The following is a 72089-nucleotide window of genomic DNA, read 5'->3' as shown; positions in this document are numbered from 1 at the left end:
CTGGCCCACCGTCTCTCACTCTCCCTGCAACTGCTAACTTATATATAAATATATGTAATCTTGAGGGCAAATTAGGTATCACAAATAATATATCAACCCTCACTTTCACTTTCCTTCCTTTTCCTCCCATTTTTTGGGAGGATAAATAAAACACTGTTTAGTCCTTGTGTCAACCCTCCAAACCCTTTTCTTTCCTTCTAACAATTTTTACCAAACACAAATTTTTAATCCCCCTCCATCACCCTTCCCTTCACTTTCCTCCCTTTTCTTCAATTGCACCAAAATGACCCTAAATGAACTATCAGCTAGCGGAAAAACTTTTTGAAAAATTGACCAAGTGTGAAGGCATACATTAATGGATCATTAATCCTCCAACACCCTCAGAAGCACTACCCAATCTGTGTCCGGATGATACTTTTGCATTGTATGATGACACTTCCAGGAGGATTCTTTTGGGTTGGCTTGGAGATAGGCAATCTAATAGTGGTTTTTTAATTTCCTATAACCTGAAAGATGCTTCTTGGAAAATCCTAGACCAGGCATTATTCAACACTTCCATCCTTAAAGAACTTCATTTGAAGATTAGGAGCCGCCCTGCATTCTTTGATAATACTCTTTGGATTGGGGTTATTTTTATTCAAAATCCCATTTTAAATCCAATTTGTTCCAAACAAATAAATAGAATTTTATTTTAATTCCAATTCCAATTCCAATTCAGATTCCTTTTCCAATTCCTAAAATAATTGATTCCAAACAAAGAGTAAATATAGAAGGCAGGCAGGCAGGCATGGCAGCGTGATGGCGACGGAAATAATCTCTGGATCTAGGAATTCGTCTCCTCCGCCAAAGGAAAAGGAGGAGGAGGTGGAGATAACTGTCTATAGATCTTCATCTGGGCAGAAGAAGAAGAAGCAGACAAAAATCTCTGGATCTTCGGGGTCTCCACCATAGGAAAAGGAGGAGGAGGAGGTCGAGGAAACTGTCTATAGACCATCATCCGGGAAGAAGAAGAAGAAGACGAAAATCTCTGGATCTTCGGGGTCTCCACCATAGGAAAAGGGGGAAGAGGAGGAGGAGGAGGAGGTCGAGAAAAGTGTCTATGTTGGTGTGAATGCCTATGATGGGGTGTTTATGAGTTTGGAAGGCCTCCAGAAGTGACGGATTGGTACCTAATTAAATTATCGACCAAGAAAACGAACGAGTTTGGAAGAGTTGAAGAGCCCCTTCTGTGGAACCCATCGGCAGGAAATTGCCACTTCCGTGGCGGAGCTGCTCTGTAGCTCTGGACTGCACTATATACTGCACTATTAATGTTTGTGATGCCGTCCAAGTCCTTGCCATGGACACTAGTAATATTAATATTGATTGCAAAGAAGTTGCTCCAATGAACCTTAGAAATAAAGCCTATCTTATTGACGCTGTGACTGCTGATGATGGTAAGATCTATGTCTTTTATGATGGTAAGTGCTACAGCCCATCCACTGATCATATATTTCTGTGCAATGTTTTGGACCCCACAAATAATACGTGGAAGCCCATTAATCATCCAACACCCTCAAAAGCACTACCCTCTCTGTGTCCGGATGATGCTTTTGCATTGTATGATGACACTGCCAGGAGGATTCTTCTGGGCTCGCTTGGAGGTAGGGATTCTAATAGAGGTTTCTTATTTTCCTATAACCTGAAAGATGCTTCTTGGAAAATCCTAGACCAGGCATTATTCAACACTTCCATCCTTGAAGAGCACCATATGAAGAATACGAGCCGCCCTGCATTCTTTGATAATACTCTTTACTGGATTGGGGTTTGCGATGGCCTCATGCGTTATTCTGGCATATATGCTTACGATTTGGATCTCCAAACGCCCATCTACGGCGATCTCTTCGGTATACCTACTTCCTTTTGGGATGCCTTCAGTGGTTCTTTTCAACTTCATCATTTCCGTGGCGACCTCTTCTTTTTGATATACCTACTTCCTGTTGGGATGCCTTCAGTGGTTCTTTTCAACTTCATCATTTCCGTGGCGACCTCTTCTTTTTGATTTGGCTTGACCATCAAGTTGTTCGATGCGAGAGAGTGCAAATTTCCATTTCCAAACGGGAAGGTCACCAGACTAGTCTCGCAGCTCGTGTCCTTTCCACCCAAGCCTATCAATTGTTAGACACCTATCCATATTGTCAAATCGGTGCTGTGCTGCTGTAAGTAATTAAGTAAGTGATTCATAATGGTATGGTAGACTTGAAAGGTCAGGAGAGACCGAAAGAAGAAAACATGAAATGTGTTCTGGTTATATGTATGTATTAATTTTGCAACTGAAAAAAGTGATTTAATTTGGATGTATATCTGAGACTTGGGAATATATCTTTATACATGCCAACTTGTAGTACAATTTGTGTATGATTTTTATATAATGAATGTATGATTGTATGTGATGTGGGAAGATAAATAGAAAGAACAGGTTAGAGCAGCTTTGTTCTGATCCATCTGATCTAGTGGTGTAGATAATGTGCGTAGAGCAATGGGCATGCCTTCTGTCTTGCCTGGCGTGGCTTACTGTTGTGTGCTTGAATTCTAATTGGTGAAGTGGGGTGGGGTTCACCATCATCAGATGCCATTAGATTTTAGTAAAACAAAAATTGAAAAAGTGGATAAGCATGGATGTGATTTCTAGTGAAGCTCGTCTCTGTTGAACACTGCAATGACTATAGATGACTGGAACAAGGCTGTAATGTCGATGTATTTTTGGAATTTTTGGTTCACCCAGTGATGACTCTAAGCATTATGAATTTAGATGACTATTACATACTCTTTGTTTAACCCAGTGATGTTAGTATTGGCTTATCAAGCTGTTGTGCTTTTGCAGGGGGAGAGGGTTGCAACTTTAGAGGCTTTAACTACTTGAGATGGGGGATAGACTTAAAAAGGAGAAGCAGGCTTTCGTCAAAGTTATTGGGAAGAGGCCCAAATATGTCGTCCTAATACCGAGCTAGAGACTGAAAGGAGGCTTAGGATTGTGACAGAAAAGGAATATGGAGGAAAAAGATTAGAAGCTACGATGAGCATATGATAATCCTAAAAGATTTCTCTCAAAACATTGTTCCACCACCAAATTATCCATTGGAAACAATTGTGATCGTTGTCTTTTATGCCTGTTTGCCAAGAAGAAATTGTAGCATCACTTTGACAGTCAGCCAACTCAACGTCCCATATCTAGAACCTTTTGGAATCTTATTCATACTAGTTCATATTTCTTTTTTATTTTCTTTTCCTATATTGGTTTTTTTTTTTGGGTGTCTACCAAAGTTGGTTATAGAAATGTTGCAGGGCTCTATAACATTTAATGCCCTGTAAGTAGAAGCATATTTTTTCTTACAGGGTATATTGAGTTCTCTACTTGGTGATGAAGATTTGCACAATATGCTATCATGTCATCTGCAAATATACTCATAAGCACAGAGTGGGAAGAGAGAGAGATGAAATGATTTATAATATGTGTGATGATTATATGAATCTGATTTGTGCAACTATGATTGTATTATTTGTCCTTTTAAAATTTCTAGAACAAGCAATGAAAGCCAAACAGATAAAGCAACTAAACCATAAGTTTGATAAGCAGACCAAATCACCACACAAGGGGGCATTGGATTGGTGAGTCAATGACTACAAAGGAGTATTGGATAACACTGTTTGTATGATGTTTGTCCCAAGTCCAACTTGGTGGGTGATTCAGAGACACAAAATCCCAGAAGCAATTTCAATTTTTATTTTTATTTTTATTTTTTATAGAGATGTCAATTTAATTTGCCCTCTCAGGGCCTGCCTCTATTGAGACGGGTTTGCGATTACCCTAATGGGGTTAAGGGCATGCTTGAAAACCAAAATAAACCGGGCCTGGTGTGGACTGTTCCAATAGGGCCAAAACCGGGAAAGGTTATGAGCCCAAAGGCAGAAAGGACCATGGAGCCCAATAATTGTTAAGATTGCTTTAAGGCCCGACCGCGATAAAGGAGAGATCGGCCCAGTAGAAAGGATTCCTAACTGAAGATTCTAGAAGAATTGGACCTCCGAAAATAGTAAGAAAAAAAAGGAGAAATAAAGAGATTTTTTGGTGTGAAGTATACTAAAATATCTTTCCAAATAGAGAAGGGAATTTTATGTGGCTTCAGTCCCATAGTTTTCTTTTTCCTTCATTTATTCTGATAAATTAATTTAAATTTTAATAACATTTTTGTCTTATTTTTGACTATATTTCAATTTTTACATAAAATTTATCTTAAATTTGTTTAACCTTTGAATTATTATTTTTTTTAAAATATGTAAATCCGGATATCCCGAACCATCCCGACTCTACTACGATTCAGGACAGGCAGGTTTGGAAATAAATAAATTGTTATGGATTTGGGAGAGGAGTGGCTCAACGGCCCGTTGACATCCATAATTTCTTGCATGTACTCTAAATATCAATTTAAGAAAGTTTTATGGAAATATCGGATTGGGAATTTGGGCCTCGACAGATGGGGGGTATAGTCTATAATCCAACCCAGACACACGTACACTCTCCATACAATACTCCATAAGAAGATGGATTCCCTTTCATGATACAACTCTAGCACATTAATTCCTTACACACAAACACTAAATATAGACACGTTCTAGTGAATTTTCTCTTTTATATATATATATATATATAATAGTTAGGGTTGGTCAAGTTCTATTCTCTCATATTCTACAGCCACCATTAATTGTTTTTGGAGCAACCTTTGAGTTTTACTTCTCTCATGGATTCCAAAGTAGTATTCACCATTCTTCTTCTTCTTCTCGGTTGTCTTTCAATCATGCCACCACCCGTTGCTGACGAAGAAACAAGTAGCCATCTTGGGTTTGAAGAAAATGGCATGATCTCAACCCTACGGAACAGAGGCTACACAGCCATGTCAATAACTCTTGCCACGACTCTACCAACTTTGATATCTAACAACACCACCACCACCACAATCAATGGAGTCAAGATCACGGAGTGGGAAGTCTACAACGACGGACGTGTCATCGTTCATGGGGTCGAGGACTTCTTCGATCCCGGTGAGAGAGAAGCTGTTGATTCTTATGATGGCCGGGTCTCAGACAATGAGAGAAAAGTTACTCATTCAAACGCCAAGGTTGTCCGCTTGCGTTATTTTCTCGAACGCGCCACGAAGATACTAATGATGGAGGCTCTAACAACTTTGACACCAATAGTGGTGAACAATTTACGAGTTTGGTGAAGCTATAACTATTTTTTATTTTTTTTCTTTTTCCTGTGAAGTTGCTTTTAATAAGCCTGTTTTATTGGTTTGCAGAAGTTGTAATGATTGAATGTTGAAGTCATAGATATGCAAATTATTTTAATGCAATGTTAATATATGTTGATGTTTGAAGTTGTAGATATAAAATTTATGTAAAATTGACTTGTGACTAAGTTTCTCTATATTGATTAATGCTTGGATTTCAGCATTTTTATCTATGGCCCGGGTCCAGTGGACTTTTATGTGGTAAGTCAAGAACACAGAGGAATACAGAATGGCCCAAGTATAGCAATAATAAAGTTCCTAGTGTGTAGAGCGTGAGAGTGACGTTCGTTGAAAAAAATTGTATGATTTAAAAACAACTCTGAATAATAAGTGGTTGATATAGATGACCTGAAGAACCTTTCTCTTTGAGAATAATTGTTGGGCTCCTTTTCTGGTAGCATCGATCATACATCCCCGGTCTTGGATCTTAATTGATGATCATGTCCATTATGTGAAAATTGCTGTGGTCGGTGGATTTTTGCTTTTCCAAGTCTGTAAATTTCTTTGGTGGGAATGGTGCTATGTTGGTGTCCATGGGCACGGACAATAAGCGATGCGACGATTGGCCATGATCTTGCTAAGTTTTAAATTCGTACCTTAAAAATTACTATGATTGGTGCATATTATCAGGATCACATCCTTGCGACCGCAATGAATGTTTTATGTACTCTTGTTTTGTAACGGTTGTTCTATTTGCCAGAAAAAACAAAATAATTATAATAATACCTAGAGTAACTCTTGTTTAGAATTACTTAGCCTTGGAACTTACAATTAAGAATCAAACTGGCAATGTCAATGAACGACCACCTTCCAATATTTTTAAAGTGAAGCTACTGCATATGAAAATTTCAAGCTGCAACATACTGTCCAGGTCCTGATATGACCTTAGTTACAACTTCTTACACTTGAACACATCAATCAAGAGGGGTTTTTAATGGTTCTATATAAATATGCATTTTGATATCATCATCCTTATTCCCATAAGAATGCCCTCGAGCACAAGAATTTTCTCACTTCAAACTTTTTCATTATATGTCAATTCACCTACTATATTTAATTTTTTTAATTTATTTTAATAACCTCATCCCAAGTCATTTTTGGCCGCCGTCTCTTACTTTTTATTACGACGAATATATATATATATTCCTGAATGGGGTGACTAATATTTTTCTCATTTGATTGACGCTTCACTAGGTCTTTGATGAATGTATCCAAACCTTCTAAGTCTAGTCTCCCCATTTTTCTCACCAATGGGTACTCTACACCTAATTTTCCTCTCACAATATAATTAATGATCAACCTTATCTCTTCTAGTCACTCCACTCGTCTATCTTAACCTTCACATTTCCGCTACACGAAGGTGATGTTCCTATTTCATTTTTAGGTTCTAACACTTCCCGCCATGCAACATAGTAAGTCTAATAACGCGCGCGGTTCTATAAAATTTTTCTTTTTGCCCATATGTTACTACGTAATTCTTTTATCACATAAAATATCAACTTAGCTCCGTTTTGTCCAAGCAACTCCATTAATTCAACTAGTTACATCGTTATCTATCTTTCCACTCTTCTGTATTATTGATTGTACATACCGAAATTAAATAGTTGTTTTGAGTAAGTCTTTGATTTTAAAGTGCTAACATTATATATATATTATGAATATTAAAATCTTTATTAAATTTACACTCCATATACTCAATATTAAATAGTTGTTTTACTTTGACTAATTCTCAATACTTTCACTTCTAAAGTATTTCTCCACCACATTTCTAGTTTATTACTAAAAGTTCTCTGTAGATGTACCATATGCTTTTATAATGTATTATAGAATCTCATTTTGAAATTCTTTTATTATTTCATTTAAAATCATTGCAAATAGACATGGGCTTAATACTAGACTTGTAAACGAGTCGGATCCAGACCGGATCAGTGCTGATCCTATTCGAATTCGATCGATAAGGATATACTCGATCCAATCCGATAATTCGATGAAATTTTTTTGAATCAATCCATATTTGATTTGTTAATAAATGGATATCCAATCCAATAATCCGGTCTAATCCAATAAGGGTGTGTGTGTATAAATTATTATTATTATTATTTTTTTTTTGTAAAAAAAAATTAATGTCGAAAGGGAATAAAAATAATAAAAAACATAGATAAATAAAATATAAAAAAAAAAAAATTTGATATTTTACTCATTGTTAAAGAATAAAAACTTGGGAATAAGAAAATATAGAGAGAGTAAAGAAAGAGATGAGAAAATAATGATAAGAATTTTTTATAATATAAAAAATATTATATATCATAAAATTAGATTATATGTGTTAATATATTATATAATATATTATTTCAGATCGGATTGTTATCCGGATCAGAATGACCATAATCCAAATTCGATTTGTTTAATTAGCTAACGGATTATCGGATTCGGATCGTTAACGGGTTATCGGATTAAATCTTCAATCCATATCCGAGTTATCAGATAGAATTTGAATTGAATTGAGATCCAAATCCAATCCATTGAAAGGTCTACCTAGTAGGGGTGGCAATTGGGTGGGTTTGGGCGGGTATTAAATGGGCGGGTCACGAATTGGTCAAGGCTCAAATGGGCGGGTCAACCCGTTTCAACCCCTTTTGTGTTTTTTCCGCGCAAAAGGATTCGTTTGTTATGAAGAGATGACAAATGTGTGATATTGAAAAAGCAAATTCAAAATGACAAACAAAATTTCAATTTTTTTTTTTCTCAAAATGACAAACTGAAATCAAGTCCTTGCACTTTAAAAAAACAACTAAAAAATTCAGATAGCAAACAGAAAATGACACATAATATGAACGATTGTGAAACTACTGCCTATTATGAACCAAATCCCCAAATGCAAATAGGTGGTGAATTATATATATATATATATATATATATATATATTCTCCATAAATATCCACACAGCCACAATTTACAATCATGGTGGGTTTCAACAGTTGAAATCTATTTATTACCCAACTTGTGAACAAAACCCAAATTGATGATGGATGAGCATTCTAAGGATTTTCTTTTCAAATACATAATTTATATATATATATATATATTGTTGGCGCGGTGGTAATGCATGTCATCATAGGCATTATAATAATCATCGTCGGCACCATCACCATCGCGCACCATCATTGGCATCGTCACTAAGTCCCTTACGGATCTGAAAATCCTTGTGCATATACATACATACATACATACACACACACACACACACACACACACACACACACACACATATATATATATATATGCATGTATGTGTGAAAGATATTGAGATTGAGAAACGCCGAGAGAGGAGAGAGAAATTAAATTTTTTTTTTTTAAACCTTCTTAACAAAAAATAATGATTTTAATAAATGTTGGACAAAATAGTAATTTCTCATATAAAATTATTTCATTACATAGTATTAAAATATAGAGGGCATAATTGACTTCTTACACACACATTTAACATTTAGGGGAGGTAAAAATAATAAGTCTCAAACGCACCATCTCAATGTAATTTGACAAAACGTCAATAGAGGTCAGTGTAATGTACCCATATATATATATATACACACACACATACAAAATAAATTAAAACATATAAAAAAAATAAACAAGAAATGATAAAATATAAGATTAAATACTAAAACAAAATTGTCTCTCAACTTCGTGTAATCTTTAAATTAGTTCAATAATGATAAAGTTTATGTGCAAAATAGAAACTTCCCAAATTCGCCCTCAGGGGTATAGTGGCATTGACAGGGATCTAGTAGGTAAGTCCTTGATGTCTCGCTTTCGAATCGCACTCCTGAATTGAATAGTGCATGTGTTATGGGGTCGATACATGTGTTCTAAAAAATAAGAAATAAAATAATAAAAAAAATTCCCAAATTCAGATAGTAGGCAGAACGAGTGGGTTAAGTTGGGTACCCATTATTCACTCATTAATTGTATAGATAAGTATTTATTTACCTATTAATAACCCACTCATTCAAATTGAATCCCCAAATAATTTAATTATAAGGGTTAATTACAATGACATCCCCTAAGTTTTGCTATAATGACAATCATGTACAAGTTACATATTTTTTTGAACAATGACACCCCTAGTTAGAAATTTGATCCAAACAGCCCTTTAAAAGAGGTGAAAAGTCAAGATTGCCCTTCAATATTTTATTAAATTTAAATGTAAAATATCAAAACTCTTAAATAGTATATTTGCCTTTATAACCAATAGTACACCTCACCACATTCTCTCTTGTTCCTCTCACCTTATCCATGGTTGATCCGACTTCGTTCCACCAGATCATGTCATCAGTTATACGATCCATTAACAAGCTCGATTATATGTTTTGGGTAAGAACGACGTCGAAAGAGATCTCAGTGAATCGCCGATTATCATAGATCTTGATGCCTCACCGATCGTTGATTCTCAACCGGCCACGAAGCCATCGTCGTCGCACCTAAACCAATTAAACACCATCAGTACATATATACATACACTGAGGCTGTGAGCCCTTTTGATCCCTCGATCGACAGGTCAGCGGGAGGGGAACCTTATTGACCGAATCTACGGCCGAACAAATAAGCGTAACCCTCGTTGGAACCATTGAAGCCATTGCCACGGTGCCTTCGCCACGCTTCTTCAGACCGTGAAGGTTGCGGTGGTGTCGATGCTACCTCTGCCGCAGCACCGTTGAAGTCGTGCCTGGACGATCTTGAAGGCATATATATATATATATATATATATTGATTTGGGTTTTGAACTCAGTGGTGATGGTGGGTGATGATATATCAATATATATATACAAAATTATTGGTTTGACATTCATACCCATTTTTAACAGGTTTGATATATTTTTTTTGGTTTGGTATTTTATTTATTTATTATTATTATATAAATATTGTATTAGGGTTAAAAAAGTAATTTCATTATTTATATAAGTCAACACATAAGTCAAAGGGCAAAAATGTCATTTTATTATGTATCAAATGTGGTAGTGATCAATTGGGGTGTCTTTATTAACTTTATCCAAACTAAGGAGGTCTTATTATTTAAAAAAGGTACAACTTGTATATAGCTGTCAGTACAGTCAACCGTAGGGGTGTCATTATAATTAACCCTAATTATAATGGGTAAGTTTGAACAGTTTAATAGGTTTTGGCTCAGTACTAAAAGAACTTGAATTTGGACAAAAAGGTTTTCTTAGGATCCGATAAGAGAAGTTTTGGGCGTTTTCTGATGACAGCCGATATCTAGGTTTTGCTGAATCCATGGTTCGTGAAGAAGTTGAGAACTGAATCTGGGTTATCTAGGGTTTTAAAATTGACCAGGTGGAATAATTCAGGAGTTGTGAAATATAGTAAGTCAAATGTCGTTGTTTATTGTCTGTTAATTGCACTTCTTCGGTTTTAGGTCTTAAACCTTCGCTTCAATTCATCATCACGACTCTAAGGGTATGTTTGGATTGAGAGATTTGGAGGGATAGTGAGAGAAAAGAAAAGAAAGGATAGTGTAAATTGTGTTTGGGTAGGTTAAAATAAGATAAAAGAAAGGATAGGGAGGGATAGCTATTCCTCCCTATCCTTTCTTTTCTATCTCTCCAAAAATGAGAAGATAGGGAGAGAAAGGATAGTGTTTAAGTAGTATTTTAATAATTCTGAAACTACCCTCAACAATTAAAAGGAAGAAATTATTATTCCACTCATATCCCATCTATTTTAAAGGATATGATAATAATTTCATTATTATCATTTCTCTTTTTTTCTACTCTCTATCATATCTAAACAAGAATACTATACTTTCTTTTCTATCTATCCAAACATAAATAGAAATTATTGCTATCCTTTCTTCTTTTTTTTCTTTTCTCTCCTAACTAATACTATCATTTCTTTTCTTTTCTCTCCTGCTTATCCAAACGCACCCTAAAGAAAGGGTAGGAGTAGTGGATATTCCTGGTTTAAGAACACCCAAGATTAACGATTAGATCAGGTGAGTTCCTCTTTAACAGTGTCTATCACATTTAATCTCCAATGATTTATACATACAGCAAAACACTGGTAGTTCGTTTTAGATGTTCTTCTCTTTTAGATTCAACAATCCATAAACTGTCTTCATCTCTCAAATCCATCTCAACTTCCTCAAATCAATACTCATTTACTGTAAAATACCTCATAAATTCATGTGGGTTTAGTCCAGAAATTGCTATTTCTGCTTCCAAAAAAGTCAATTTTAAAACCCTAGACAACCCAGATTCAGTTCTAAACTTCTTCACGAACCATGGATTCAGCAAAATCCAGATCTCGGCTGTCATCAGAAAACGCCCAAAATTTCTCTTATCGGATCCTAAGAAAACCTTTTTGTCCAAATTCGAGTTCTTTTACTCCACTGGCATTTCCAGCACTAAGCTCGCCAAGATAGTATCCACTCGCCCACTTTTATTGACACGAAGTTTGGAGAACCATATCATCCTATGTTTCAATTTGTTCATCAATTTATTTCATTCAGATGATAAGTTTATCACGGCCTTTAAACGATTTCCTATGATTGTAGAGCACTATCATAGTGCTAATACATTCTCCAACATTGAAATTTTGAGACAACAAGGTGTGCCAGATTCGAATATTGTGTTCTTACTTACTGCTTGGACTAATTCACTTAGCATAAAAACTGAAAGATTCAATGAGGTAGTGGAGGATGTTAAGAAAATGGGTTTCAACCCTTCAAAATACCAGTTTGTTACAACGGTTCACGCATTGAATTTAATGGGCAAATCAGAATGGAAAAGGAAAATGAAGGTTTATGAGAAGTGGGGTTGGTCTGAGGAAGAAACAATGTTGGCTTTTACAACACATCCGGGTTGTATGTTGACATCAGAGGAGAAGATAATGGCGGTTCTGAATTTTTATGTCAACACAATGAGTTGGAAGTCTTCCCTAATTGCCAGTCGTCCAAAATTAATGGCATTGAGCTTGGGTAAGAGGATTATTCCCAGGTATTCAGTACTACAAGTTTTGTTGTCGAAAGGTTTGATTAAGAAACCCATTAGTAGAGTGACATTGTTGGAGTCCACAGAGAGTGTGTTCCTCGAGAAGTTTGTGACCTGTTATGAGGAAGCTCCTCAGTTGTTGAAACTATATGAAGAAAAATTGGACCTTGCAAAATAACATGGTCATGATTATGAAGGCAAGAGTGGAACATATCAGTTGTAAAATCTCTACTCCCCAACTGAAGTGGCTTACAGATCCCCTGTTTTTTTAATTCTCACACGACCGCCTTTTTGAATTAGGTCTTTATGAAATTTTTTTTTTTTTTGGTTGTTGCGATCTTAATTCAATATTTTTGGTAAGTATTTATTCAATGTTGTTACAAAATGCTTAGACAGCATTAATATAAATTTTATTAATTATGTATGCATTTAACTGAGTAATTGTTTGTGCAACTCCAACAATGCTAGATCTTCTTAATCTTTAATTTGAAGCATAGTTAAACTCAATAACAGTCATGTTACTGTAAGATTGATATTTTAATTCAGTTATGCTTATATATTACTTTTTCTTTTTCTTTTTTTGTCAATTCCTTAAGCAGCTGCTGTGGGAATTCATAATAATCAGTTTATAGCTATACTTCATGTTCATATTAATTGGCCCATGGACATGCACGATAATATAGTTTGATTTTAGAGTGGTTTTAGATGTTGGCATTGACCGTTGCTTGGAGTGGGGTAGCATAAGTCATTTCGGGGTGAGCGGTTCTCGCAGATCTGCCACCCCGAGGACTGAAATTTGGAGCAGTAGAGGATGGTTGAGGATTTTGTGCTAACCTGTGAGGCCACCAGAAGCTAAATAGTTTGAGCGATATTTCTTGTCACACTATGAAAACCATGATGATTGCACCTCACAGTACCACTGAATTTCTGGTTTATACTTGGATGTATATTCTACCGATTTTTTGTTATTTCTCTTACGGTTCCCTTAGATTGTACTTTATAGATGATGAAATAATTTGGAAATGTCTCTGAAATAGAAAGCATGAATTCAATAATTTGTCGTTACAAGCCCTTGTTGCTTCGATGGCGGTTCATGTAAAACTAGTAGTTTCCTTAAGGTACATTCTTAGAAATGCTTTAAACTAGGTTTGAAGATCCATTGACCTCTTGTTCTCATTCTAATGCAGTTTTGCATAACTCTCTAGTGGGTCTTGCTTGGTGTTGTGCGAGGAAACTGGCTAATATTCCGTACACAATAGGCTGGAGCTTTCAACCTTTAGAATCTGCTGCATTGGAGCATCATATGGTGGAAACTGAGTCGCCGAAGGGCATATTATTATTCCCTCAATTTTTTTGGTCAAGCGATTAAAGAGGATTTGATTAGCCGGAGTCGTTAGTGTTTCGTGATGTTCTGAATCCAAGTCGTTGAACGTTTATGACAGCATCATTTTTTTTGGCCCAGGGGTAGTCTTTAGGAGCTTGCTACCTCACCTTTTTGTAGAGATATATGCAAGCTTTTCTATTATTAGCAGACAATTGTTTCTCACCAATTTATTAGCAGACAATTGTTTTAAAAATAACTCTGGTCTCTCACCAGTATCTCCCTGGCCATTCTCCGAGGGATAACATTACAGTTTTGGTGTGAAATAGCAAACTTCTTGTTTTCTATGTTTATGTCAAAACAGTTGCTGAAAATTTGCAGTGGAGGCCATGGGTGTTGCAGGTTCATGGAGCACACGGCTACCCGGTGCTCTTGCTGTCGGGAGACCCCTCCCTGAGAGAATGTGTAGAGTACAATATTCTACTATTAGTTTTTTTCTCTCTCAAGAAGATAAAAAATCTATTCCCAACTTGGGAGCATACTTGACCTGTAGTTTATATTGAGAGAAAATGGCTTTTTTTTTTCTTTTTTTCTTTTTTTTTTTTGTGGGATACCTCTGGGCATCTACAATGTAGATTCACCCTTCATACTTTCTTTTATTTTCTAGGCCTGGTCCAATTGAACATTTGATAACCAGAACACAGTTTTCAAGTTTAAAATACCTTTATAACTGTCACAGTCTACGAGATAGACAATTAAAAAGAAACAGAGGAAGTATATATTTTACCCATCCTTGTAAAATCTCATTCTCAGCCATCTTCTCCATTTTTCACGTCTCTCTCTCTCTCCTTTACTTAGTTTGCGTCTCTTAAAGATTCTCTCAACTGAAAAAACCCCAAAGCCCATTTGTTTCTCTTCTCTGTCTCTTTTCTTGAACGTTTATACATACATATACAGGAACAGAAATTTTTTTTTTTCCCCCTTGAATATCTATTGGAATAGATATACCATTATCTCACAAAACAAAGTGCTTATGCCTACCATTTTCTACAACAGCCTCATTCATGATTCATAGTGTGACAATGGTGGTATAAACTACAAAGCAAACAACATGTTGAAGAGCCAATAATTGAAATAAAAAATTAATAAAAATAAAAATAAAGAGGTAATCAAATCAATAAATATAACTAAGAAACTAATTCAGGTAAAAATAATTAATTCAGCCACCAAATTCTCTCTTCCCACCAATCAATCTATAGATTCTGTTCAGAGTCTTATTAATTTAGGCTGAAATTATTAAACTTCGGAATCAAGATGCGTCAGCCCCTAGTGAATAGGATTTGTGTTACACCATATAAATTATAAATTATATACATACAATTACGATTAATGTATGCATAATTGATCTTTGAGCATCAAAACTAGGTGAGAAATTTTGGAAAATATATGGAAAAAGAGAGAAATCTAACTATAAGAGTTTGAACCAACATGTGGTTGGAAAGGGCCCATCAAAACTTGGGAAGTTTTATAAAAATATAGGTCTTGGGCCTGGACACATGGACCTGCATACACGGTGTATATAATTGACCCCACATTATCCGTTCGTTTTTTTCACCAAAAGTATAATAAACCAAGACGAGATTTTCCATAAAGATATAAGAAATTATTACATTGTGATTGGCCGGGACTAAGTCCCGGACCTCGTAACAAAATTTCTCATAGATTCATGTTTATACATATATATACATACATATATATATATATTCACGTTAATCTGTTCGTAATGTATACGCATAATAATCCTTGCACAACTAAATCTGTTCGTAATGTATACGCATTATAATCCTTGGGTAAAGCTTTTGTATATTTGATAAGAGCACTTCTTAGGGTTTGTTGAGTTCAATTTCTTACATTCTACTACAGCCATTCGTTTTTGCAGTAACCTTTGAGTTCTATTCTCATGGATTCCAAAGTACTCTTCACCATACTTCTTCTTCTTGGTTTTGTTTCAATCATGCCACCACCCGTTGCGGCGGATTATGGTTCAAAGAGAGGCTACACAGCCATGTCAATGACGCTTGCCATCACACTACCTACTTTGCTGCCTAACCATGACACCCCAATCACTATATTTTTCCCATGCGACGAGGCTTTCAACACTCTCGAGTTCTCACAGCCTCCTTTATCACTCCTTCGGTATCATATCGTACCAACAAAGCTTGACAATCAGATTCTTCAGTCATCACTACTTCCTTCCGGGTCCACATTCGACACTCTCCTTCCCGGCCACCCACTCGTGCTCACTACGCTTCCGGGTGGAGGACAAGCTTCTATCAATGGAGTCAAGATCACCCAGTGGAACATCTACAATGATGGATTTGTCACCGTTCACGGGGTTGAGGATTTTTTCGACCCAGCATTCGAGACCATTCAACATCCAAGGCATGATGACGGGATTGCAGACCATCAGGGAGAAATCACAGTCATCACTGATTCCGATGGCAAGGGTGTTGCAGACCATGCAGGAGAAATCACTGACTCAGATGGCAAGGGTTTGAGTGATTTGATTTACTGGGTGAACGATCACATGCTCGAGATACTATTAGGGTTCTCTTTTTGTTTTTTCTATTTTTTTCAGTAATGTCAACGCAATGAAAGTTTGTACTAATTGGGAAGGATGCAAAATCATGCCTCGGAGAAATCTAAGATGTAAATAGAAAGTTGTAATATGTTTGATATCAATAATAAGCAATTTTATTGAAATCAGTTCAATGAATTTGTAATTAGCCTTTTCTCTCAAGTTCTTTCCTGTATAGTTACTCTTAATACCTCAGTTTTATTGGCGGGTAGTAGCTGTTGGCTCCATTTGCCCCGATGGACTCAACCTAGTCCTAGACCTTTGCCAGATATTGAAAAATAAAAATAAAAATAAAATATACATATATTACCTGAAAAAAGGAAAATCAAAACAAAAGGAGCCCAAGTCACATGATTCTCTCAACAAGCACCACGCACACTCCCACTCTTACGCTCCCCAAGTACCCTCCCGATCCCCTCTGTGTGACTTGAATTTTGCCGCTTTAACGCTCTTCCTTGTGACTTAGCATGCAACATAACTATTTTCATCCATACATGACTATAGAAATAGAATCCAACATAGCATGTAACATATATATATAAAGCCAGAATCCAACATAACATGCAACATAGGAAATTCCATCCAATTCTACACTTGAGAATTTTGATGAGTTAGAAACATTTTGAACACTAGTTAAACCTAGGAACAATCCCTAAAGAATCCAACATAGCATGCAACATAAATAAAGCCCAGCTTAAGCCTCTCGAAATTCCATCCAACTCTACACAATAAAAAGAAACAAGCCATAAATAAAACTCCTATATGTGGCGAAGATACAGGGCACCGTTACAATGAACAAAAACTACAATTATAAATATGCCACAAAGTACCTTAAGATATGTCTTGTGTTCTATGCATGTATGCGGGGTAGATATATTTATCAGCAAAACATCAGTGTAGAGAAATGCAACGATGACTCAGTCCATTGATGGGCGAGGAGCGCGTGGGCGAACAGGTGTCTTCGATGGGCTGACCCTGCAAATGCAAAAAATGGATTGTCAAGACAGTAGGAAAACTAGAAGAAAAAGAAACAAAACAAAACCAAAAAAAATGAGGTCAGCTTAGACACAGAAGAGTTCACCATATAAATGAGGGATTGATTTAGTTTTTTAAGGTCAGCTTGAACACTGAAAAGTTCATAAAACCAACCTTATCGGCAATGATCCCAACACCGCACCACTACAGTTCAGAGCTGCAATAGCACTTTCGGCCTGCAAGAGAAGAAAATCTAGTATAACAACCAATTCTGATGCATAAAAGTATAGCACTTGTCAATCTACAAATCGAACCAAATGAATGACAAAAGTTCAACCATACACACAAGACATAATGCAATCATCCAACAGAAATCCACAAAAAACCTCTAGTACCCAAATCTCTGTAGCAAAATAATAACAACAACAAATAAAACAATATATTCAATTTTTTTTGCAGATAAAATACACGAGTTCTTAAATTAAACTATTTCAAGAGACACTTCACTAGGCCAGAGGCAAGAACCAACCCAAATCAATAAACCTCTCAATTATATAGAAGATCTAAATAAATAGAATACCATTAACACTAGGCTGGATGTCATGGTTCAAGAACTCTAATTAAAAAAATAGGAAACAGTGACATGTACGGAGAGAGACATTCTACAGAATTAAGAATTTACAAAGAATATGGATCAACAGAACAGGACCAAAAAAAAACAGAGATTGAGATTGCGACCTTGTTAAGAATGCAAGAACAAGAAAGAAAGAAAGAAAGAAGGAAAGGCACTCAACTCACCGAAGAACTAATAAATAAAAAACTTACCAAAGAACTAGATGGAACCTTGTTCCCTGTCCACTAACAGTCTAAACACCAAAAGAGCAATGTAAAATGGCAAAATAATTACCCACTAAACAGCCTGCACACCAAAATCACAATGTAAAATGGTAAAATAATTGAGTCCACTAGCAGCCTACACACCAAAAGCACAATGTAAAGGCAAATAAAAGGCGCTATAAACTTAATAAGTGGTGAAGCCTCAGTCATTTCTATCCTATTCCATGCATTGTAATGGTGAAGTTAGAGAACCAATCCAGCTTAGACATCATGAAAAGAAATTGTAAAATTGAACAATCAGAGCATGTGGGGCTAAGGGCCAAGTTGCTTGTGTCAAAAGAGAACACTCTTCACTACTTCTATAAACCATCTGTTAAAATGTCTGGTTTATGGAACTGATACCAATTTAAAAGCCGCAAAGGGAAATTGATATAGATGAATTAGCCCTGCACAACGAGGGCCAAATTTTCTGAATTAAAAGGATGCATTCTCTTTGCTACCACTAACTGTTCCCAGATTTATCATGAACAAAATATTATGACAATCAAGATTAAGGCCCTTGATATGCCAGGAGACCAAAATTTTCAGATTATGATAGCACATTGATTGGTTATGGACCCAGATATGCAACTTTATTTATTATGCCACATACCAGGAACCAAGATACTCAAAAACAAGACAAATAGTATAAGCACTATAACCCTGGGCTCTATTAAAGAGTTAATGTAGGTCTGTGATCTAGACATAGAGGGGGTTGAATAGGTCTTGATGGTTACTTTAACTATTTTTCAATTATTCTTTTTGAATCTTAACTAATTTACCAACAATTCAAATTAAACTAACATCAACTCATCAAGTATTTAATACAAATTAATCCATTATGCTAATCATAACCATTCAATCAAAAGTAAATAAAGCAAGGTAAAGCACGAACAATGGACACCAAGACGTGAAAATTTCAAATGGGAAACAAACGATGGGACCTAGTCCAGTCAGATAAAAAAAATCCACTTTAACGTTAAAGTTCACATACCCTAGAATCCCTAATTACCTCTTAACACAGACTGATCCACTCTCCACTGGAGTCTCTAGGCACGCAGTTCACTCTGTCAACAAATTTTGCTCCTCACGAATCTGCTTTTTCAATAGCAATTCTGATCTCAAGACTAGTCCTCCACTTCAATCTTGGTTGATTGATTGATTGTTGGTGTTGAACTCTTCAATACAGCTCCGCAACAATTTTTATGTCAACACTCATAAATTACACTCGCCATTCTAATGCAATATGATTAATGAATGCTAAAACAAAAATACATATGCACACAATTTTACATAAAAACTCTCTAGCTTACGTGTCTCTCTCTGTCTATATTTTCTAATGTAATAGGGAATTTATAAAAAAATAAAAATAAAATAAAAAAAGTGTATTAAAAAAAGGAAAAAATACATATGCAAAAAAAAACAAAAACAATAAAACAAACCCTCCTATATAAAAATTGTGCAAATACCGCCCTACCATTCAATTAATCCCCTGCATTTTTGAAATTGTGCAAATAAGGACATTCTGTCAATTTACCAATTGAAATCTCTAAAATACCCTTACAACAAAATAAAATAAATTTTAAAAAAAAATGAAGAAGCAAAATGTCCAAAAAGGACCCATTCTCTCTCTCAATCTCTCTCTCTCTCTCTCTCTCTCTCCATTTTCATTTTCTGCCATCTCTCTCTCTATACATACATACATACATATATATATATACATATATATGTGTGTGTAACTATACACACAAAAAGCTACAACATGTACACAGAACACTCTCTTTCTTTATATGTATAAATATGCACATTATATACACACCAGTTTGGTTGCAGCCATGGGCATTAGTTACTACTTTGGGTTATCCACCATTTCCTTGCACATATAATCTCAAGGATCATAACAAATGCAAATATTTTGTACATGCGTCAGTGTGTATATATAATGGGTATTAAATATGCAAGCACGTAATCTCAAGATGGCAGTGCCGGGTTGGTTTCGTGCAAACAATGCCTAATTCCCATACAACACCATAACCCATTAGTAGACTTTGTCATCTCCTGTTATCACAAAACAAATGCAGATCCATTTGCATGCATATTGAACGGCTTGCCAAGTGTTACCCATAGACCCAAATGCTATGCAACCAAAATGATACCCATGTAGAGAGAGAGAGAGAGAGAGATGTTGCTAGAGAGAGAGAGGGGCATCCAAACACGGCACAAGGGTGTTAAAATATATAGAAGATTGTACTTATCAATATATATATATATATATATATATATATATATATATAGAAGATTGTGGGGGGCATTCTGGTCATTTAAAAGGGGCATTTTGGGGTTTTCAGATTTTTTTTTTTATTTTTGGTCAGAATTGACGGAGGGGGCAATTTGCACACGTTATATGCTCATACTAAATAGGATGGGTGTTTGGTGCGCAATTTTTTATATAGCAGGAGGGTTTCTTGCACTTTACCCTTAAAGTTTCAAACCTAAAGTGACTGTTGTTTCGACCAGCTCGATCGATCAAGAATTAATGTCTATTGATTGAAGTGCCCTGTGCCTTATACTTGGAAGATTTTAAAATTTAGCAAGTTTACAAAAACAATTTTATGTAATTCAATTAGGTTTTTTCAAAATCAAACATGCAAATGTGAAATTCTAATATATGATTGCATGAATCCTAATTGGTGAGTGCATATAGTAGTGTCAATTTACCTTTGTACCCTTGATGTCAAAGATTACGATTTAGCCGCTAGTTGAAGCTTGAATTCCAACATTAACCTTGACAAAGAGGTAACTAACTTGACAGTAACTTCTAAAATTATAGCTTACCTAAAAATAAAACAAAATTACAGACCCTAATTTTGATCCACTAAATAGCCAACACAAGTCCTATTGACCTAACAAAGAATAATCAGTTTCATGCAGAATTTTGAAATAAAAAGGGAGCTAATTTCACATAAATCAAACACCCGAAGTTGAAAGCACTCAAGAAACAAGGATAACAGGGTTCAAAACAAACCTGATGTTTCAGTATTGTTCATGAAAAGTTAAAGTCTACCACAATACTAGTAGAGTATACAGTAGTACTGATTAGATCAGATCAGTGACAATTGACAGAAGATACTACGGACTCCGAAGTTAGTGCAGAACCAGGACATAATCTACAAAATGTAATTTTGTAAAAATTTACCAGAGGATATCTAAGAGTGACAACTTCTGCCATCTTCAATTATCATATAAAAAGGAAGAAGGGAACAGATGATTTAATAACATATTGCCCCATTTAACGACTGATATAGATGCAATTCAGCACTTTGAGATTGGCAAACAACTAATAAGACTATCATGCTTTACGATAATGTCTTACAAAATGCAAGGCACTCAAGAAACAAGATGGCTACATAATGATGTCCGGATGATTAAATGGATTCTATTAATGAATAAATAATTACAAAAAATAGGAGAAAACACCAATTCTAGACAAAATCTAACTTAGATGGTTGCCTTATGTATAAGCAAAGAACGTAGTGACTCCCACTCAATGAGAAGATGATAAATTCCAAGTTATAGATAATACGTGTTTAAATCCTCAAAGTGAGCCAAAAGCATTGAGCAATATGTTTCCTAAACAAAGCAAGACGTTGCACCCTGTAAAAAGGTCCAAATCCCATTTCAAGGCGCACACCAAGGGACTAAACATCTTTCAAGCTGCTGAGCCCTGAAAGCAGCACAACATGACTCATGCACTCACATTTGAATAAAGTCCAAAAGTCTTCCAAGTAGCAGACTGATTGCCAAAAAGTGGTTCACAATGACCTCGGCTAATAGGATGACTTAAACATCTGAGATAGACGAGCAAAAGCAATTGTGATGGGCACACAATCTCCCTGGATGACCCAGACAAGTACAGGAGCTAACCACTACCTCTCGAACTGTTGTTCCTAAACATGAGAATACATGTTAAAGCGACAATCTTTTATTACAAGATGACTCCACTTATACAAGCCCAAATGCCCTCAAGACAGCAAACAGATCAGCCCAATCAGAATGACTTGTGTGATTAAACCCAGATAGTTGAGATTAGGCCTTTTAAGTTAATTATTCCAAGACAGCAAACTGATCAGCCCAATCAGAATGACTTGTGTGATTAAACCCTTTTAAGTCAAGCTCACTCATTCCATAGCCACCTGACTATAACCAGAGACAATTCTTTCCTAACATTATTTAATTTCAACAGTGTGTTATAATGAAAATGCTCCAAATCAATGCATCAGCATTTTAAATTTCATTAGAGCTCATATACAACCTCCAACAAACTAAGTCCAAAAAACCTTTGTTCTTTCTCCACATGTTTCACATCTTCAGCCATGAAATCACATTATTCAATTATTTCAATGGAGATGCTCGCAATCAAAACTACCACTTCTGAAAAAATAAATAAAGTAGTATTTGTAAATATGTATCTTTATAATCCTTCACCAAAAATATCATATTATGCAAACAAGAAACTGGTTCTTCACATAGATTACCCAAAGACTTGGGGTTCACAAATTATCATCAATCAAGTCCAAATCAACTTAAGGCCCAATTTCCAAGATGTATTTGTAAAAAAAATAAACATTGCAAAATTGTAAGCCTAATAAGAAGATATCATGTAGGTCAAAAAGAAAAACTGAAGAGAGGAGGACACAAACCAAACATAATTGATGTTGAGACAATTTGAATCTCAAAGCATTAACTACGAGATTTATTTAAGTTAAAATAAAAAGACATATGGCAAGAAAAGGCTTTGTGCAATTGTCACTAAATCATTCAAGGCACTGTGTGTTACATGAGGAAAAAAGACTACTCAAGTTGTAATGATTAAAAGCTTGCAGTAATTACCATTACAAACTCAACGAAAGCAATACGAGTAAAGTGATGATAGTCCCCAAGCAACCTCAAGCGGTGAACCTGTATCAGATAAGATAATCCATAACAATGAGTATGATGAATTCATGGAGGAGTGGCAGAAAAAGGTCTGTTACTTATAATAGTAGCTACAAACCTCTCCACAAATGGATTCGAAAAAGAGTTTGACATCTGCTTGAGTAACCTGCATAAAGTAAACATTAAAATCAAATAGAGAATTCCATATAGCTCTTTAACCAGATTCAGAGCAAATATTAAAGTTACCTTCTTATCAATATTCGTACAATAAATAGTTCTTGAGCACATCTCACGCTCATCTTCAGACTAGAGACCATAATACCAATCAGTTTCCAAGTAGTAAGCAACGAACGTAGTGCACGAATGATGCATGTCAAACGTGACTGAACATAGTAAAGAAACTTCTCACCCGTGGCAAAAATGTTGGATTAACAGGTGCAATAGCAGTTTTTGAAGGTAACACCCTGACTGGGTAATATCCAAGCATAGTTCCTGCCAGACTCAAAGCATTCCTTGCACCTTCTGCAAAGATATCCCAATAAATCAATCCAACACCACCAAAAAACATCAAAAATATATTGAATGGTAAAAGAAGGTCATCAACATACCCTCATCAGTAAACTCAATAAAGGCAAAACGAAGAACAGAATTAGGGTCACCACAAACACGACAGTCAACAACCTTTAGCACAAAAATAAGGGGATTTTATTCAGAAACATGGACCTCCATTAGCATAAATAACAAATATAAAGATGTGTCAATGTGATAACTAAAAGAAACATTGTCACCTGTCCACAACTAATAAAAAGACCTGCAAGTTGCTCTTCAGTAACCTACATGAAGACATAAAATCAAGCATTCATCAGATTGTTTCACAACCAAGAAATACTAAAAACCAAAAGCACAAAGCCAACCCTACAAAAGAAACAAAATAATGACAACCAAAAACAAATTACCTGATGATCAATGTCAGATACATATACGGTCCTCCTAATTACCTCTTCTTGCTGGGCCAGACTAGTCCTGCTATTCAGCCTTCGCTTTCCATTAGAGTTATTTTTCTTCTGAACATAGAGTTGCAAACTAAAACCATCAGCAAAAATAACAAGATATTACACTGGTAAAAACAAGACAGTCGAAAAGAAAAAGAAACACATAAATAAAACCAAGAAACTACCCGACCCCGTACATCTGTAACGAACCAATATTGGGTTATTTACACAGAGGGATGGAAAAGATTGCGGAAAACCGAACAATTATACAATATTTGCCTTATGTAACACGTTGGGATTATTTAGCTACTATGTTCACAGAAGCAATAACCGTAAATGCACCAGAGCAGTTAGGAAATATTCAAGTACCCAAAAGGGCTAGCTATATCAGAGTAATTATGTTGGAATTAAGTCTTATAGCTTCTCATTTGTTATGGCTTGATCTTCTTTTAGTTTCCAAAAATAAAAATTTAACTAGAACAACCCAAAATACCGATAGAGTGATATTCATTATGTTTTATTTCCCAACATAAAATCTAATTTCCCAACATAAAATCCATTCTTTTTTCCGACCCTGATAAGGAAAGTGTAAGTATCAAAACCCAAAATCACTTTTTTTTTTTTTTTTTTCACATTTTCTCAGCAACCAAACAAAACATAAAGGAAGACAGGAGAAATCAAATATACCCGTCTACCAGTGTTTCCATTGGCGATGCCTGAGTTAGGGTTGATTACAAAATTGTTAGTATAACCGAAGTGTCCACCAGAGGGCATTACTGGTCCATGGTTTGCGAGTGAAGGCGGCACAAATTCTTCAGCCATAGGGTTCAACTTGGACAACATTTCCTCCAAATCCCTCATCTCCCGCTTAAAACCCTCACGCTGATGATTAGCCAAAGTCTGATGATCCTGAACACCATTGCCGTTGATACTGTGCTGCATCAGAGCGATCTGAGTCTTCTGAGTGATACCACCGTTCGTCTGAGCAATCGTCGTCGTCGTCGTCGGCTGTGGAATAATCTTCTGTTGCTGTAGCTGATGACGAACGATCTCGTGGAAATTCTGATCGTTTGACCGCAATTTAGGGTTACTTTTTCCCTGTGGTGCCCCAATATGATTCGGCTTCGATTCATCGGCATCGTTCGGCGCACGCGAATCGCTGTGATTCCACGAGCCAACATTCAGCCCAGCATTCTCAACAACAGCCATGATCGAACCCCTCCGACACTTTTCTGACTTTTCCTTCTCTAATTCTGGTTCTGTAAAAGTTTTTTGCGATCGATCAAACAAATAAATTTGCCCTAGAAAAACTAGAAGAAACTAGCATTTCTCGGGAAAGTGATACTCATACCTGATCAGCCTAAAACGTGTCCATTGATCAGAGTCAAAACCACCACAGATCAAAGCGAAAACAGAGAAGCGAAGAGAGCAAAACAGAGCATTTTACTTTTCTTCTTCTGCGTGTTGTATTTTACTGATTCAGCAGATAGAGAAAATATATATAGAGAGAGAAAGGAAAAGAGAGAATTGTAGAGAGAGAAAGAAAAGGTTTCTAGAGAGAGAAAAGAGGGGTGTAGTGTGTCCTTCGGATCGTCCGTTTTGGCTACTCAACCTTTTTGGACTTTTCCTCACAACGTACCAAAATGATGAATACTGAAGACTCTGCAACCCATTTTTTTTTTTTTTAAAAAAAGATTAAAAATAAAATAAAAAGATGAATGTATGATATATATTATGTCATGGATGATGATATATATAACATACATCATACGAGTTTTTTTCTTCAATTCTAAAAATAAAAATTAAAAAAATTGGGTGTATGTATGTCATGGATGATATGTAATAATGTAACATACATCATGAGATTCTTTTTCTTCTTTATTTTTTTAGTTTATTCCGTCACATTGTGTTTATTTTAATATGATAGATATGTTTTTCATATAAAAAAGTACCACACTGATGTAATGTGTTTATTTATTTAATGGACACGATGTATGAACCCTCTTTTTGAAAACATATTAGTTGGAAACTTGGAATAAAAAATAAATATAATAATATATATATATATTTTTTTTTGAAGTTTAATTGTAATAAAAGTGTTAGCCTACATTTTAGTATCATTTTAAGTCAGAGTATGGTGGTTAAGAGTTTAGTACACTTCTTGGTTGACAAAAATATTCATTGCCAATTTTTATTGTACAACTTATGCTATGTGTTTAATGGTTAATTTAGGGATAAAAATACTTTTATGTTGTCTTTGGAGTACCATTTCTAGTTAAATTCCTCCGATTTTTAATTCTAAGATATGATTTGATATTATTTTTAATTTTTAATGCATTACCTATTATATGTGTTTCATAATAATAATAATTATTATTATTATTATTACCTCAATGCAAATTTAAGACCCTCAAATTAAAATCATATTAAAATTCAGAATCCATTGCGTATATATAATAAATTAGGTGAAATATTACCACTTATGTATAAAAAATAAAAAATAAAAATCACTTTTTATCCAAAAAAAGATATCTAAATAATAACTTGCACGACTTTGTAAACACATATTAGGGCATTCTAATTTTGATTTTCACACACACACAAATATTATGATTTAGGCTTTCTTTGTTTGAGCGTAAAATATTTTTTCTGTTTTCTTTGGTTGTCATAAAATATTTAAGAAGAAAAAAAATATTAAAATTTAACAAAATAATTTATTCATCAATTTTTGGCAAGTTATTTTATACTTCCTACCCGATGGATTCGATGTTAATCTCGACCTAGACATTTGTTAAATATTAAAAAATTAAAAAATATATATATTACCTAAAAAAATAAAATAAAAAATATTTTACATCAAAACAAATGAAGCCTTAATTAATGTTGATGTTTTATGAGTAATTAAGACATTTGTTAAATATTAAAAAATTAAAAAATATATATTTTACCTAAAAAAATAAAATAAAAAATATTTTACATCAAAACAAATGAAGCCTTAATTAATGTTGATGTTTTATGAGTAATTATTTGAATTTTAGGTAAAAGTGACAAATTAAATAAATTCAATTAAATTATAAATAATAAAAAATAAATAAAAACCATTTCTATAATACATGTACATCATCACTTTTAGTATTCAAAGACATTGCTTTGCCCTGCACCAATCTCGGCACTTGTTTCAAACGACTAGAAAAACGGTTGGGATGCAATTTTTTAAATCAACGATAATTTTTATCACTGAAAATTTAGCAGCATTACAATTTTAAATTGTATATACACTTATAAATCGTAATTATCTATATAACCTTAATACAATGATTCTAAAACTAATTTTATCTAAAATTAATCCCAGCTCACTTTATGTTGGCCTAAGTTTTCATAGCGGAAAAAGAATACACATGTTATTATATTATAAAAATTATAATGAGATGCACCTCATGGCAGTATCCATAAAGCCCTCTCTCTTTCTTTTTCTTTTTTTTTTTTTCTTTTTTTAATTATATTAATTTTTAGGAATATTTACACTTATCTCCCCTATATACTACTACCTAAATAACAGTGACATTTTTGGTTAGTGTTAATTTTGACTTAAATGTGCTAAATGATTATTATACCCATAATACATTTACACTTATCTCCCCTATATGCTACCTAACTAACAGTGACGTTTTTGGTTAGTGTTAATTTTGACTAAAATGTGCTGAATGACTATTATACTCATAATAAATTTATTAGTTCAACATATGGATAAAATAGCATTTCAAGCTTTTTAAGGACATTATGTGATTTAAGTAAATTTCGAACCTGAACAAGATATGTCAGTCTAATATTTGAAACTAGAGGAGTGAATTTTATTATTTAGGCAATTTATAAGGAGGTAAGTGTAATTATTCCTAAATTCTAAGATGTGTCAGATTTTATGACAGGATAGGTGTTAGAGGTTTGTTTCACGTCGGATCCGAATGGAAGAGTGGTTAAGTATATATGGGTTGGGTGTTAACCCTGCCTAATAGTTTAAGTTTTTCGATAAATGGATAAGTGCTTACTATTTACCGTTGGTATCAAAGTTAGACTTAGTCCTTGATCCACTGCCATGCCAAATGCTCGGCCCAAAAGGCACTCGGGTAGACAGGATGACCCAACCGCAACGAGGGTGTTGTAAGTTCGGATGGAGGAGAATGTTAGAGGTTTTGTCCCACATCATATTTGGATGGAAGAGGGATTAAGAATATATGGACTGAATGTTAACTCTACTTAATAGTTTACATTTTCAAGTAAATGGATAAGCTATTACTGGTCACAGAATAAAGACTTATATTTGATTTTTTGACTTATTCTTATAAAGCTATTTTGACATAATTTTTTCAAAACAGGACGATTTTAATATAAGGGAGTGTGAATAATGTATTCCGTGGGCTATTTTATCATATTCAAAATGTGCCTTATTTAAAGGCGAGTTCATGAATCATTTCAACTACAGTGCTCGCAATAAATATTTATGTGTCTAGTTATCTAAATATATTTTATTTTTTTCCCGATTTAGCCTGATTCTATAACGAAGCAGAACCAAACCAATTCCAACAATTCAAAAAATATTGGAACTGAACCGTAGAAAATATTGGTTTGGTTTTTGAATTTTTCTATATAATATACATATACTTACTAATAAAATAAAAAACCAAAAATTGAAATATATATGATGAATATATGTATTATGATACTATATGGTTAGTTATATTGTAGGATATATAGTAGGTTTTTTAATTTTCTGAATAAGTGTATTACACAATTTATAATATATATATATATGAGTAATTATTACTATTAGTTCAATTCGCTTTGGTTTAATTTGTTTGAAACGCAAATCAGAATTAAACTGTTTCTTTAATTTTTAAAAGTGGGATTAAACTGTTTTATATTTATTACTACTAGTTCAATTCGCTTTGGTTTGATTTTTTTTAAATGCAAATCAGAATTAAACTGTAATTAACGTTTCTTTAATTTTTAAAATTGGGATTAAACAGTTTAACTTACTTTGATCCAGTTTATCAATTATAATGATTTATTTATTTATACTCCTACATAGAACCAATTGTGTCCCGCAAAAAAACTTCAAATTATCAATCTATTATTTGAAAAATAAAAAAATTAGGGTCTGATTAATTTATAACTCTGTAAATAATAATAATTTTTTAAAAACTAAATATAAAAAATTATACAAAAACTTTGTTTTGTTCAGAAAACTAAAAACTCTGTTATGTTAAAATAATTTTTAATTTAGAGAATATTTTTTAAAATAACAAATCAAGCAAGTGTTCCAAACCTAAATAGATGAGGGACAGAGAGAGGGTAATTCTTCTCATGATAAAATTTAAAAGAGATTCATTAATATATATATATATATATATATATATTTGATATTGATAAAGGTCTTAATCTAGTATAGACAGAGCTCGAGTCTTGTCTTGTATCCATGCCATAGATTCTCCACATGGACCTTATGGTGGTAAAGGTCATGTCAAGGTGCCACGTGTTAGAGCGCATTAGGTGCTCCTCAAACTGTCTTTATCCTCTGTGGTGACAGACGCTATCAGTTTTTTTTTCCTTGAGAAGGGCATCATTTTTTTTGCCACAACCGAACCATACCTTCTCATCTATACAAATCTCTCTATACTCGCCCACTTCTTCTCTACACGTATTGGTCCAACTTAACGCTGTCGTTTGGTTGTTATATGCAAATTCTAAAGTACAACAAACCATCCAATCTTAAATAGTTGTAGGTCCTTTTTTGGCCTTTTTATTTTTTTGGTTTTTTTCTTTGTAATAACCTTTAATCCTAATAACTTAGGCCCGGATTGACAAGCACTTTTATTTCGTGTTCTTTACTTTTTATAAGGGTATTATAACGAAGCAAAAACACGAAACATGTTTGGTAATATGTGTTATAATTTTGAATAGTACCGTACTTCTAAAATTAAGGTCAATATTAGAAGCATCAAAAGATATTTTTATTTACTTTCGTACCATAACAAAACAATGCTCATTAAAAAAAAAAAACAAAACAAAACAAAATATTTTTAACTAACCATTCAAATTTTTTAACTTACAACACGTTTTACCAAACATACTTTCATATTTTTGCTTTTAAAAATCTTATAACAAATTTATGTTACCAAACAAGTTTTTAAATAGTGTTGAACAAACTCCAAAAGCAAAAACATTACTTCTGCTTAAGGTTGCTATTTCCAAACAATGCAGTAACAAGTTTTTTCTCTCTCATCATTTTAGTTTCAAATCCGAAGTAAAATTCAAAATGTGATTTTCCTCCTTTTCCTTGGGATGTCTAGTTGTATTATTTTTGAAGAAAAATAATATATTCTTTGAATTTGGAAGGTCTCAATGGGTGTTATGGGAGTAGGGATGTGAACTCCAGTAGGAATGTGAACCCTATCAGATAATAATTTCTTGACATCATGTGAGGAGACACAAATTTAATCACCCCACCGTATATTTCCTATTCAGCATATTCCAAATTCGGAGAATGTGGAGAATGTATAATTACGTTTTTTTTGTAAATGGAAAATAATAAAATTGTCAATCTGAATCATTATACCAAACACTTAAAAGGACAGAGATGTTATCACAAGGAAGAAGAGTCCCGGTGACATTACTTATTAGGGTCAGACACGGACCTGCTCACTCATAACTAGGCGAGTGCAGTTGCTTCACTACATTTTTCTAGCATATAAATTCAAAGAATGTATGGCAAGTCCAAATTTCAAATTCAAAGAATGTACAACAAGTTTCTCTCTCTCTTATTATTTTAATTTCAAATCCCAATTTAAATTCAAAATGTGATTTTACTCCTATTCCTTGGAATGTCTAATTGTATTATTATTTTTTTTTTTTGAAAAAAAAATATACATGAATTTGAAAGATGTCGACTTTCCTTTTATTCTTTGGAATATCTATTTGTATTTATTTTTTAAAAGAAAAATAATACTCCCTCCATTCCATAAAAAGTGTCATTTTTGAAAAATCGTAACTCTCACAAATTAAACTACCACCGTACTTTAAAAGCGACACTTTTTTAGAAACAAAGATAATACATTTTTTGGATTTGAAAGATGTTCACAGATATTATGTGAGTAAGGATGTGAAGTTGTGAACCCCATCGCATAAAAATATCTTGACATTATGTGATGAGATTCAAATTCAATCGTCTCACCGACATATTCCTTATTCGGCATTCTCCAAATATTCCTTATTCGGCATTCACCAAATTCGAAAAATATATAATTGCCCTTTTCTAAATGGAAAATAATAAAAGTGTAAATCTGACTCACTATACTAAACACTCAAAAGAAATTTTATCCAATTAACTACGGAGTAGTAATAAGTAAGAGTCGTCTTCGTGACATTACTTCTTACAGTGAGGCACCGACCTACTCATAACTAACCTAAGTGGCCTCGCACTTTATTTTATTTTATTATTATTATTTTTTTTTACATTCATGTAACATTATGAAATGCGAACACAGGAAAGCATTATTTATTTTGTATAATACACAGAAATGAATTTACAAATTTACCACTCTTTATCCTGTTTCAGTTCTAGAACCCCCACTTTGACTCTGAAAGGTGGTCTTCAGTAGCTATACGAGTATGAATTCTGCTGTGGATTCACAAACACACACAAACACACACACACATATATATGGATAGATATTGTTAGGTACTAACTACTAAGTTAACGTACTGTAACATAATGATTGTTTAATTATCTCAACCTCTTGCCTTAATTTTGCTAGTGCCACCTCAAAAGTTGTAAACAAAATTTAATGTTGGATGGACAGATTACATTTTCTGTAATAGGGGAATAGCCAAAAATATAGCTGAACATAGCAACTTGATTGTCTTCTTCCTACCAATGTGAACATACAGTGGACTTCCTTCAATGGACCCCACCTAACTGGATGATGATCCACCAATTACTCCATTCTCGACCATTCATGCAGTGGACCACTTGTATGATTGGAACAATGGGAAAATTGATTTACTCCGAAACAAGCTCAATAGTCATGCTCTTGGCACGTGAATGATATTGCTATTTCATTGCCCCTTAGCTTTCATAATTTAATCCACAATTGTATCCTAGATGTCACAATCTTCGAGGTATGAGGAAATTTTTATTTTATTTTTAGTGTGATAAGTGTGTGCATGTGTGTGCGCGTGTGTGTGTATGTATATATATATATATATTCAACATATAAATTATAGGTGTAAAAGTGAAGTTTAGTGCAGAGAATACTCTTATAATATATTTACAGTACGAATTACACTTTTCATATGCAAAAAATTTTCACAAAGTTTTAATTTGTGCAAATAGGATCATTCTGACACATTTAAGATGGAATTTACCTAAATTACCCTTATATCCACATTTTACATATTATTTAAAAATATATATGCTTAGGGTGCCTATCGCACTCCTTATGTACTAAACAACATCATTTCGCTATATATCGCACTCTAATAGGGTGTTTTCTACACTTTATTCTAAAAACTATTATTGTTTTGAATTCGAATACTCATTTTTTACTATGTAAGGAATTATATATATATATATATATATATATATATATATATATAATGAATAAGAATCTTTAATTTAATATTTTAATTATATATTTAATGACAAAAGATAACTATATCAAATTTTAATTGAGAATAATTTTTTCTTTTTTATGATTATAAAAAGAACCGTGGTTTTTATTCAATATGATATACTCTCCATTAATATGACAACAATGGAAATAAATAACTTTTTTTTGAGATATTCTTTTTCTCTACTTGACTAGTAAAAAAAATACATATATTAGAACTTCCTAACTTATGAGTTGTCAGTCCTAGAAAATGTATAACTCTCAACTTAGACTCAGATAGAGATAATACACTATTAGGAAAAACATAAAGAGAGAAATTTATTATTATTACTTTTTTATAAATGTGACAGAAAAATCCTTAAAAGTAAGTTAAATGTACACATAACACCCATATACTATAAGATTATTAGCATATACACCCCCTTGAGTATTTTCAAAAGAATAAAAGAGTAAAATGAGTATTACAATATTATTTTATGTCAGATATCTGTTTTAGAGGTGTTTTTGCACAATGTTAAAAGAATAAGGGAGTTATTAGCACAAATTTTAAAATAAAGATAAAAATATTACACGGAATATACATTAAAGATGTTTCCGCACTTAACCCAAAAGTAACAGTGTTGCACCTTGATTTAGGGTGTGTCGGTGTTTACAGTACACTACAACAACAAAAGGTGTATAACATGGAATTCAAATCTCCGAGATACAACCCTCTTTACACTCTTTAATTTACACAGTCAATGAACAAAAAACAACAAAGTCAAATGTGGTGGTTTTGTTGTATCAAACTGGCAAACAAAGAACTCCAAATTCAGGGCTCTCACTGACACTAAAATTTCCCTTATTTGCTAAAGCATACATCATACATGCCTTTCAATCACTTACAATTACCTAGAATATCATCTGAAATGGTCCTCCATTGAAGGAAACTAGGGTTTGTCTTTAACCAGGAAAGGAATAAAGGTGGGTTAGGGGACCACAAACATAAGGACTAGGCCACTTCTAATTTGAATTTCTAAAGCTTTGAAGAAACATCACAGATATCTACCAAAACCTTCAATACTTGTTTACGTTTTAAGTCTGATATGCGATTTATATAAGTCAATTTACACTGATTTTGTTCAACTCCGTAACCCTACAACCACGACCGATACCGCGAACCATGATAAATGGATATGAATATAAATTTACTTAATTCATTATCAAATTTACCCATTTACCCCTAATGAGTGCATTTTTATAGGTTCAATGTAAAAAAGTTAAATTTGTAATTTTAGAATGGAAGGACTATTACTTATGATCAAACAAAGGGGTGAAATTTCCATCTGACCATTGAATTTGGACAAATGACTATGACCACACCTGTCAATTTTGAACAAAAGATGAAGATTTTTGACTGTCTAATATGACCACATAACAGCGTAAAAGATTTGACAACTATGCTCAACCTCTTTTAATTATGACCTTCTAAGTTTCTATATTTGAGTCAACCATAGACATCACGAAATCCCACAACAGAGACTATTTCTGGTTTTAGCGCATTGTCAGTCCAGCAAAACAGAGGTTCCAGTCACATATTCAGCAAAGCCCAGCCTAGGGCTATGTAAAAACTAGGGCATGAAACTTTCACACAATCAGAAGGTTTGACCAAGTATAAATTTATATTCCAAGCCTTCAGAGTTCAAATTTAAATTAGACTAGAACAATTTGAAATAAACATATCTAGAGAATTCGTTTCATCACAACATTCAAGCTCATGATTCTTTCCCATCACTAAATTTACATCTAAATGCTTCATTGCTTCCAGCAATTTTCACCAACACTATACACTAATTTGTTTATCCTAGTACTACTACTAGTTAGGCCCGTCCTTTACGGGAGACTTCCAACCTAAATACAACAATCGTCACTTATGATACAATTGTTATAAAAATAAAATATTTAGGTTATACGGGTGATGGCGAGAGTAGAAACTCTGGTTGTAATCTTTGTAGCAATATCCCACAAAAGGGGCATAAGGGTTTTGCAGATACTTCCAGTGTGGAAGATTCGATGGAAGACTTGATATCTGAAGGACGTTTACGCATTGTAAAAAGAGTCCAGGGTGCCAATTTTGAAGCCCATCTTTGACAGCTTGAGCAAAACCATAAGGGGTTAGTAGGGCAGACCTGCATAGAGACAGAACACCGTGCTAGTTTATGGCTCTGACTGACTCCTCCATCACACTTCACACCTCGGCAAAAGCCAGCTTCCACAGATTCAAATGGAATAGATGCTGAGCAATAGCTGCATTGTTCTTCTGCTACGTATTCAAAAGTGGAGTGGAGAATGCTGTTGAAGGAGTTAAACATGATAAAGTAATACATAGTAATGTAAAAAAAAAGACTAGTATGAAACCCAAAAATGAGCAATGAAACCCAAAACATATTCAAAATGTTAGAAATTAAATAAGAACTTCCAGTCTTGATCACACAATTGTTGTTTATTGACATATACAAAAGCAATGTTCTGTTGTCAGTGTTGCCAAGAGAATGTGGTATGCTAAGAAGCACGGACACGGATATGGGACACGGATACGGCACGACACGCACACGGCGACACGGCAAATCCAAAAAAATTAGGACACGGACACGGCGAATAGTATATATATATATATATATATATATCAGCATTAATAATTTTTAAAAAAAACACTGATATGTTTAGGTTGGAATATATATATATATATCACTGATATGTTAGTATATATATATATCAGCATCTTTAGGACACGGACACGGCGAATTGTGGCATCTTTAGGTTAGTATATATATATATCAGCATCTTTAGGGTAGTACAAAACAAAAAATAGAACATTAAAAATTTTAAAAAAAAAAAAAAAATCCAGAAAAGTGTGTCCGAGCCGTGTCTGAGCCGTGTCCAAGCTGTCCGAGCCGTGTCCGAGCTGTCCGAGCCGTGTCCGAGCTGTGTCCGAGCCGTGTCCAAGCCGTGTCCGAAAATTTAAAAAAATAAAAAAATTCCAGACACGTTTTTTGGCGTGTCCGACACGTGTCGGGGCGTGTCCGACGCGTGTCCATGTCCGACACGTGTCGGACACGGATTCTTCGCCCATTTTGGAGTGTCCGTGTTTCTTAGGTGGTATGACACCATTGAAATCTTGAACGTCACAGCTGGTCCCTAACAGCTAGTTGCATAAAGGTTAAATCGAGTTATAGGATTACCAACATCATGATTGTGTAAACATGCACCCCTTCCAATAAATGTTATTTCAACTGAGATAAATAACTCAAATTAACTTTTTAAATAGAAAAAAAAAAATTCAAAATAAATAGAGAATAAACATGATTAACATTCTAGAAAAAATCAATTTGCATAAAAAGATAATAACAGAGTAAGACACATGGCAAACACTTGAAACAAATTTAGTTGTCTACAACGAGAGAGAGGAGGGGGAAGGCCTAATTGGTTTAGTCTTCTGGAAATCAGAAACTGTACAGATTTTTGTTTGGTTGCAGTTTTTTGAAATTTGTTTTCTAGAAACTCAATTAAAAAAAAAGAGGGTAAAGTACAACAACACCTCATGAGGTTTGCCAAAAGGACATAGAGGTGAAACTTACTTGTTTTTTTGAACAAAAACACCCCTTGAAGGTTCAAAAATGGATAAAGACACCCCTGACATGAGAAATTGACCAAATTACCCTTTGACCGTTTAGGAGACTTTTTAACTCTACAATTTAATAAATTGGACCAATCTACCCTCATGAACAATTTACGCAAAAAAAAAGAAAAAAAAAAAAAAAAAGTCTCCTTTCTCAATACCTAATATGGTAATACTACCTAATACCTTCTCTTTCTCTCTCTCAATGGAGCAGGCGGCGGCGGCGATGGTCTGGACAATGGCCACCGTCACCGCCACCACCCTCGCCCTCACCCTCTTCCTCTCTCTCTCTCTCTATATATATATATATATATATATACGGAAACACCAATGGTAGGTAGACTTAAGCCCTCTGCCACCACAGAAAGCCACACATACATGTCTATATATATATATATACACATACAAACACTGAAGGGGTTCAAATTCCACATATATACCCACATATTTTTGTATAGCAAAACCCAACTACTCAAAATCCAAACAATATGAAATTGGGTCTTTTTGATTAGGTGCTCAATTGGATACCCCTGCAATTTCCGACAACCACTATCACCCAATCGTGAATACAAACTCATCATTGAGTTATGTATAAAAATATCATCACAAATGTTTTCACCTGTGACACCATCAAGCCTCCCCACGTGGAGAGTAAGGATCTGAACGGCGGTAAAATCAACGAGTAAGGACGGTCAAAACAGAATGGTAGAAAGTGCCGTTTCCTGAGAGGAATCGGGTCTAATACCATAAACTATGACCCCCAAAGATTCCATCTTGACTGCTGATACTAGCATCCGGAGCCTAAAATCAAACTACATCTGCTTAAAGAAGCTTTCCTTATCTTAGGAATGGAATTAGAACCTGGGACCACAATTCGTATGGTACAGTCCTAGAAAAAGACGCGTGAAGGAATGGAATTAGAGCCTGAGACTGAAATTGACAGTGAAGACCAAGCTTTGATGAGGCGATGACGATGCGGCCACGAACTAAACAGTGAGGTGAGGTTTAGCGACCGACAAGCCTAAACGATCCAGCGAGGACCAAGCTCCGATAACGATAAGGTTCAGATTAGCACAGTCCGACGAGCATCACCTGCAAGGGTGAGGAGGCTGAAGTGGCCATTGCCTCTGCCGTCCGATTAGAGCCCTTTTCGTGGGCAGATGAGAACTGGGGATGGTGATGTGTGCAGATGAGGAGGTGATATATATATATATTTGTCTCTGTGTGTGTATGTGTGTGTGTGTATATAAAGAGAGGGGAATAGGGTGTTGATGGTAGCGATGCCGGCGGCGGGGCGATGAACGCCGAGAGAAGGGGGGGGGGGGGGGAGAAGGTGGTTTGGTCTAATCTGGCGCACTTGGCAGCCAAATTGTGGCTGAAATAAATTGAGGGTAATTGTGTCTTTTTATTATATTTGATATTTTATAATAAATTTGATTATAATATTGAGGGGTAATTTTGCCTTTTCAGTGGATTTAAGGCCTTGTTTGGTTGAAGTTTCTCACAAGGGGTGTCTTTGTCCAAAAAGCTAGCAAGTTTCATCTCTCTGTCCTTTTGCCAAACCTCAGGGGGTGTGACTGTACTCCCCCCCCCCCCCCCCCCCCTCAATCCAAAAAAAAAGGCACGGTTTTCAAAGAACTGCCTTTTATAGTTCTCTGAAAACACTTTTCTATTTTCTACGTTCTTGAGAGCTTTTTCCGAAAACTGAACCAAATAGGCCCAAAGTCTTTGTCTTTGTTCAGAACGGGTGAAGAATAGGCGGAAAACAGAGTCCTCTCCACTTTTTGAAGTTAAGAGCTAGATTATGACTATCTTTGATGTTGGTCTATACTTTTTGTTCTATTTTATTCTTTTAAATGCAAGTTGGCTTATGAGTTGGGCTTTATCCTCAAAATCTTTAAATTTCTGTGCCCAGAATGGGCTGTAGGCCCAAATAAACCCAAAGGAAGAACAAAGCAACACCAATTAGTACTTAGAAGGATTGGTAGGAATTAGGATTGTATAATTCTACAATCTTGCATCCAAGATATTTTTCATGTAATCCCGGATCGATTTAGCAATTTAAGTACGACCCTACGACCCGGATAGCTATTTTAACAACGACGATGCAGTGCTCGATAAAGCTCGGACCTCTGACATTTGAACCTTAGAACTCTGACATATGGAGCTGATTAAGAATCCATAATGCAGAACAGATTTTATACAAACAAAGTAAATACTTAGGAGCCTGGGGAAAGTAATACCTCTTATCAAGCTTTCCAACCTCTGATGTGAGAAGCTTCAAATCATCATGTAGGTAATAGTGATTAAGTGCAACCCATTGCTCCATTTGTGCTAACCCAACAGGATGCCAGTATCCAAATTTACCAAAATTGGTTCTTGAATTGGAGATAAGACTTAAAACTACAGAGAAACTAAAACCCACAAGCCTTTCTCTGAGTTCTCTTTCACTACTCAGAAGCAGCTCCATCCACGAAGTCAGTTCCTCTTCAGCACCACATAATCCTTCACAGTTTTTCTGTTTCTTGTTATTTGTATCTCCCTTCAGCTCTCCTAGTATTACATGCCTACTGATAATGTTGAGGAGGTGCAGCTGGCGGGAAGTGATCTTTGAGAGAGATCTAGAGACATGTGGTAAGAATTTTGCAGTAGAAAGGCCAAGCTGGAAGCCAACGAACGAGATCAGCCACTTAGCTATTACATGTTCAACATACTTCGGTGAAGACTGCTTGAAAGCCAATAATGCAGCCACAACATCCCAAACAACCAGAGGCTTGTCAAGTTGTTCAAATTGATTTAAAGACCATAAAATATTACATTCCCAACAATTCAAATCCTTCTCTAGAAAACCAGGAAAAGCTTCAACATCAAACTCTGGGTCTCTGTTATATGCGGCATCTAGTTGCTGCCCACCAATCCAGAAGAACTCAACAGCAGCCTTCTGAGTCCTGAGTGATTTTGCAACATGAGTCAAATTCTCAATGTAAAAACTACAACTAAGCAATAAAAAAAAAAGTAGTTTTCCCATTTTAAAGTTTCGTATCTTTTATCTTTGGCTTTTTACCTGACAATAAATTTCAAGATTTTGTTTATGTTGCTTTAACTATTTATGTATATGCATATATAGAGAGTTCACACAAGGTATGTAGTGGAATATTCCAGCACAAAAAGATGCAACGAGAAAAAAATTTCACCTTGCCTGATACATTGGATTTAATAGATCAGCATCAAAACTACGAGCCTGAAAAGATCAGGCACAAATTTGTTAGTTTTGGAACCACAACACTTGATAATATGAGTCATCTTTTCTTATTGCCATATTGTAAGCTTTACATAGTAATCCAAGGAATATAATTCAACTATGAAAAAAGCAAAAGGAATATAATTCCCTTTAAGATCCAGAAAAATGGAAGAGAGAGAGAGAGAGAGAAGACAAAAAGACTAGAACGACACTTGGATTAAAAAGGAGAGAAACTTCAATTTTACATCTTACATAATAAAGGAATGCAAAATCAAAGATGAATGAGTAGCAAGGCCAAAAAAAAAATTACATACATGTGTGATTAGGTACAGATGCGACCGATAGTGACTGTGGACTAGTTGCAAAAAATAAAAAATAAAAAAACCGTAAGCATAGTTTTCTTATATGCAATGCATAGTACATATCAGTGGAACACATACAATAAAAATAGGAATGTAGAAAGGCTGAAAGATGAAAAAGACTATATATATATATATATATACATGACGCAAGTTCACCGGAAATATGGCCCTTGATACGGCTAAATGGCGAAAAGGGTTTTTGGACCATGATCAGGATAAGATTTTCATTATATGATTCAAAATCTCTTTATCCCTTTTTTGACTCTTAGACAAAGAAAACAGTTGTTTCATTTTTCCTTGAGATTTTTGAAGGTTGCAAAGATTGCCAAAGGCTCCTTGGAAAACTTAATAGTGCCAAAGGCATATTTAGCTGAATAGACAATGAGGAGTTAGCAAAGAGCAAACACATTATGATTCAAACTTGGAGGATTGAGTATGCATGCATTTGAAGCTCAAAGAAGAAAAGGCCTTAATTTGTATAAATCAGATATCAAGTAGCTGAAAGGAATAAGCCAATGAGGTGAAGTGCAAATATGATGGATGCACCTAATATGAAATAATGTATAGACTTGGATAAACTCAAATGGAAATATTAGACACAAAATCTTTCCCGGTTGCATAGGTAAGATAACATCAACTACATAACTTGCAGAAGAAGAAAACTGCATAACAGATGGAAATATTCAAATATCGTACCACGGCAAGCACCAAATTTCCAGGGGATACTGCTACGCCAAAGCATGAATCAAATACATTTGGAACCTGCAAAGAAATTTCACATCTTGGTGAAATAGGAACCTGATATCTTACGAAAGGAAACAAGAAGGGTTACATCATTACATCAGTGGAGCTCTTCACACCAGAAATGTTTGAAGGAATGGGTACTTCAGATAGAGAATTCCCATGTAAAATCCAGCAACGAACAGAATTATCCTAAAAGCATCCAAATAGGCAATAGTCAAAGAACTGCCTAATTTTCTTACCTGTAAACAATCATATCTCCCTTATTATGCCCCCTATACAGCACACTTCTCAAAGAGAGGTCAGGGGTCAGGGGTTCGAGCCTCAGTGGAGGCATGCGTGTGTGAGTACCAACTAGGAAAAAAAAAAATATATGCAAGTGCTTATCCTAAATGGATGCAAATATTTAACAAAGTAATCATGCCATGTATTCAAATTCCTTGCCACTCAAACAATAATAATCGATGTGTATCTAAATTCTTTATCTGGAACAACTTAGTACTAAAGATTGAAAGATTGGATAAAAAGCTTGTTGTGGAAGGAATGGTAAGGGATCCAAATGCAGTGCCTCTCTCTAATGTCTTATACTGATGGTTGATAGAAAACCTAAAGCCTTACTGCCGTAAAATCATGTACTCATCTTCGCCAAAATGGAGCATTTATCACTTTTTCATGTACTCATGTTCACCAAAATGGAGCATTTATCATTTTTTTATTTTTTATTTTTTTGCGGGGAAAAACTTCTATTTCCAGAGATCAGACCCTTGTGCATCTCGAAAATGCTAAGAGGTGCTCAAAACAATTATAGTAGTGAAATGAAGATGTATTGTAAATCCATCAAATTCTGAATACAGTTCAATTGAAGAACAAAATCCTCAAGAAAAGGACAAAATGATCATAAACAAAATACAGTTAGTGAAGTCAATAAAATAACAACTCACATGCTATTAAGCTTCAAAAATTAAATACCTGGCTGCAGCTGTACAAACAGTGTCCATCAAAAGCCCAAGCTATACCTGTAACCTGTTAAATTCTCACACAAATAAATAACCATTTGAGGTAAAAGATAGATAAACAATAAGAAACTTACAATATGGTCATGAGCTTCATATGAGATAATTCTATCATATATGCCAGTTGATATGTCACAAATCCATACTTCAAAAGATCCAGATCCTTTTCCGACAGCTAAGTATATTTTGTGTGGGGATCCTACTGGCATTTTAAGTGAAAGTACGGAGACGGAGACAGAATTGACAGCAATAACCTACAGAAAAATAAGAAAGATCTAATTAACACCTTTATAGTTTCATCTTAAATAAAGAGGCTGACATGAATTTTTTATCAAATACTCACCTCCTTCAGTAAGGAAAAGGGAGCATGACTAACTTCTGAAGACTTCAGCAATTCCCTACCATGCCCCTGCCAGATCTTCACACTGAAAAGAAAGAAGAAACTAAGTACAGGAAAATGTTGTAACTTAACAATTTAACATCTAAAACTGACATTTATCCAATTTGTCTTCGGCAATAAAATTAAAGTGGTTTGACTTCAGTAATTCATACACCAGAAAGATAAGTTAGTTCCATCAAGACCTTCATTACAACCTCCAGCAGCATTCTTCTACTCATAAATAAACAATTTCTCCAAATAATCATATGCAATGAGGTGCTAGCCTCAAGAAGGGAAAAAAATTCATTACAAAACAAAAACCAAAAACAGTGCCAATATCCTGCTATCACTAATAAGAATAACAATAAAAGGTGGATTGGTGTCAGGTAGATGGCTGGCTGTAAAATTTTGTCAAATCCCTTTGATGGATGGCCGACCCCATTTGTACGGGATAAAGACAATGATGGTGGTGGTGGTGGTATTGATGATGATGACGACGACGACGACAACTAGTAGTAAGAGTAACAATATAATGAGTTCCATCTAGAAAATTATTTCAACCCCCAGATACATTCTTCTACTCACAAATAAACAGTTTCTCCAAATAAATAAATGGAATGTAAGTGCTAGCCTAGAGAAGGGGAAAGCCAAAAAAAAAAAAAAAAACAACAAAAAAAACCAAGAAAACACTGCAAATATCCTGATTTCACTGGTAAGAAGAACAATATAGAATGAAACTGATGGACAAGCTAAAGATGAATGCACAGATTTAAAAAGACCAGCAAGCAAATTAATTACCACAGCCTCCTCCCCACAAATACCCACGTGTTCTCGTGGCTAGTAGAAAAACTCTAAATTTAAAAATCTTAAATCATATATTTCTAGAACCCTAAAACAGAGTTATCATCATGAGAAATAAATTGTTGAAGACAGGGAAGTAAACTTATAATTAATTCAATCATAAAAAGTGCAGGTTCAAATTTTTACGAGTGGAAGAAATCCTATGAAAAAATCACATAAGATGTTAACAAGATTTAGCATTTCCAGGGATAAGGATCTCCATCACTTAAAACCAGAATGGACAGGCCTAAGGTTATACATTGTACCCAAAAATAGGGAAATTTAAATCTAATTATCTGGATAAGATGAAGGCATATTTTCTTACACCAAGCTTAGTATGAATATATCATCCAAATCATCCAGAAAACAAAAGAGAACCGCACAAACAAAGAAAAAGGAATACACACGCACACACAAAAGGCACTTCAATCATACCTCCTATGATAAAGCATCCACAGGAGTGTTATCTAATGCCCATTAGTAAACAAAAATTTCAAAGAAAGAATAATGGTGTAAAACACTGCTTATGATATAGATCTGCATACCTAACTCACCTCCCATCAGAACTCCCAGTAGCCAATAAAATCTGAAGATTTGAAGCATCAGAAACAAACAATTCCCAGCTAACTGAAGTGATCCAAGTACTATGCGCCTGGAGAAGTCCAACAAGCAATGCAGAAGTTGGGTCCCTGCTGGAAACAACAGAGTAGCATTGTGGCTCATGGATTCTCCAAAATGAAATTTTACCAGACTTCCCTCCAACTGCAAGTAGAGCACAGCCCTTAGGCGAGTTATCTGGAGAAACTGGCCCAATTTCAGTCGTTAAGCGCAGAATAGGCGACCAGGCAACGAGAAGTGATGACATCATTGCACTACGAGAAGCATATCGATCTGCAGTTATTAACTGGTCAGTACACTTTTCTTGTATTTTCTTCAGAGGTTTCCCTTTAGAATTAGGCGCACACACAATTTGATGCGGATTATTTTCAATCAGATCATCAGATTTGCTCTGAACTGCCTGAAGAAATAACAAAAAAAATTAGTAAAAAAAATCACCAATAACAGTGAAGATGGAGTATGTTGACAATGGAAGCAAAACCTTGTGCAACTCCTGGCCTTTCGTTTCAATCTTGATTAGAGTAACTTGCCATGATTTTTGTTCACTAATCCATGATGGTGCGAGTCTGACAGAGCTAGCATCTAATGTGACTGATCCAGTATCCCCTTCACAGACAGTGATACAAGACAGGTCATAAGATGCACCATACAAAATCAGCACATATCAGAAGCAAAATTATTAATTATATAAGCAGCACATATTCCGGTTTCTTTTTGTCAACCCAAGAAATCAGAATAGAGAAGAAAAGATGAATTGAAAGAGCAACAAGGAATGCATAATGCAAAAAATCATTATCCATGCCTTACAACTTTTTAGGGGTCATTCAAGAAACAGATCCTGAAGCACGTAACACTAGGACCACTATGACTAACAATATATTGGTCTTAACAAGGTATCCACCCACATCCTAAGATCTCTTCCCAAAACTAAACCTGCCCAGAAGAACTTAAGAAACAGATCCTGCAGATTGTAAACACTATGGCCTTGTTTGGCATGGCTTTTGCTTCGGCTTTGTACGGAGAAGAGAAAGAGAAACATAATCTATCACTTCCATTTGACTTACGCTTTAGTGTTTGGGAACTATATTTTAGAAGAGCTTTTAATGCTGAAAGAGTTTTATTTCTGTTTGGCAAAACATTTCCTGAAAGTTCTTCTACTATCTAAATAACTATTTTGACCCTAGACGGGGTGTGTGTGCATATACATATATACAATAATGATCTCTTGCAAATCAGTGAGCAAGAAATTTATCCACACGAAGCATAATCAACTTGGATACGATTCAAGTGTAAAAAAGGTACTTACCAAAAAAACATAGCAATCATATCCAACGGTAATTATGCTTGGTGTGGATAAATTTCTTGGTCACTTGTGTGCAAGTGATCATTTCTGTATATATATATATTGGAACTATTTAGCAACACAAAGGGCCTGTTTGGTACATGTTTTGCTGTATGGTGTTTTGAATAGAAATCGGAAGCATGTTTGTTGTCTATTTGTTGCAAAATTTTTGAAAGCAAAAACATAAAAACATGTTTGGTAGAAAAGTCTTGCAAGTTTAAAAAATATAACGGCTGGTTTTAAAAGGTCATTTCAGAATTTTTCAAAAAGCAAAATTGGGTAGTGTTCATTGCTAATTTGCTACAGTGCGGAAACATGTAAAAACACCAAATTGGTGTTTTGACTTTTGGCCTCTATTCACAGAACGTTTCAGCACTAAACAAAACAAAATGTTTTTTACCAAACATGTTCTTTCCACTGTTCACTGCTACAGTACCCGACAAAAGCACCAAAAATAAAACGTGCACCAAACAGGCCCAAAGTAATTACATTGTTTTACATAGAACTATACCCTAAACACCCTAGTAACCCATGCAACATAATTCAATTCACAAAAAGATGAAATTGTCCTACGGTTAAAATTAACAAATTAGTTCCATCCAAGAAATCTTTGACTGAACCCTCTCGTATGATTTCATTGTTATTAGAAATCATTTCTCAACAACAATACACACATGAACGGACATAACACTAAATTAATATTAACACAGTCAAATTAAAAATCAAAATTGTATCTCAAGCTAATAAAACACAAATTGAAACAAGCAATGTCAACTTCTCTTCCTTGTCAACAAAAAAAAAAAAAAAAACGTCAACTTCTCCTTCGAATTAGCATATAGGGAAGGGTTTAATGATGACAGATGAAAACATCGTGCCATGGAAGGAATGAGAAATTTCTTAATTATTTGGACAACCAATGCAGTTGAGTTTCTGCAAAAAAATAAAAATAAAAAATAAAATAAAATATAACAAAATAAAACGATTGGGCAGAGATATAATGAGGTGAGATAGTGAATCTCATGTTAAGAAGCTTTCTGCATTCTCAAGTCTGAACCAACAAAGTGGATACATCTTGAGGATGAGAAAAGGAGACGGTGGAACCTGCTGAGCGCGAGACTGTAACCAGATGAGAGGGACGACCAGTGATGCGATTAGGGTTTCTTTGCATATGAAGGGATATGGGTAGAATACTTTATTTTTTCCTGACAAATATGAAGGGCATGCTTGGTATTTTGAAAGTTTCATTAAACCCCTAAACAGCTTCTCCAAAATGTTCTTCTAAAAGCCAAAGCTCTTTCAAAAAAACAAGCCAAACACTACTCAAATAGCTTCCAAGTCCAAAAGCCAAAAGCAGCGTTTGAAAAGCCAAACCAAACAAGCACTATGTCTAATAATATCTTGATAAGACCAATTTTTAATTTTCTAAATTTGTCTAACTTTTAACAATGGTCCACTTTGATGCCCTCAGTTGCTATCATTATGCTCCATATATTACAGGTTCTCATTGCTATTCTATAAAGAAAAACTGGTCAAATAAAATTCATGTATCAAATTTCCACATCATCTGCAGAATATATTCCTCAAACTCAGACTCCTTATATGGAACTGGATCCATTAAGGTGTCCCAAAGTCATCAATGCTCAATATAGTTTTATATCTATGTACGTAACTTCTGAAGATACATCATTTTAGCTCCAACTTCCAGCCTTAATAGTTCAATTTGTACTCTTCCACCAATTCCCTAAGTCAGCATCACACTGTTACTACTACACACGGAATAACTAAAATGAACAAAGAAGTGGCAGCAAGCAGATATATTATCCTACAAAATATCTTCACAAACCACTCATGTATTCAGGATAACAAGTTCATATTGCATTCCTACATCATTTTTCTCTCTAAAGTCATGTTTCTGATGCACCTATCATATCCTCTCTTCCATTTCACAATACTTTAGCTTATAATTTATCATAAATGGGCACAAGAAGTCAAAGAATTATGCCTGTCATCATGCTTAGTGCCTTATCTACACAGCCAGTGCCAAGCCTGAAAAAAGGAGGATTGTGTTAGCTAACTTGACAGCTAGCGTAAAACTTTTACCAGTGGCTACATAAACTTGAATTATTCGTGTTGAGTTGGACACAACAAGTCAAACGCATCTATTCCCTGAACATTGGGACAAAACTTGAAATGTGTGTTTCAGCAAACTCCTATATCAAATATATAGTTATATTAGGATCCATATCCGGAAGAAGTTTCAAGAGGAAAATAGTGTAGAAAGTAATTACTTTATTAAAGGTTACATCATATATGAAACGTCAATATAACCATGGCCTTCCATTTCTTGCTTGGTCTCTAAAAACATGTTGTGTAGACTCCTCAAGGTGAGAAAGACATGGTTCTCAGATGGCACTTTACCAACACAGGTATATCTGGTGTATAAAACACTTACTAATTTTTTCAACAACCTAGAGCTCTTCAATAAACCTTCCTTCTACAGTACCAAAAAGTTGGGAAAAATAAAAGGACAACCTTTTTTCTGACACACACAATACACCAATGACATGTATGAACCATACACGTGCAGGTTTTTATAAGCTACAAACTTCAGCTTCAATAGGAATGATTAAAATATTAGATACGTTTGACTAATACTCGAAGCAAACAAAATTGAAAGGACATGAGCATGAATTACTAATAAAAAGAGTCACTAAGATAATAACACACCATAGAATTTCACCAGCAGTCCATTTTCATTCAAACCCACAAACACGCCTTCGACCCACCTGCACATTCTATTATAATTACGAACATCTAAATGAGGCATAAGCAACAAATTAAGAACCATACAGAATATGAAAACTAATTTTTCAAGGGAAAAATAAAAAATAAAAGAAAGAATAATTGCAAATTTAAGAGGACTCGAGTAATCTAGAATAGAGGCTCCAAGCATTTCTATAGTTTAAGTGTAAGAAGAAAGTAATTGATAATGAATAATTTGTGTCTTAAGTATATTCAAATCATGAAGGTGAATATAATAATTCTTTGAAAGAGAAATTTTGACAAATTAAACATAAACGCTACAACAAGCAACTGAGAATTAGCATTCGATTTACCTCATATTCAAGTACTATGTGCAAGTGGAGGTTTGTCTTACATAGCCTTAAGCTTCAACTAGGAGTGGCAATTTGACCTGACCGGCATGCCCCTAATTGGACGGGTATGTTGAGGTATTAAATGGTATAGGGGCAGGTCTCAATTAAATTCTTTGAACCCAATCCGGGTTTGGAGAGGGAAGCAAATTTACCTTTATACCCTTATTAAGATTTAACATTTCTTAGATACCTTTATATATATATATATATATATATATATATATAGCTGTATCTTTAGTGTTTCCATGTTCTGTCATCAACCGCTGCCACCCCCTCCCCCCCTCCCTTCTCCCAAAACAAAAGCCCCCACTATCCCACTGCCTCTCTGCTCCCTCACCTCCTCCCTCTCCAATGCCGACAACAACCCCCTAGCCCTACGTGAACTACAAATCCTCTGACCTCAATCTCTGCCTCCTCATCATCTCCTTCATCCCCCTCCTTTCAGGCCTCTATCTGTCTTGCACCTGCTCCTCCAACTCATCCACCACTCCATGCGTTCATCGGTTTCTCTGGCTTCTACAGTCGATAATTGGACAGCAATCTTCTCTCTCTTCTACAATTAGTCATTTATTTTGTATCAATATACATACGTACATATAATTCTTTGTATATATAAGGACAAATTACACCGGAGTTCCCTCTAGTTAGGGTACCTTTAGTTTTAATAATACACTGACATCCACTGTCAAAGACAACGGTTGCGTGCATTAACGGAGTAAGTGAATTTACCAATTGACATAATTGGCTAATTAGTTTTTGAAATTTAAATTGGAATTTTATTTACACCCATGAATACATATTTATATATATATATGTATATATAGAGAGACAGAGACGGTGTGTGTACATATGAGATAGAGAGAGAGGATTGACATCTGGAGGTGTAAGAGGTTGTTGTTGATGCTGGGTACCAGTGGCAGAAGAAAAAGGAGAGAGAGAGAGAGGGAGGTGGTCTTGGTCCTGTTCATCATAACCATGGAATTCTCAAGCGAAAAGAAGCTCTCTTAACTCCAATCCAACCAGCTGAAACAATTTCTTATCATTAACTTGGTCCTGTTTATTGAGGAAAACAACTATGTTGCGAACACCCACTTGTTTGGTGAGCAAGATGTTCTATGGTCTTCGGCATGGGTTTGTCGGTGCCAGAGACGAGGCAGTGGCATTTCTCTGTTTTGTACTTGACGATAGAGGTGTTGAGGGTGATGTTGCGGGCTCGTTCCCTAGTATTGCATCAAATTGGTCCAATGTTTTTTAGGGAATTGTTGCCCATGGAGGGTAAGGCCATGATGAGGGACGCCGTTGGTCAATGGTGCTGATATTGGTGCTACTATTCTAGATTATGTTGTTACCACTCTGGCAGTTATTGAATCTTGTAGATTTGAATTTTGCAGCACAAACAGTTAAGGCTTATCAACACTATATTCTGATGCTTGGCACTACAGTCATGATTCCACGGTACTTGTTCTTTGAATAGGTGGGGATGCCGTGAGTCATATTCTCCATCACTTTTCTAGAGTCATAGACATAGTGAGTTTTATAGAGAAGGGGAGTATTAGATAGAGAGTGAAATCTGTCAGAAAATTAGAAGTTAGTACGAAGAAAAATGTGTCGTCATAGACATATGAAAGGTAAAATTTCCATTTTAGGGTTTCAGTTTAGTGATCCTTTTTTACCGTCAAACTCATTGACGGCAGGGGTGTAATTGATGTCATCCAAAGTAAAGGGGTGGTCTGTGCATTGCAGCCTAACTAGAGGGGAGGTCAGTGCAATTTTCCTATATATAAACAGGGTTTGTACTGTCTTTCTCTCTTTAACGGAGCAGGACGGGACTCTGAGTCTTGTTCGTAATTAGGGATGGGATCTAAGGTTCAACCCCATCCCAAGTTCAGGATGGGTATAGGACCGAATTGTTAAAAGGGATGGGGTAAGGCTTAGGGAAACCCACCCTGTTACCATTCCTAGCTTCACCAAACACATTCACAACAAAATGCAAGGTTCTTATGAAATGGAATTGGGGATGGTTTACATACTTTCCCGTCACTCCTTCAGTTACTCACCATATCCCAGTAAAGAAAGTATGGTGGAGTGTGCTTTTTCTTACATGTCGAAGTTCATACAATTTTACTTATCTAACTTATTGTATGAAAATACGATTTTACCATAGACATTTTAGTTCTATGAAGTACCTTTTAAAATCACTACATATCCATCCATCAGCATCAGTTGGTAATGTAAAATTCATTCTCTAGCTTTTCGGAAAGGAATTTGAGCACAGTGATATAGTTGAAGAGCTAAATTGAAACATTCAACACACTGTAAGAAAACGGTACGCCTTTTTCTGCACACAAGCTTCTATTTCCATGCTGTCATGGTCATTGTGCAGTAAGTCAACCGAGTAACACTTTAATCCTATTTGTCCATACCTAAACTTGCAGGATACCTACCCACTCAATAGGAATAATTACCTATCATTTGTGCAGGCTTCCAACGCTTGTCCAGCTCTTAGAACATCCTCCACTCCTTGACAATTATGAAATAGTATTTGTTCCGGAAGATTTCCCACATTCATGCAAGGGCGAATTCTCGGAAAATGGATCTCCTGACCAGCTACTGTGTCATCAGGGAAACACGGTGCACAGATGTAATCATATTTAGAATCCATTTCAATCCATTCATCTTGTTTCCCTGAAAGAATAATTGAAGAGATACTTAATACTAAGAATGACACAGTTTAGATAGTTGAAAAAATAAAAAAATAAAATACACAAATTTGATATACCACTTCCATCTGCTTCTGAAAATTTAATTAGAGCTTTTGCGCCATTAAAGTGATCTAACGTGCCAGAAACCCATAGACGACGTTGCTCATTCTGCTCAAAAACCTATAAAAGCCAAACCTGGAGAACACTTGAGAAGTTGTAGAGAGCAGTATAGGAAAATATGTTACCCCAAAGCTATGGATAATACACCACCTCCACTGATGACCCCTCCTGCAAAATTGAGCATGGGAAGAATTTTTCATCCTTGAACAGAGTGATTAAGTTTCCAGTATAAGGAGTAGAGCTAGGATTAGCATTCTTAATGTTTCCACTACGTAGTGACTGGTCTCCAAAGGTTCCAGACTCCTTATTGCTGAAATATGTTCATCCAAAAATGATGATGTCAAGAATAAAATAAAATGAGAAGATCTCATGAAAGGAAATTTCACAACAGCTTCTGGGTTTGAATATTACATCGAATGATTATGTGATTCTGCTACCCCATTAAATAAATAAATAATAATGCAAAGATATAGAAAGAGTGAGGTGCATATTCAAAACAATATAAGAGAACATGAATGCGAAAAGAACAAGATGAACATTGAATGAGCAGCTGTATAAAAAACAATAGACAATGTACGTTATGGCCAAACTCTGTCTTCTTCGCTTAGATTTCCTTCTAAAAACAGAGATCGGCATATCATCAGGACATTCCATGCTTTGCTGACTTGCTTGCTCCTGTAAAATGAATAGAAAAAAAGAACATTATGTAACTAGGTTAAGGTATAAGAAATGACTTGAGAAAAATGCATACAGAAACAATGAGGTGTAAATTAGCACACCAATGCAAACAGGAAAAGGAAACAGGTAGATATTTCTACTTACATCATAAGATGAAGGGATCTCCAACTCCCCAAAACTGATACTAGAAAGGTAATTGCATAACATCTCAGAAATGTCCAGAACCTAAAACAATAGGGGGAAAAAAGATTTTAATTTATAATCAGTACAAAAATAAAGCAGGAACATCCCAGAAAAAATACTGTGAAATTTTGAAGGGGTAACAATTAAGTAAATACGTTTCTTTGTTACTGACCATAAAAAATACATAAAAAGAGTAAATAAAAATATATATAAGTAGACTGCATCACGTAAGAAACAAAGGCAGCAGAATATATATGTATCAATCTGTATCCGAAAAATAAAAGAAAATATTTTACAGATCATATATCGTCAAATTTTGGTTGGCACACAACTCAATTCTCTTTCAGTTTAGAGATTAGATCAGAGAATCTTGTCAACAACCTTTTACAAAATAAATATTGCACAATAGCTGCAATATTAGACAAAGCAGAATCACTATAGATGCATCTAGAAAACAATGTTTACAATCACAAACTTTTCTAACATCCAAATTTGAAAATATATATATATATATATATTACTGTTTTGAGTATCTAGTCATGCAATAAGTGTATGACAAAGATGGAAGTTCTTAAATATCTTATTCATCTTACAGAATCAATAGACTTGATCAGTCACCAAAATGGCTTATAATGACTAATCACAGAACAAAGGTTGAAAATCATGTATCAAGATTCATCATGTGTTCCTCTAACTGGAGAAGACGGGGGAAAAAATGGCGAAGAAGAAGAAAGAACGAAGAAAAAAGATCATGATTATCATGTCAAAATAAGCATATGCTTATATAGACCCGGGCAACAAAGGACCTCAAAACTTCCCATAATTATCATAGGAATCATAGTAATACATGGATAATAGACTTATATAGAGAAAATGATACCAGAATATCAATGTATCTGTTATACAAAGTGAAAATGTTCAACTTGTATTTCAAATGGCATCAGAATTCAAATCAATTAAGTCAACAACTCCCCAAAGAAAAAACCTAAAAGATAAAAAATGAATATTGTAAATCTGCACCTCCCACCCAAAGGGCAGCAAGCCAGCAACACATAGGTAAAGCATACATTCATTTACAGATATACACCTCAACTCAAAAAGCTTTAATCTCCATACTTGCACTCAGAGGTACATTAATCCATCTTTCTCCAATTGGCTCTCTGGAAATTTATATCCTAAACTAAAATTATACAATAACATCTATAGAGGGAAAGAGAGAGGCAGGTTGGTACAAGAGAGACTAGTAGTGCAATATTTGAAGAAACATTCAATTGTCATCAATTGGCAATTAAAATTTTGGAAAAAATAATAAAAAATTAAATTGGTAATTAAATTATCAACATAGATTCTAATCATGAATGTAGAGATGAGGCACAAACCATATAAATTATTTCCAACATGGTTAAAGTCAGCATCGAGATAATTGACATATGAAATTAATCTGGCAATCCATTCTTATGTGAATCTGTTTCTCATCATCCCTTCATTTTGTTAGAAGTTAATCCACACTGAGCAGTTCTTGACTCAAAATATGGTCCTTGTTATAGTTGTTCCAGTGATGACTTCATTTTTGAACATTAACATGGGCAAGCAACACTTAATATTTTCATTTTTTTACAGTTATAAAGCATCTTTTTCTACTAAAAATGGATTACGAATAGTCCAAATATGGGGGTCACAGAGTGCTTGTCTGGCACATACCTCAACCCACTCTGCACAAAACTCACAATATGGCATACGATATAGCTTCACAAGTCCTTCTGAGGTACAAACAGCAAGCAAGCATCTGTACCAAACCAAATAACATATGCTTTTAAACCCATAATCAAATTTCAAAAGGAGCAGGTGAATGCAGGGGTGAAGTAAGCAGTATAGTTGAAAACAACTGAAATACATACCCCGAGTTAGGAGCAAATCCAATAGGAGACCAGGATATTGACCGAGCGTAAGGACGAATATCCCTTGATAAACGCGTGGGAAGCAAGCAACCAGATAGAAAATCTTCAGAATACATGTAGATGAAACGTTAGTCATGGACAACACTCTACATGTTATAATATAACCTACACATTTGTACATTCTAACAAGAACAAAATTGGGATGAAAGTTATCATTAGAACACGAACTTTGTGGGGGGAAACAAAATGAGGCTACAAATAAAGTATGGAGTTAACATATATATATATATAACTCGGAGTGCCGTATAATAACAAGAAAACAAAGTACTGATGAATTTGAATAACTATCTCCTAATCTCCAATAAAATTATTCACATATAATCATTGATCAAATGATATACAAACATGTAATCACACCTTTTCGTTCCACCAAGCCAATTGAAAAAGGTTTGCTGGCAGGAATAGTGATGAGGCCTCGGGGTCCAAAAGGCATAGCAGGATTCTACAGAAAATCCATATACACAAATTAAGTTAACACAGTAAATCAAAACAGAACAAAGGTCAAAGAGGAAAAATGACACATACACTTACATATACATTTATAAATAAATAAATAATAATAATTACAAGGAAATTATATATGTTAACTGCTTTCTTTTTTGGGTTAAAATCACAAAACCACCCTCTACTTTCAAAATCGTGCATAAAACCCCCAGTAAAATTTTAAAAAACCCTGAATTAACAAAATTTCTCAAGTTACCCCCAAACCTGTGACCGACCTGTTAAATGGGTCATGTCAAATTTGACCTTGCTATTTAATATTAAATTAAAAGTTATAATTATTATTTGATAATTACAAAAATACCCCAAAGTGCCTACAAAAATATTAATTAAAAGCTATTTAATCAAATTTGACTTTCAAAGTGCTTGGGAAGAAGACGGGTATTTTTGCAATTTTAAAATAATAATTATAGCCTTTAATTTAATATTAAATAGCAAGGTCAAACTTGAAATTTCACAACCCATTTAACGGGTCGGTCACGGGTTTGGGGTATCTTGATAAGTTTTGTTAGTTTAGGGGGTTTTTAATTCAATGGGGGGTTTTATGCACGATTTTGAAAGTAAAGGGGAGTTTTATGATTTTAACCCTTCTTTTTTATATCAAGGTTGTATGATTTTATCCAATAGTATCCATTCTAACTCCCAAAATGGAATGTCAATCCCGAAAGAACGAACATGTTTGGTTCAAAGGGCAAAAACCATAAAAAAAAAAGTGCAAAAATTTGTTTTGTTGACAATCAGCTAAAAAAATGCTTAATTTTTAAAGAACAATATATTGTAGTTGTCTGAACACTCTGAGTTCTTGAGAACTAGCAAAAAATGCCACAAATGCCCCTGCCCTTCCATCTATTGGAAAGATAGAGAGGGAGGGAAGCGCTTGGCTTCTTATTGTTGTCAAAGAGTTGAACAATGGTTAGTATGCATGTGAATTATTTGTCAAGACAAAAATGGATAAATAATCAGATGCTTTTAACTTGGTTTTTAAAACAGTTAGTTCGAACGTCTAGAAAATTACTTTCAGAAAAGTAAACAACTCCTAAATTACCAGGATAGTAACAAGGTGACTGGAAGCGACGGCCACCAAGTTCTCATTGGACCAGGCAACTGCATTGGGATGAGAAGGCGAAGCCACGAGTGAAGCGGCCTGGAATCGAGAAGCCATTGTTGTCTATCGCTGAAACAGAGCCCAGTAGGCGCAACAAATGTATGAGATTTTGTATACAAACATAACCCCACCAAAGCATTTGTATCCAACTCATAACAGTAAGACCAAATCATAAGTAATCTCAACAAATACTATGATCTTTTCCCCCAAAAAACAAATACTAGAATCCAATAAATTTTTCAAAATAACATCTGACCTTATGGGTCTTTTTTCAATCCGGTCAAACTCCGGCAATTCACTGCAGAGATGACTCCATAGACTTACATCCAGAGAGAGTATTCTTAATATGGATTTGAGTGTATTCTGAATATGCTTATTCGTTTCTTCCTGAAACTGCAATGCATACCTTGAATAGAAATCAAGTACTAAGGGTCTGTTTGGTAACCGTTTGTGTTTCTTGTTTATCGTTCAAGGATAAACATATATAGTGTTTATGTTATGTTGATTATCAATAAACAGAAACAAATTTTCTTTTATAGCGTAAAATTGCCAGAGAATATTGTTTGGTAATCTGACACTGTTTCAAAAAAATTTAACACAATAACCATCAAAAGGTGATTGGTAGCCTTAAAATATTTCAAGAAATTGAAAATAGAGAGAAGGTGTGGAGGTCCATGATCTTAAACTGTCACAAGAACAAATTCCTAGTTACTCTTCTGCCATTCTCCTACCACAAGACATCTCCTCTCCGCTTCAACTCAAGCTCTTCCCTGCTACGCCTTTCTACAAATTTATCTAAAGAAGCTCTCCAAAGCTTTTCTAACTTTAGCCTCATCTATTTTGCAAGAGAGAGATGGGAGAAAAAGCAATAGAAAGGACATGCTTCGCTCCTCCTGTCTTTCCTAAACTCTCTATAGATTACCTTCATTCTTTCTCATTACTCTAAGTAATAGATGGGAATAACAAATGATAAGATCCAATTTAGTACAGTCTCATTGGGTTTCCTGATTCATGCTTGAGTAATATTCTTAGGGTAAATTACACTGACCTCCCTTAACGTTTGCCATAACTAGAAAGTCAACGAAGCTTACGGATGGTATGATTTTACTCAGATGTCCCTACATTGAATAACATTAAATTTATAGATGTCTTGTAAACAGAAATGACCAAAATCTCCATGAAATCTGGATTGCCTAGATACATAGATAGAATGAGAGTGTGGCGGGTATACACAGCCTTCCCATTCCTGATGCACCTCTCTTTGTCTGTGGTTGCTCATCGAAAAAGGTTGTTCATATAAATAATGAAAATTTCCACCTTCAAATTTCTAGAAAATTGTCTGGTTATTTTAACCTCGATGAATGGGTTACATATAAGGATAGAAATGATTATCACAATTTTAGATGGGTTGTGATTGAGAAGAAAGGGTTGCTAATGAAACATATTGTTGATAAGTTGATTAAGGAACCAGGAAATCAGTTTAGGGCTATAATTCATTTGAGATATGCATTTTTTATTTTTTATTTGAAAAATCTCTAGAGGGGGCTGTTGATTGAGAGGATGAATAATGTAAAAGGCCTAAAAATGAAGGCTTATCACTGGCGACATAATCAGAAATCATAAAAATGGCGGTTATCATGGACAACACTATCAAAACTTGAGTAATTGTTAATGACGGAGCTGCTAGAGCCAAAGACACTACAAGAGAAGGTGCAAGGGACAATTAACGAATAACGATGACCAGAGAACTCACCTTTCTCTCTCTCGCTGGAATCTATGGTTGTTAGAGACTTGTTTCAAGCACTATCCCCAATTTCCCTAATTAATGAGATGATTTGGGAAAGTCGATTAGTAAAATTACAAGAATATCCTTACAATCCATCGTGCAAGAAAGAAACAATTGGGTTAACTATGGATTTTCCGAACCAGGGACAATGATTGGGTATTATTGTAATTTACCAATATTTACTAGGGTCAAAAGGGTTTTTGTCTTTGTTATAAAGGCAATATTGGCATTTCACTAATTTTAAGTGCGTGATATATGCCATTTCCGTCATTGTTCCAAAATTCACCTTTTAGGGGAGGTCAAAGTGATTCTTAAAGTTATACGGGAGGTTCGTGTAATTATATCAAACGTCAGGAGAGATCAATGTAATTTTCTCCATTCATGATTTGCTAACATAGCATGGCCAATCCTTAAAGCAACATGTAGTAGAGTTTGGGCTCAACAAAGGTTGCAACAGTGATGGATTTGTTTAAATCAGATAACACGGTGGTCATAGAAGGCTTGATGAGTGGCCAACTTCAATACCTAACCAAAGCAATGAGTCTATTTGCACTTTCCAGTGTGTGTGTATATATATATATATATGTATGTGTGTATATTATTTTATAGCATGATTCATTTCTTGTCCAAAATGTTGATCATTGCACCCCAAGGTGTCCATGTCGACACGAAAAGACACGTGACACAGACACATGCTATGGGTTGGAGTGTTGGACACTTCCTTGCATGTATCAGTGCAGCTGATGAAGAAACACTCACATAAGATAGAGTTGCTGCACACTTGTGGAGGGTTGGAATTTTTTTTCCATGTTTCTTTGTTAGTCCAACTGTTGCTTCTTTTTTGTTTTTGTTTTTGTTTTTTTTCTTTCTGTTCCCCCCTCCCTCTTTCTATACTACTAGTAGTTCAGAAATGGCATGAAGATGAGTGTTTTACACACGCTTCCTTTACTTGATTTTATTTTTTGCGAGAATGTGATTTTTACAAGCGTTGGGCCTTCCTTTACCTGTCTTTCACGTATGGCCAGATTAGTTTTTTTAAACAGCTGTCATGCTCCAACATTCTTAACTCTGCACATAAACGAACCCTACTGTTCATTTTAATGTTGTTAATTATGCAAGGGGTGGAGCCAGTTTTTTTTTTATTTGTTGGGGTGGGGGATCTTGATCTCACAATTTTTTACTTTTTCCTGCTTCTCAATAGTTTTGAAACTCGCAGATGGAGATTAACATATATTTTTGGATATATATATTTTTATAAACGTCAATTATCAAAACCGATTGACAAGGCTAATGTATTTTTATTAAATATGAGATTTCTTCACACATGCGAGATTGGTTGGGGGGCTGATCTCATGCGTCCGAACGTTAGGTTAATAAATGTTATGCATGTGTATATAATTATGTAAATAACAATGATATATTACAATAAGAACTACCATAACAATGAATTTATATTTTATTCAAGCTTTCAAAAGTAGGCTAAAAAGGTCGAAATTGAAGTTTTCTATTCGTTTTGAGATAACATATGTTATATAGTGCATTTAGAATAGTGCAGTAAACAAATATTTGTTGTCCTTTATGCTCCGTTTGGTTGGAGGGATGGATGAGGCATACCTAGGGAAGGGAATGCGTCTCTCTCACTTTTTGTTTGGTTAAATGGAAAGGATGGATGGGGTGACAATTTTTTCTTGTTTGGTTGAAAGGAAGGGAAAGAGAGTATTTATTTCAAAATACCCTCATTATATACTGTTATAAAAAGTAAATATTTATTTCAAATTTTAAGGAAGGTTAAAAATGGAAATTCCATATTTGTTGGTAGTTATCCTTTTTTCTCTCCTCTCTTCCCCCCAAATTTTGGCGGATAGTAGAATACAAAGCAGCATCCCTCCCTCCTTACTTCCTCCCTCTCTTCCCTTCCCTCCAACCAAACACAAAAAGAATCTTGTAACCTTTTTGAACATGTGCTTTTCCAGTATTTCATTTTAACCAATGTTGTACAAATAAACATATTAATGTCAGCAACAAAATGTTTTTAGCAAAGTCCCCATATCCTATAATTTGAGAAATACATGAATCTGATGTCTAGATACGCATTGATGCCTGACACTTGTACCCGAGACTGGGTAACATAGGTCCAGATCATGCACACAACCTCTAAGTCAGAGTATACAAACCTAAGATTAATCCCATCTAGCAACATTGCACAATACTGACATGGACTAAAAAACGAAACAAAAAATAAATAAAAATTTAGCAGCTCCAAAGATTAAAAAGTTGCTCATATTCAAAGGCACTAATCACATAAGAAATAGAGAGAGACTTACAAACTTCATAGGGACAAACCAGAAGGAAATTCCTCAATGCAGAAATTGGAGATTGAGAGTTGTTTACCTGCAAAAAACAGTTTTGAAGAATGTATTGATTCAAAATTTTCATTTATCTCGGTGAATATGAACATGCAACTAACACTAATGGGCACTATCATGATGCTTATTTAGTAGAAAAACAATATGCAAAACACAATTTATAGTCAAGACAATCAAGTGTCATAAAGTATCAAGTGAATATCCAAAAAAAATATTTTAGTTTTGAACATTGGAGCAAAAGTAAACATGTCTCTGAAAAGCACCACTATTAAAGGTTTATCAACCATAAAAACCAAATTAATTTGAACTAAAATAAAATTAAGCAAATAAAGCATACAATCAAATAATGAGACCCAAAAATAAGAATCATACCATGCATTCTCTATTACGCCTTCTACCTTCAGACCAATAATCTTTATCTTTTTCATATTCTCCAAGAGGGTCCTTTGAAGGAAGGCTTTGAAAAAATCTACTTAAATTAAATAAAATAGAAAATATATCTCAGAAGTATAAGTTATTTACTTCAGAAGATGAACAAAGACCTTTTACCAATCTGATTGTAAAACCTCTCTCTCTTTTATCTCAACCCAAATATTCACACAATAAAAAATATACTTTTGAATAATTTGTTTCAAAACAAGAAAGTGAAAATCAAACAAAAAGGAGTGCTAGAAGTTGAGTAGCATAAAAAAGTATAGATATCTTTTATACATTATTGAAAGGCATTGGATTTTGCATTTTAACAAACAATTGCCCGACAAACACAGAGACAAACATAAATTTTATCCAATCCAACCCGAAACAGTTATCTTACACAAGAAACCATCTTTATACTGTGAGCGACAATGGATTTGATATGTTACCCATACTTTATCACTATATACCAAATAAATATTATGTAGACCTAAAACAGTGAAACGTATTAAGAGTACCAGTGAAAAACATACCTAACAGACTGAGAGAGTGCACTGTGGTGGAGAGCGATGACTATACCTGGAGTAGCTCGCGGTGGAGGAGAGAGAGAGGGGTGGAGGAGCTTCTTCACGCCGGTGGAGGAGCTTCTTCACGCGGGTGGAGGAACTCGCGGTGGCCGGGAAGGAGATCGCGGTGAATTTTGGGCCAAGACGCTTCAGTGGTTGCCTTTGTTTTTTGTTTTTTTTTTTTTCTAACCTTGCTATATTTGAATTAATTGCACGAAAAACACTGTAGATATCGTGAATATTGTAATTTTAAATTTGAAAAATACCCAAACTACCCTTCTCTCATTTTATGGTAGTACTATCTTCACGCCGGTGGAGGAGCTTCTTCACGCGGGTGGAGGAACTCGCGGTGGCCGGGAAGGAGATCGCGGTGAATTTTGGGCCAAGACGCTTCAGTGGTTGCCTTTGTTTTTTGTTTTTTTTTTTCCTAACCTTGCTATATTTGAATTAATTGCACGAAAAACCCTGTATATATCGTGAATATTGTAATTTTAAATTTGAAAAATACCCAAACTACCCTTCTCTCATTTTATGGTAGTACTATATTATACATTCTTCACGCATATATTTATGTACTACGTATATTATATAGTACTACATATCACACATACATATTCTCTCTGTAGATCGATGGCAGACCCAGCATCCCTCTCTAGCTACATCTTCGCCGCCGACAAGTCGACAACCACCTCATTTTCGACTCTCAACTCCGGACTCTTGTCAGTGTTCAGCTTCCGTTGTGCCTTCTCCCCATCCCTCCTCTCTCTACAGACCCTTCTCTCTCTAGAACTGCAATGGCTTCCGCCGACAAGGTCAACAAAATCACCCAAACCGTGCGCTTCAAATAGGTCAAGCAACAGTGGAAGAACCGGTGCACACGTTCCTGAATCCTGAACCTCCTCCCTGCATTCGTCTCTCTGCTCAACAAGGCCGATAAAGATTTTGTATTTCAGGGCAATGGGGGGCTCGTTTTGCCCTCTGATGTTGGGTTTTTCAGAGAAATGTTGAAGCTTTTAGAGAGAGACAAGCAGAGGTAGAGGTTTGGTGCGTTAGGGTTGGATGAGTTCTTGAAGATTAATTTGTGTTTCGGAGCATCAAGAATAGGGCGTGGATCAGTGATAAATGGAAAGCTAACTCACCAGTCAACTCAATCAGAAAGCTATGCCTCTCCTCTATGGTGCATCCACACATGGGAAGAGAGGAACAAGAGAATTTTTAGTGGTAGATGTTCCTGACACAGAATTCTTCAATTCAAAATCTGCACTTCAATTCTCAAATTAGGGATGCTTCATTGTGCAGCATCAAGAATCATCCTTTCTCAATGGAGTCTCTCGCTGCCGTCCGCTGCCAAGACCGCCGTACTAACTCAGATCTCCGGTTTTGCACCGTACGGCAATCGCTTGTCCGTTATTAATCCAGGCGATTGGCTTAAATGGCTTTATCTCCTGGGGCCGGGCTTGTCCCTAGGTTTGGGTTTTACAATTTTTTGGGCTTGTGTTCTCAGGATTCTGGGTAGTTATTGCCGAAGGCCTTTTATTTATTTATTATTAATACAACTTTCTTTTAATCTTTCGTCGAAGAAAAAAAAAAAACACAAAAAAAACAACAATTACTTTTACCTGTGAAAAAAATTGAAAGAGTTTTTATTTTAATGTAAGAGGCTTTTGAGTTAAGTCCTATAAGACGAAAAGTTTGTCAATGTGTCTTACTATATCATAAATAATAAAGTAATATTGTTAACCGAAATCCCTCTGCCTTCACCACCACATCTGAGAGACCGGGTACAGTACTGTCGGGATATTCTTAAATATGATGTGAACATTTCACACTTCACTTTAAAAAATACTCCAATATTTAACTTTTGGCTTATCTCACAAATTAAACATGAACAATAAAACTAAATTCTTTTATACATGTTTTCTGTCGTGTTATCCCCAATTCCCAAGTTCCCACCGTGCGTTTTTTTTCTGTTTTTTTTTTTTGTGGTCGTCTTACCTCTGGAGGTAGGAAGGGGTGAGAAACCCTAGCTCAACGACAACTCGGTCTCTACGGTCCAAGGAAGGCGAATCACTTGGTAGAACCAGCATTCGAGTTCTCTCTACTCCGGTATGTTAATGTTTTAGGACCTAAATGTTTGTTTTTATCAGTTTATTAGCAACAAAGCTCACAATTTTCCTTCTTGTAGTTTCACGATTCATTGAAATGGACTTTATTTCGCAAATCGGTGATAACCTCAGTCATTGCTGTCCCTTTATGCTACAACTCCATCTAACTACTCTATATATGTATACGCACAAACGCATATATAGAAAAAAAAAATTCTAATAATGCTCTGTTAAGCAAATGAATTTGTGTGATGGCGAAATGGAGCATTGTGAGGACTGTGAAGAGTGTGTTTGGATTTCAGAAACGAGATGGATTGAAATGAGTTTAAAAGAAATGGGTTTCTTTGTTTTGCCCTCAAAGTATCTATGTGGTCACTGTTTGGGTTTCAAGATCCGCATAAAGAAGTTCAAATTGCTTAGAAAAATATGTAATTCCTTTCCGTAATGCGAATCCCAGTAAAGGGCTGAACACATGACTAGAAAATATTTGCAAAGCCAAACGGAACTGATTAAACTTTACCGAATGTATAAATTCAATGTCTGTACATCCTTGATGAATGTTCAGTGAAGGATTACAACTCCACTATTTAGAAGTTGTTTGATTTTTCGCGCTGTTGATCATCTGTAGTCTATGTTGTTGAATTGACCGAAATTCTGTCATTCAAACCCGCATTCTATGTTGGTTTGATTTTGTGATAACAGTTATCTTATGCTGGTGCAGTATATAAAGTGATTATCAGAACTTTTTATCTTAGTGGGCTTTTTACTTTCTTTTTTTTTCTCCTGACAGCAATGGTTGAGCTCCAACCAACATTATTCTCCTGTAAATATAGGATTGAACACTAGTATTTGGTGACATGTTGTGAGATCAATCATGGTATTCTAGTTTATTGTTTAATGTTTATATAGTTTTATCATGGTCCAGGATTTTTAAATTATATAATTCTCATTTGTTGAAAATTGACTGTCAGTCACTTACCCAGGAAAAAAAAGGAGAACAAAAAAAGAAAAAGAAAAAGAAAGAAAAATGGACCATCATTTACAGTTGCTCTGATGCATATATGACATATGGACTCTAAATAGGGAGAATGGTGACATTATGCCTTCTTTATTACCCGAACACATACTTCTAACAACATAAAAAAATAGAATATTGAGGAAATATTGCATATTATCCAGGGCCATTTTCTTCATTGCAGTTAAAAGAAATCTGAATAAGGTAATTGCATGAATCTATAGCAAGCTCACCTCATCTCATGACACAAATGCTTTCTTCATGATAGATGTCAAGCTGTTGGACAAATATGAGCTTTGGAATCATACATAGGAATGTAGATGGGGAGTGGGAGATGTCAGGGTGGAGTTGTGGGGAATTATATATAATTGGAGGTTCTTGCTTTCACTCTCAGAAGGTTTATGCATCTGCAAAAATTTAGAGAAGATGAACATACCAAATTTCATTTCAAATAAATTATAGCTGTGGAGCATCTTGGAGCATGTAGCAATTTATCAAAAAAAATCTTGGAGCATGTGAGCAATGGAGATTGTGGAGCACCGCTCACCTCAAGGATTGCTCTCTTGGTTTGCTTCATAGTTTTGCTTTTTCTTTATTTTTGTTATTGCCAAAATGAGTAGGCAGAGATTAAAAAAAATGAATATCAGAATGAGTTTCTAATATTTTGGAAAACAATTACACTGTAGCTCTATTTGTAAGGTTTCGTCTTCTGTATGCAGCGAACGTGTGCTCGCTAAGCAGCCTATCTGGTTCATAAAATGAGTGGTCGTTTTTCTCGCACAATTTATGTTGGAAACCTGCCTGCAGATATAAAAGAATGGGAAATTGAAGATCTATTTTACAAGGTTTGAGGCTTGGGAGTACATGATTCTTGCTGTTCCTCATACTCAAAGCTGTAACAATTGTTGGCATGCGTGAAATATACATTGTTGCTGTTTTGCAGTATGGCCGAATATTGGATATTGAATTGAAAATTCCACCTCGTCCTCCCTGTTATTGTTTTGTGGAGGTACTAGTTTTCATTTCTACTACTAGTACTACTACCACCACTACTACTATAAGTTTGGGTGTTTCTTAGTTGCATGAGCACGAATTCAGTTTTTTGGATGATCTCTCTCTCTACTTTTTTTTACCAGTTTGATAATTCTCGGGATGCGGAAGATGCAATCAGGCGTCGAGATGGCTATAATTTTGATGGTTGCCGTCTAAGGGTAATAAGAGCTTTCAACTATTTCACATGTTTCCATATTTTTGTCTTTCCTTGATAAATTTCTCATTTGTTCCTTGATACAGGTTGAGTTTGCACGTGGTGGTAGGGGGCAATCATCCTCAATTGATCATCGTGGTGGCAGTGGTGGAGACCGTGGAGGGCGTTATGGCACTTCACACCATTCTGAATTTCGAGGTGCCACTAGAATCAAAATTAATATTGGAGTGTCCTGTATGCAAATTGTGTTTGTTTGTCCACCACCTTTACATAATTAGTTCTAGGTTTGTTTTAGACATCTTTAAATAATTCTGAGTGCAAACCATATTTTGATACACAGTTATTGTCCGAGGGCTTCCTTCGTCTGGTTCATGGCAAGATTTGAAGGTAAGGGAATTATTATTCTTGCAAACATAGTATATGTTATTAAGCACTTGTTTATTTATTTAATTTTACACCTGCACAGCCATGGTGGTAATATGGTGGGAAAATGATTGCAGGATCATATGCGAAAAGCTGGCGATGTGTGTTTTGCTGAAGTTTCCCGTGACAGTGAGGGTATGGCACACTATCATTACTACTAACATTTTTGTTACGATGATATATGAGTGTAGAAGGTCACAAACTGATTATACCATTGTCACTTTGGTTAAAAATTGATGCATGGATGTAGGGCTATAAATGTGTAGAGTGGTTGGGCTTTTCAAACTTGGATTGAATAAATCACATACTGATTATGCCATTGTCACTTTAGTATGTATGTAGGGCTATAAATGAGTAGAGTGGTTGGGCTTTTCAAACTTGGATTGAACAAATTAACTTTCATCAAGATGCGATCAGGCTTTGACCTTCTATCCCGAATTTTATGGATCTTCTAAACTGAGTTTATCTCAATCAATGTTCTATTAGATTGGTTCTTTACATAGTCTAAGGGTGCTTATGAGTTCGTCAAGCTGAGTTCAAGACAAATCCCCATAAGTTAAGGACCTTTAAAATGTTGCGAGTTTGGCCCCTTTTATACATGGGTCAGTCTCAAATGAGCCTTTGATTGAATTGACCATGAGCTGAGCCTTGAGTATCTCAGTCCGTTTCACAGTATTATATATGTTTTAGATTTGATTTGGAGCTAAAAGATATGTTCTTTGCTTTTGTTAAATATAAAATGGCTTCATGGGTTAGAGTTCTATCTATTTCTGCTTGTGCTGATTGAATCTATGGTGGCAACAAGGGGTCAAGAGGTGATATTTTAAGGTGGCAAAAGAAATCACTTTTAAGGTTTTTTTTTGAGGGATTACAAGCATTGGGACATGGACTTTGATGCACTATAGGGGATGATGAAGGAAAGGATGCCTAATATTATGATTTTTATTAGCATACTGAGATGTTATCAACTTAGCTTATTAGCAATTCATGATGCGTGGGGAAAGCAAAAAGGTATAGATCGATTGCAGGAAAATTCGCACTAAAAGTTCAAAACATTAAAGTACAAAGAGAATAATTTTCATATTAGTACCCCTCTTTTAAATTTTTGCTGACTGGCTTTGGAATACTGAAAGGTTAGGGACCTAGTAGACCTACATTAGGTAATGTCTTTTAGACTTCGTATTTAATTAAAGGAAAATCAACAAGACATTGTGTTGGAGAAAAGACATTAGTTGTTGCAGGCAGTCTTGTTTAGGCTTCTGATTCATTCTCTTTTCTTATTGGATTATGCTAGCTAGGTTGAATTCACATAGAAATTATCTTTCTTGCACCTTTTGCTTATTATGTTATATTAAAAATTGTTTTGCCAGATATTTTTCTTCATTGTAGGGTTCTCTCTCTCAGCACCCATAATTTAAATAACACCACAATCTATCACGTCTTTCCTTACTTGAATAGTCTCACGAACGTATATTTTTAAAATTTTAACATTGCTTGCCTTAACTCTATGCATTTCTGCTATTTTATTCATGAACATGTAATTTTTTTTTTGGAAATTTATGAGCAATTATTTGGCTGTCCAATATTTTGGTCTGATAATTGATTTGTAGAATTTTACCTTCTAATTTAAGAAGTATATGATAAACACACAATATACCTGGAGCACTTCCATTTTACACATCTTGGTTTAGGTGTATGATCTGTGTAATCTCTAGTATCTCTCGTTGTAAGTAATTGAGTCTAGATAATGTTTACCTTTTGCTATTTCTTGATACTTGATCTTCATTTTTTTGCACTTGTATTTTTAGTTTTATTAAATTCGAATTCGATATTCAGTTTTAGTCCTTATCTAATCCTTCTTATCTTAAACCTTCTTGATTCTAGATGTTCCTCTTTAGGTATCTCATTTAGCACTTATTCCTGCTTTTGTTTCATCAAATGGATCAATTTTTTCAGCCAATAGCACAGCAAATAGCATACACCATGTGGCTTTATTTTGAATGTATGATAGGCTAAATGTTGATATTTGACATAAGCGTATAGTAATTGGCAATTCAGTGTTTCTCTTACTGTTGTCTTACTATAGTCTCAAGTCTGCTTTATCATATTGTAATATCTACTTGTGACTTTTTTCTTTCTGAAGCCACCATTATATCATAAGCTTTATCCATTCATAATCAATTCTTCGATATATTTCTGCTGCTGTTCTGCTGCCTCTACTATTCTTTCTACTACAACTACTACAATTAATGATAAAGCTGCATGCATGCTGTTGCTGATTACTGATTAGAGTAATATAGACCAATATCTTAAACTACCTGGCTAGACCCATATATTGACAAATCCAAAGATCTGAAATATATCCTTGTGGCTCTCTCTCTCTTTCTCTCTCTCTCACGCGCGCGCACGCCTTCTGCAATCAATTTGCTTTATCATGTTATAATATCTACTTGTGACTTTTTTCTTTTCTGAAGCCACCATATTACATTTTTGTGGACCCTATCATAAGTTTTATTCATTCATAATCAATACTTAGAAATATTTCTGCTGCCTCTACTACACTTTCTACTACGACTGCTACATTTAATCATGAAGTTGTTAGCATGCTGTTACTGAATATAGACCATTGTCTTAAACTAGCTGTGTAGACCTATATATCTACCAATCCTAAGATCTGAAAGATATCCTTGTGGCTCTTTCTCTCTCTTTCACACAAACACACGCATTACTGATAAGAGGATATCCTTGTGGCTCTCTCTCTCTCTTTCACACACACACACACACACACACACATTTTGCAATCAATCTACTGAATCATAGCTTTTGAATCCAAGTGCAAGAAATTTTGAGCCATTGAAAAGTGACGGTGTGGGACAGGCAACATGTTTAAGGGTGGGCAGAAGAAGTTGAGAGGTAAAATTTATATACTATGATGCAAGGGTAAGGACATTTTCAGTTCTGGTACCGCCACGACAGGGTCTTGGGGAGGGAGGATTTGAGACTAGCCTAATCTTTAATATTTCACAAAGTGGCTGTTTTGAGGCTCAAACTTGGTCAACGGCATCAATAACTGTTGTACCGCTGAAGCGACACTGGTGCCTAAGCGTTCCACTGTCAAACTTGTGCCAGGGCCCTTATACTATGGTGCAAGGATGCCCCTTTAAAATGAGACTAGAAAGAAATGTGAAATTGTAGGGCTAGGACACAAATGACAGGGATGCCATCACTGTTTTCAAGAGTGAAGCACAATTTGTGAGACAGCAGATGTGATGAGTGCTTAACGGGAAAGAAGGCGCTAAAATAGAAGGAAAGGTTTTCAAGTTCGTTCTCTGCAAATCCTGCAAATACTTTTTCTCCCAAGTTTTCTGCTCCTTTAAAGACAAATTAGTGTCCTAGTAGGTAAAACATTCCAACCCGTAGTGCACTGGTTAGGAAACGTCCATTTTTGGTTGATAGATATTTTTAGAGAATTTCAATGATAAAGGACTGAAACAATCAAGGATTATATTAAATTTTAGTTAAGGATAAGAGAGTTCAAGGATCATAATGGATAAGGTGATATTATTACATGTATATCTCGTTAAAGAAAATAACATTGAGAAAATACTTGTAAAACAGAAAAGAAAAAAAAAAAAATTGCACTTGTAGAACTTGGTAGGATTTTGTCTCTTGAAGAAGAATGATTAAGCTTTCAAGTTTAATCATTTTCCATGAATTCTACTACCTATTTATTATGTTGATGATTAGGCCAAAGGGATTATGAGAAAGCATCAAAATTTGTTTTGTCATGACCTGAAGGTATTGTTTTGAGTAAATGGGTAGATTGTCCTAGAGAAGGTGAAATTTGATTTTACCTTGACTGGGTCAAACCGTCAAACAAAGTTAATGATCCAAAGAATACAAACCATTCGTGGCATTTTGATGCCACTGAAAGACAGGTCCATGAATTGAGCCTGAATGTATGGTTTGCTTGCCATAGCAAGGTTAAATGAACTATAGTTTAGTAACTGAACTATTGCATGTTACAGAACATATGCAGTTGTACAAGCAACTGTGGATTCTGTAGTTTCAACTTTCAATATGTACAGTTGGTGTGAGGTTTAAAATGTCGGATACCATAATCTGTGGTCAGCAAAAAGTACCAACACCTTGTATTTGTTGGAAATATAATTCTGCTTTACAATCTAATCTCGTAAATTAGATTTTTGTATGGCTGAACTGTGATAGTAGGAGGATGTAGTTATGTGATCAATACTCAATTATATATGCCTTACCTTTCTAAATGCTGGTGTACTCGTGATCAATGCTCAATACATGCCATTTGCATATCGAGTCTTCTACAATGTTACTCCTGTCCCTGATAGCTCTACAGTACATGTACTGTAATCAATATCTATTATCTAATAATCTCTTATTTAGAGATGCAGTGATGCCATTTTGTTTTTGTGAAGTGCTGTCAATATTGTTTCTTGTGAAAAATTGGGATGACAGCTGTAGTAAGAATGTGGGCTTGTGTATTCAGGAACCTTTGGTCTGGTTGATTATACTAATTATGAAGACATGAAATATGCTGTAAGTTATGCATAGAATCTACTCCTTGCTGTATAATTGTTACCATTCTGTTTGTTATTCGTCCAATTCAGCAGCTCATGTGTTCTTGTGCTACTCAGATTCGGAAACTTGATGACACCGAATTTAAAAATCCATGGACAAGAACTTACGTTCGGGTAATGTTCAGTTATTCTTTTTTGGATGCAAATGTTTATTTATTTTTTCATTCTCTTTGCTTCTATGATTATTTGAATTACTTTTTATAGTTCTCTGCATGTATTCAAATTATGTACTCTCCTTTAGGATGACTCTTTTCAGGCATTCTCTAGCGTTTAAAATACAATTCTTGTAATATTTATAGATGAAACAAAACTTGCTTACCTTCAGCCTGCCTGTTCTTTTTCAAATATGCTTGTAGTGTTTCTTGAGTAATATTGGAGGGTGTGGGATCATAACATTAATTTTTGCATGCAAGTAGTGTTGTTTTTAGTGTAATGTTCCTATTTGATATGTTTGCTCTGTTGTTTGTTGGTACGTGAATGGTAGGTGAAGAGATACGAGCGCAGTCCATCCAGAAGCCGAAGTAGGAGCCGAAGTAGAAGCAGAAGTTTGAGAAGGAATAGGAGGTATGAATTGCTATATTTCTCTACGAGAGTCGTGGACATATACATGCCTGAGATTTTCACTGGTTGTTTTTCTTCTGCAGCAAATCATTAGAAGGTTCTGTTTGCAGGTCGCCATCAAAATCTAGATCTGCATCACCTGTCAAGCGGTCCAGGTAGTTGGGGATTGGTTGTATTCGTCATGTTTATGTTTTGCCTTCTGGTTTCTATTTCTTAGTTCTATCAACATTTTGGTTTTCCATTAATGAAAATATGCAGACTGAAATCCAGGTCACGGTCAGCATCTCATTGACAGGTATAAACTTTTTTTGAATTTGAATGTATGGGAAATAATTGAAACAATATGGTCTGCAGATCGGTGATGGATCCTGTCTACTTAACTACAAACTATAAAAGAAGGGTATGCTGCTACAATTAATAGGATATAAGACTAACAAAACTGGAGGAATTTAAGGGTGTGTTTTGTAGTCAAGTTAGAATGGTGACCAAAAGTCTAGCAACAGATTTACCACTTTGTAGTAGTTTAAGCTTGCTTACTTTTTGAAGTTTTGGATGAAAATTTCTGGATTCTTATTGATGTTTGATTTCTTATCAGGTGCGATCGGATAGTGCTTGACTCTTCACAATATAATTGGGAAGTTTTCGTTGCCTGCTTGGGACAGGTTGGAGCATGTCTTAGCGGTCGAATTACCGGAACATGTTTTGTTTTTTTAGAACTTGATATGGCCAGATGACAACCATCTTGAAGTTCAAGGACCCTGTGAAAATACTCAATCTGACATTATTAACAGCACTCACTATGTGCATGGTTTATGTGCATTTTTGTTGCATGGAAGAGATGTTAAGTTGTTTGTCATTGAATATATGTTGGGATTCCTTTTGAATTGATGGGTCTATTTTTCTGCAACTTGAATATATTGTGGTTGAGTTCGAGCTAACAAAAAAAACAAAAAATTAATTAAAATATATGTACATGAACTAAGGAAATAGCTCTACCGAACTAGATGCTCTATCCGGTGGCTTAGTTGGTAGAGAGTCAAGTTCTCTGATTGTGTTCGTGTTTCCCTTTATTAGGGAAAAAAAAAAAAAAGGTTGAAAAAGACTTTTGAGGCGTTAAGTAATTTATTCAACCTCATGTTTGTAGCTTTACCATAACCTAGAGAATGGTTATGTTTTAAAAAATTGCTGTAACGACACATTATTTTTATATGAATTTTTAACGGGGATTAAGAATTTAAATAAAATTTATGCTAATTTATTATGTTATTTATACATTTGACTTAATATTAATTATTATAATTTTATTACAAAGGTCACCATATCTATTAATTGAATTTGTTTTATTACATTATTTATATAGATAGGCATACTCCCTCTTTTATAATGAATGAAAAATTATAAAAAAATTAGTTAAGCCGGTTTAATAAACACAATGTCGAGGATATAGATCCGGATGAGAAATAAAATGGGTTAGGTAGTAGTCTAACATTTATCCGTTATAGTTGATAGCTAGACCCATCCTTGATTGGGTGCCACACTAAGCGCTCAGCTCAAATGTGTTCGAATGTACCATCCTAGATTGATAGACCTGTGAGACGTGCGGTTCAACAACAAACCCAAAGGGATACTAAATTATGTGTCCTTGTCTTAATTTATCTATAGCTATCAATAGTAAAATAATAATAATAATAATTATTATT

General features: G+C 35.0%; 4 protein-coding genes across 16 annotated transcripts; 2 read left to right on the top strand and 2 right to left on the bottom strand.

The window, feature by feature from the left end:
* Positions 1 to 11378: 11378 nt before the first annotated feature.
* Positions 11379 to 12512, top strand: LOC132270160 (transcription termination factor MTERF6, chloroplastic/mitochondrial-like). Its single transcript, XM_059771361.1, has one exon. It carries the CDS (start codon positions 11379 to 11381, stop codon positions 12510 to 12512), a length of 1134 nt encoding a protein of 377 aa, XP_059627344.1.
* A 4288-nt stretch (positions 12513 to 16800) lies between these two features.
* On the bottom strand, positions 16801 to 25671 carry LOC132271551 (polyadenylate-binding protein-interacting protein 12-like). Of its 2 annotated transcripts, XM_059772969.1 has the most exons (11): positions 25423 to 25671; positions 24759 to 25330; positions 24036 to 24143; positions 23868 to 23912; positions 23688 to 23760; positions 23489 to 23601; positions 23326 to 23385; positions 23198 to 23245; positions 23035 to 23103; positions 17443 to 17504; positions 16801 to 17268 (listed from the first exon to the last, which is right to left on the bottom strand). In XM_059772969.1, the coding sequence occupies exons 2-11, from the start codon at positions 25278 to 25280 to the stop codon at positions 17211 to 17213; spliced, it is 1158 nt and encodes a 385-aa protein (XP_059628952.1). In that variant the 5' UTR covers positions 25281 to 25330; positions 25423 to 25671; the 3' UTR covers positions 16801 to 17210. The 2 variants fall into 2 exon arrangements, with proteins under 2 accessions (XP_059628952.1, XP_059628953.1); XM_059772970.1 differs by lacking the exons at positions 16801 to 17268; positions 17443 to 17504 and adding an exon at positions 17538 to 18187.
* An 8739-nt stretch (positions 25672 to 34410) lies between these two features.
* LOC132271549 (uncharacterized) lies at positions 34411 to 61971 on the bottom strand. 6 transcript variants are annotated; one of them, XM_059772958.1, is made up of 23 exons: positions 60479 to 61971; positions 59444 to 59510; positions 57087 to 57151; positions 55274 to 55402; positions 54085 to 54169; positions 53668 to 53770; positions 53471 to 53555; positions 51731 to 51811; positions 51486 to 51583; positions 51059 to 51218; positions 50866 to 50968; positions 50552 to 50771; positions 47659 to 47726; positions 44071 to 44195; positions 43526 to 43989; positions 42096 to 42177; positions 41830 to 42006; positions 41709 to 41762; positions 40839 to 40931; positions 40695 to 40760; positions 39590 to 39636; positions 38639 to 39343; positions 34411 to 35068 (listed from the first exon to the last, which is right to left on the bottom strand). In XM_059772958.1, the coding sequence occupies exons 4-23, from the start codon at positions 55388 to 55390 to the stop codon at positions 34684 to 34686; spliced, it is 3318 nt and encodes a 1105-aa protein (XP_059628941.1). In that variant the 5' UTR covers positions 55391 to 55402; positions 57087 to 57151; positions 59444 to 59510; positions 60479 to 61971; the 3' UTR covers positions 34411 to 34683. The 6 variants fall into 6 exon arrangements, with proteins under 6 accessions (XP_059628941.1, XP_059628942.1, XP_059628940.1 ...); XM_059772959.1 differs by lacking the exon at positions 57087 to 57151 and adding an exon at positions 55590 to 55726; XM_059772957.1 differs by lacking the exon at positions 57087 to 57151 and having other exon boundaries at positions 60433 to 61971.
* A 445-nt stretch (positions 61972 to 62416) lies between these two features.
* On the top strand, positions 62417 to 71296 carry LOC132271550 (serine/arginine-rich splicing factor SR34A-like). 7 transcript variants are annotated; one of them, XM_059772966.1, is made up of 13 exons: positions 62417 to 62571; positions 64305 to 64430; positions 64529 to 64594; positions 64722 to 64796; positions 64879 to 64990; positions 65133 to 65179; positions 65293 to 65350; positions 69738 to 69787; positions 69886 to 69942; positions 70313 to 70392; positions 70500 to 70544; positions 70744 to 70789; positions 70985 to 71296. In XM_059772966.1, the coding sequence occupies exons 2-13, from the start codon at positions 64344 to 64346 to the stop codon at positions 71003 to 71005; spliced, it is 744 nt and encodes a 247-aa protein (XP_059628949.1). In that variant the 5' UTR covers positions 62417 to 62571; positions 64305 to 64343; the 3' UTR covers positions 71006 to 71296. The 7 variants fall into 7 exon arrangements, with proteins under 7 accessions (XP_059628949.1, XP_059628948.1, XP_059628947.1 ...); XM_059772965.1 differs by having other exon boundaries at positions 70473 to 70544; XM_059772968.1 differs by lacking the exon at positions 70744 to 70789 and adding an exon at positions 70648 to 70684 and having other exon boundaries at positions 62418 to 62571; positions 70985 to 71125.
* The last annotated feature ends 793 nt before the right edge of the window (positions 71297 to 72089 follow it).

Source organism: Cornus florida, unplaced genomic scaffold (assembly GCF_030987335.1).
Source record: "Cornus florida cultivar Cherokee Brave unplaced genomic scaffold, ASM3098733v1 CherokeeBrave_3.0.0_Hap2_Chr08, whole genome shotgun sequence".
NCBI classification, from domain to species: Eukaryota; Viridiplantae; Streptophyta; class Magnoliopsida; order Cornales; family Cornaceae; genus Cornus; species Cornus florida.
Note: the sequence above shows the minus strand (reverse complement) of the source record. Positions and strands in the feature narration are given on the sequence as shown.

Bases quoted from the DNA above. Each gene is read 5' to 3' on its own strand.
- LOC132271549 (XM_059772957.1), bottom strand. From the start codon at position 55,390: ATGGCTTCTCGATTCCAGGCCGCTTCACTCGTGGCTTCGCCTTCTCAT. The intron at 51,812-53,470 runs GTATGTGCCAGA...CTATTGTTTTAG, and splicing joins TTTGTGCAGAGTGGGTTGAG to GTTCTGGACATTTCTGAGAT. The intron at 44,196-47,658 runs GTGTGTTATTAT...CTGTCTGTGAAG, and splicing joins ACTGCTGGTGAAATTCTATG to GGGATACTGGATCAGTCACA.
- LOC132271550 (XM_059772962.1), top strand. From the start codon at position 64,344: ATGAGTGGTCGTTTTTCTCGCACAATTTATGTTGGAAACCTGCCTGCA. The intron at 65,351-69,737 runs GTATGGCACACT...TTGTGTATTCAG, and splicing joins AGTTTCCCGTGACAGTGAGG to GAACCTTTGGTCTGGTTGAT. The intron at 70,545-70,984 runs GTAGTTGGGGAT...ATTTCTTATCAG, and splicing joins TCACCTGTCAAGCGGTCCAG to GTGCGATCGGATAGTGCTTG.
- LOC132271551 (XM_059772969.1), bottom strand. From the start codon at position 25,280: ATGGCTGTTGTTGAGAATGCTGGGCTGAATGTTGGCTCGTGGAATCAC. The intron at 24,144-24,758 runs GTATATTTGATT...CTCTATGTTCAG, and splicing joins ATGGAAACACTGGTAGACGG to AAGAAAAATAACTCTAATGG. The intron at 23,104-23,197 runs GTTTGTAGCTAC...TATCTGATACAG, and splicing joins TCGAATCCATTTGTGGAGAG to GTTCACCGCTTGAGGTTGCT.
- LOC132270160 (XM_059771361.1), top strand. From the start codon at position 11,379: ATGATTTATACATACAGCAAAACACTGGTAGTTCGTTTTAGATGTTCT.